Here is a 61,868-nt window from a genome sequence, read left to right on the forward strand (position 1 = left end):
ACCGGGCATGGCCAATGCATCAGCCATAGGTCGACGTACGGCGTATCGAGCGCGGCGAGTGACTTGTGCAGGGCCGCGAGCGGGTCAGCATGCTCGGTGTTATTCAGCTTGGTCGTGAGGAATATCTCCTCGCGCGGCACGCCAGAGCGCTTGATGCCCTCACCGACCTGCCTCTCGTTAGCTGGGCCGGGAGTAACGTCAGACAAGGGACGAGAGGATACAAACATGACGGGCGCACAGTATGCTTGCGCGGTGTCAAGATGCCTGTAGCCGTGCTTGAGTGCAACGTCAACAGCCTGCTCTACGGTGCCTGGACCTCCAGGATGCCACGTTCCTATAGTGGAAATCACCCGTCAGTACCTCAAAACTTCAGTATGTAACTGCCTGAACTCGGGAAGAGTGCTCGGTGCACGATGGTGTCTTCATCTCGCACTGTATCCAGTCAGTCTTGTCTCCGAGCGCGGCTCGAGGTGACTTTCTATGGCTCCGAATGGCTGGGACACCTTGCCAGCTGGCCCGGCACATGTCCCTACGACATGCCTATGCGCGCTGACCTGTGCATGAGCGGGACCTGAGACAGCCCAACCAGCGCCCGACAACACTGCGATGTCGACAGCATTTTCAGTTCAGGTTCCCTCATTTGCCGTGATGAGGCTACCAAGGGCACCTGTGCTAGCTGCTTGCGCCTTGCCCTTCGAAGAGCGGAAGACTCGAGACGAGGTACGCGTAGCGTCTACAGCTCGTTCACCAAAGTGGACCTAACCTGACACACGTACCGAGACCAAGGGTGGGCATCTGAGCGCCGGTGTTCAAGGTGACATACTTCGAAGCAGGCATTTCGCGGACGAGCAAGTGGTAGACGTGGAAAGCTCTGAGGGGAGAAAGTAGCTGAGAGCGACAATCAGGGCTATCGTCTAGGTGACCGAGATTTATATGGCGTTTTGTCCCTCGCAGGGAGTAGCGCCTAGCTGTTCGAGTCAATGGCTGTAGACGGTGGCAGTGAGTGCTTTGTCACTGCACAAAAGCGCCTCATACGAAGTGCTCACACGGGACCAACGTTACGACTCACCAGTGCTTATTTGATAAAGAGATGAGATTGTTCGTCAGCATCCGCAGGTACTGCGGTAAGCGAAGCACAAACGCGTCTCGCGCCTTGTCTCGAAATGCCGTGACGTTGATTGATTGCATAGTGACACTTGAACGACGCCGTGATCTTGAACGGCTCTAGTGACCACTGGTGCCGCCGTAGCTCTCTACAACTCTTGAGCACTGTAGACGTCTGTGAGTGGAAGCGGATACCTGTTGACAGACGCAGTGCCTCTCATCGCGAGGCTACCTATGAGCTACTTTCGCTCGCTTGCTCGAGGAGCCAGATGCTCGATACGAGCCGAGAGACGCACCTAAGTCTCGTTCTCCAAATGGGGCCGGACCTAAAATACATGTCAAAATGGGCATCTGGACGCCAGTGTTGAGCGCGACATACCTTTGCGATTTTCAAATGAGACGAGGTAAGTAGACGGGATGAGCGGTGAGGACTATCGATGAGGTCGACAAGACGCATAGAGGGACGGAAGCCGGACTTCCGTTGATCGTAGGGTGGAGCCCAGCCAAATAAAGCAACATAGGCAAATGATCCAGCATACAGCTCGAACATCTAAGTTCCGTTGACGGTGTTTGACAGATGAATGGGATGTAGCCACCACGCGTTGCCCGGCGACTAGAGTCGGGTTTAGTCCAGCAGGCGACATTACTCACCTTCGATGCCAGTGCATGGGCCACGGGTAGTATTGACTCTACTACACTGCAGCTCAAGCCCTGGATCGACGCGTCTCTTCTAGGCCATTGCACAATTGCTTCTTCTGCTGCGGATTCTGTGGTTGCTACCGCAAGTTCAGGCTGGTCCGATCAAGCTCGAAGTCGCTATACATGGGACACCGCTGGTCAGCTCACACATTATGCTACAGCACATCGCTTGCACAGCTTACACTCCAAATTTTGAAGACGTCCGCGGACAACCAGCTGTATTAGGGTAGTCTTGCTGTGAGAGTGGAACTACGCCGCATTAGCATCAACTCTGGAACTGTAAGCCAGCAACCAATAGGCGAGAACAAGTACCCACCACTCGAAGGCAACTCACGGCAGGCGCAACTTTGAGACAGCTCATTAGCAGTGCCTCGGGTCCATCATGTCGCCGTCAAATGCAAAGTACAATTGTGTCGCTGGGATAGTTGTGGTCCAGTTCATCCGAACTCATGGTGCAATGCCCTTCACAAGAGCCACCACTGACCAAATGGGCTGCTTCTTGCTATGTACCGGGTCCCTGCGCATCGAGGGCACTGCTGGACCTGAAAGGATGGATTGAGCCTCTGGGATACAGCATCCCGCTTTACTCACCTATGTACACGGGTCGCACTCCGGACCGCTTTGTCTGCACAGCAAGGATCCCACCGCCCTGACAAATGAGGACACCGTCGAATAGAAGGTGTCCAGAGACGATCGTGAACAGGGCGAAGACCACGAGTTTCACTTGCAACGAACCCCAGGTGCCGAGCACGAACATGTCGCACGCAGAGCAATATCGACGACACTGCATCCAAGGTCGTACTGCCTTCATTCGAGCGTGTCGATGATATCGTCTCTATAAATGGGCATAAAGTTTAATATTAGGGTGTCTGTGAGAGGTTGGTACGAGACTAAGTCTGCAACGGAGACTATTCTCCGCTAAGTCAGAGCCCACCGTAGTTGCACCCGAACCGCAGTTGTACATACCCGAGAGTTTCGGATGCGCGGTTTCAAGATGACAATCTCGTTCTGGGTAGGATGCGTGGTCAATTCATCCGGCGTCCGAGGCAGCCGGCTATGTGCCACTAGGCAGCGGGACATGCACTGGTACAAATGCAAATGCGTCAGATACAATATGTGGGAAGACCGACCGGACAGCTAGACAGCGAAGAATACAACGTGCTGACAAAACACTACAACAGTGATATAAATACAACTCCATAGGAGTATTTCAAGCTTCACCACGTTCGATCTGCAAAAAACAATGTGAGGAAGGGGTCTGTGAGATCATCTGCCAACGTACCTGGGCCAGCCTCCCGCTTCGCGCGCCTCACCTCTTCCATGAGCGCAGCGACGTGCCTGTCGAGCATCTCAACGTACGGCTTCATCGACGTTTTCTGCCAATCTATGGGCAGCCGTCAAGCACAGTCCGACCAGCGTGCAGCTCATTCACATACCAGAGTGATGTTCCGCAGTGTCGCCTCCAGCGCTCGCCCCGAGCTCGTCGAGCTCGCGCAGCAGCTGACTCACAGTGGGTACGCGCTCGGGCCTGAAGCTGTCGATGGCGCTGGGGTCGACGGGAACGCAGACTCGGCCTGTCTTGGGGTGCACACAGAAGGGTGCCTTGAGCAAGTGGTTGCGATGCTTCGAGACTTCAGCATCGAGCCGTGGGTATGTATACTGTAGTACGATATCTTCCATTGCGGCTTTCAAGGTTTCCTGGTCACTGTTAGGAAACGCATCGTGCAGCGAAAGGGAAAGAGCAACCCACCTTTGCTTTGCCTTTTTCCGCCTTTTTTGCCTCCTTCTTGAGGTCGTCCCATTTCGCTTCCGACGAGAGTCCGGGCTTGGCCTCCCACTTGGCACGTAACCGTTCGACAACATCGGAATCAGGAATGAGTTGTAGGAGTATCTCCCAGCCTTCTTCTTGGGCAAAGCAGTCTTGATCCTCGAGGATGAGGTTGCCGAACACATGCTCTGCAAGGGGCTCCAGCGCCATCCTGCGCTGATGTTATCACTATGAGCAGCGCGCAAGTTGAGAGCACTCACTGGATGCCTGGCGGAAGCGGCTTTGTTCCCTGACGCACGTTCACCTTCTTACGCATCTCCTTTCCCCCCTGTATCACCGTCAGCCAGCCCACTAGTGCCCGCCGTTGCTCATCGGTCAACTCCATCGCCTCCTTGTCCGAGATCCACAAGTGGATACCACGCCGACCAGAATAGACCCAAAGCAGGTGCTTGTAGCCAAATTGGTCACGTATGGCACGATCTAGCACGCCCACGGCAGCGGCGATGAAAGCCCAGCAGCGTTTGCAGATGTCGGCGCCGGAGCAGCATGTACGGATTTCGTCGTAGTCGGTCATATCGATATCAAAGACGAGCTCGCGGAGCTGGGGTGTAAAGTTGGCAGCGCGGACGGTCTTTCGGTCTCGGGGCTGTGGTAATCGGTGAGCTCGAGTGGAAGAAAACGCGTTGCTGAACACACCTTCGCACTGTAGACGGGTCCTATCTCAAACCGCGTCGGATTCAACTGACAGACTTGCTTCTTGAGGTCGTCAGCATCTGCAAAAGACTGGTACCGGACGTAGGTGTCTGGCGGCAGAGTGAAGGCCCATTCGCGATGCGTGAAGCGTTTTGTTGGGACGTGTTCATGGTTCAGCCAGCCGAAGATAGACTTGTAGGGGTACAGCCGCTTATAAAACGCGAGCATGATCTCCGGGGACACCTCTTCCTGAGCCATAGTGCGATAGAGACGTATCGACGGAGGGGAGTTTGCAGTAAGTGAGCGAGGTGGGGCTCCCAAACGGACTCGGACGCGTCGAGTCACGCTGTGACCGGACGCGTCGTACACGTGGGCTGATGCGAGATGAGATCGGGGAAATTCCTCTCTCGGACCGCTGCATGCGACTCGCGAGTTGGCCAGCGGAAACACCGGGGAATCGCTGTGCGACTGACAGAATACCACCACCTTCCCATTTCCTATCTTGCTCGACTCTCTGAAGGGCGGTAGGTCTTCCGGATTCGATCGTCTTCTACATAATTTGCTTATCGCCCATGCGGTTTATTAGCTGCCGCTTTTCTTGCCGCCCCTGCAACGCCCCTGTGACTGGGACGGAGCCGGAGCCGGGAATTTATATTCACTGGTCATAACAAGGAGTGTAGACCTCAAACCGTGCTCGGACGCCCACTGTTGCCCTCTTTCTCCATGCCGCAGTACCAACTCGAGGTCGCGGTCGTGCTCGCGGTCAGCGCAGCATGCAGTCTGACGGTCTTTCTGCTTTCGCAACTCAAGGAAGGCAAGATCCATCTCGACGCCGAGGAGGAAGAGCAGGACCCGTTCGATGTGACGAAGCCAGAGGATCTCGTGGATGGGACACCGGTCTACGGAGACGAGTTCTGGCACACGGTGCGTCGTAGAGATGTCATTGTCAAGGCATATCGGGACTCATGTCATGCGCTAGATGCGACTGAGGAAGTTGTTCTTCTCGTTCATCCTCGCAGCCATATTGATGGTCCAATGCGTTAGCCTCGGCTGGGCGGCCATTGAGGACGAGCGGACGAGCATCGCGGTGCACACATTGCACATCGTCTTCGCACTCTACACGCTCGTAGTGGCGGCGCGCTCGGTGGGCCAAGAGGACAACGAGCACGCTGAGTCCATGATACACCTGTCTGCCCTGACGTTCGTTGCGTCTGCCTTCCTGTTCACCACATCCATCCTGCCGTCCACCGAGCTGGTCGACATCAGCCTATACGTCTCCTCCAGCGTCCCGCTTGGCCTGTTCTACGCAACCCTCGCGCTGTACATCGCCTCGCTCGTCCTGGTCGCGACCACCCCATGCGGACCACCGCTGCACTTCCCACCGGAGCAGATCTACTCGGAGAAGGTCACCGCAAAGATGACGAACACGAGCGAGGACAACGTGTGCGGGATCACGGGCGCGTCGGTGTGGGACACGCTGCTGTTCTCGTACACGACCAAGGTCGTGATGCTCGGGAACACGGCGGAGAGCCTGGAGACGGGCGACCTGCCGATCGTGCCTGCGGACATGCGCGCGACGACGCTCTTCCGGAACATGCGCGGCGCGTTGAAGAAATACCACCTCCGTGTGCGCCCGGGCAGGGGTTGGGAGCTGGGATATCGTCTGCTGCGGGTCAACCTGTGGAATGTCACGACGGTCGTTGTTCTCGCGATGTCGGTCGCCGGTCTGTTCTATACGCCGCACTACTTCCTGCAGCGTGTCGTGCGCTACCTCGAGATGGATCCCGAGAGGAAAGACCGCAGTTGGGGATGGGCATACTGCTGCGGGTTGTTCTTCGCGAACGCCCTCACTCAGCTCAGTGAGTACTTGACTCCATTCGTCCATCTCAGTTTCTGAATGAAATATAGTCACGGGACAACTGTGGTCTTTGTCTACGACCACCCTGCAGGTCAGCTTCAAGGTTCAGCTGAACTCGATCCTGTACGCCAAAACGCTTGTGCGGAAGGACATCGCCTCATCTGCTGGCCCCGCTCCTGAGTCGGCGGCCGCCGAGAACGGTGTCGCCGCCAGTGCGAATACCGAAAACGGGGAGACGAAGAGCGACGAAGACGATTTCTCGAGCAAGGCACAGATCATGACCCTGATGACGACGGATGTGGACCGCGTCAGCGAATTCGCATGGCACTTGTTTACGCTGTTTGGTATGTGGCTTCAAGTTAGCTCTTGATATGGACCGGGAGATGACCGTGCGTGCTTCAGATGCTCCCATCGAGCTCATTATCGGCACGATATTCTTGTACAGCTTGCTTGGTACGCACACGCATCGTCATGAATTACGCGGTTCGCTGATGGCTACTCATAGGCGTCTCTTGTTTCATCGGACTTGCGGTGACATGCTTGTTGCTCCCGCTCAACCACTTCGCGAGCAAGGTCGTCGTCTCGGCACAGGATAGCTTGATGAAAGCGCGTGACGAGCGTGTTTCTTTGATGAACGAGGTTCGTATCGGTTAGAGCCTGTACGATTAGTCTGCTCACTCGGGCGCGTAGATCCTTGGTGGTATCCGTATGCTCAAGGTAGGATTGACCTTTCGTCTGCATCCCTCGAGTATTGACGAATATCATATCAGTTTATGGCATGGGAGCGCAGCTTCGAAGCACGAGTCATGAAGATTCGGGCGAAGGAATTGAGGTACCAGAAGCTCAACTACCATATTGAGGTACGTGACTTCTGCTTGTGGCAATCGTGACTGGTTCTGAATCCTCCGGTAGGTTATCTTCAACGCCATATGGTATGGTTATGTGGGTAGGGTTTGGGGTGTGTGGGCTAACGGTGTGGTTTAGGGGTGCTTCTCCGATTATTGTCGCGCTGGTGTCTTTTTGGCACTTCGCCGTTGTTCGTGGACAGGTTCTGACGCCTTCCATCGCGTTCACTTCCGTAAGTACTTTCTATGATTACTTCTGGCATTATCTGATTTATATGCCCTACAGATCAGCGGTAAGCCCCATCAGACATTGAAAAGATATCCGCATGAACTCATCCGCCCATGCGCAGTGTTCAACGAGCTGAAATTCGCTTTGAATGCGCTTCCGGAGACTTTCATCAACATGCTTCAGGTGGGTATGCGCGGCGATTACTTGCAATCAAGCTATTAACTCCTTTCGACAGTCTATGGTGTCCATGCGTCGTATTGAGAAGTATCTGCACGGCGCCGAGGTAGCAGTCGTCGAACCCCTGAGCCAGCAGTCGCAGGCTATCACGTTGCAAAACGCGACGATCACTTGGCCTCAGGACCGTGTCCGCGGCGCAAGCGCTACCCCCTCTGCTGCGTCGACCCCCAAGCAGAAATTCGTGCTCCTTGATCTGAGCATCGACTTCCCGGTAGGCGAGCTTTCGCTGATTTGTGGTAAGCTCGGAAGTGGCAAGTCTTTGCTTTTGCTTGCGCTCCTTGGTGAAGCGGATGTGCTCGCTGGCCAGTTGACTTGTCCGCGCTCGCCGCCTGATGCGATCGCTTCCTTCGCGGGCAAGGTTGTGCCTGAGGAGGAGTGGGTCGTGAAGGGCGTGTGTGCATATGTCCCTCAGGTATGCTCATTCGGTCGATGGGAGGATTATAGCTCACTTCGTAACAGAGTGCTTGGCTTCGTAACGCTTCAATCAGAGGTGGGTAGGCTACCTTTCTTTGTCCTCTTGGGTGCTCATGCCTCTGCAGAGAACATCCTATTCGACCTCCCGTATGTCGAGGAACGCTATCAGCGAACTCTTGAGGTACTGTGCCAAGTCTTCCATCATGACGTATCTCACAGGGTCGGCATAGGTCTGCGCTCTAGTCAGCGACTTCAAGATCCTCGAGGACGGAGACATGTCGGAGATCGGTGAACGTGGTGTAAACCTGTCTGGTGGCCAGAAAGCTCGAGGTGGGTTCATCCGATTCGACGTCAGAAGATGACGCCTCAGACATGTATGCAGTGTCGCTCGCACGTGCGGTATACTCGCGTGCTTCGGTCCTTCTGTTGGATGACGTTCTCTCTGCGGGTGAGTTCCCAATGGACATCGCGGTACCTATTACTGACCCGATCCCCTAGTCGACGCCCATACTGCCCATCACCTCTACAACGAATGTCTACAAGGTGACCTGATGCGCGGTCGTACTTTGATACTGGTGTCACACCATGTACAGCTTTGTGCACCGGGTGCAAGCTACATTGTTGCTCTCGACAATGGCCGAGTCGCTTTCCAGGGCGATCGGGACACGTTCCGGTCGTCTGGTGTGCTGAACACGCTCGTCCAATCCGGGGCTGCTGATGCAAATGATGACAAAGAAGAGACGACAGTAGCAGACGTAGAGGAACTAGTCTCCGAGAAGGAGTCATCCGACGAGAGCGGAGGGCACTCCTTGGAGAATACCTCTACTGCCGCTACCTCTGAGACTGAGGTAAAGCCAGAGGAACGGAAGGCACCGCGCAAGCTCATCGAAGAGGAGAAGCGTGCTGTCGGTCGCATTGGCAAGGATATCTGGATGACGTACATCGACGCTTGCGGTGGTTATCTGTACTGGATCATGTTTGGCGTGGCACTACTGCTCGCAGCACTCAGTCCCGTTGCTGAAAATGGTTGGCTACGGTGCGTGACGCGTTGGCGGCGGGGCTTTCGTCGACCTGAACTCTCTCACAACAGTATCTGGACGGGCTCGGCGCTTGAAACAGACGAACCAAGACCTCCATCCTTCTACATTGCTATCTATGCGGCAGTACGTCTAGGCTTTACGCTCAGCTTAATCAATTCTGACATGTCTTTCTCAGATCACTGGAGCTGGTATTTATCTCAGGTTAATTGCCCTATCCGTTTATGATTCTAACACGTTGTTCAAGGCGTAATCCTCCAGACTATCCGCTGGATCGTTATTTGTAAGCCTGCTATCTTCGCCGTGATTCTCACTAACGACTTTGTACAGACCACGGTGGTATCCACGCGTCAACTGTCCTCTATCAGCGTACGCCTCTTATATGCCACGCGCACGTCTTCGTCTAACACCTTGTCAGGACTTCTCGAGGGCGTTCTCTTCGCCAACATCCGTTTCCACGATACGGTCTCTCGTGGCCGACTGCTCAACCGCTTTGGAAAGGACTTTGAGGGCGTTGATAGCAATCTTCCCGACAACTTCGGACGCAGCGTTGCCTACACCTTGTCTGCCACCACGACGTTCCTTACGATCACGTACATCGGAGGCTTGCCCTTCTTGTTGGCGGCTTTCATCTTTGGAAGTCTGTACTACAGCGGTGGGTCACTTCATTTCAATGTAGCCATGCCGCATACTCAAGGCGAAGCGCAGTTGGCAAGGTTTACGGACAAACATCTCGGGACATGCGGCGACTTGGTACGCATGCACAGTACGGTGTTAGCAATCAAACTCATATTTGACTCGCAGACTCTGTCACTCGCTCGCCTTTGTACTCCATTTACGGCGAGACTATTGCGGGCGTGACGGTCCTCCGAGCGTTCGGAGCTTCCACGAAGTTTATGAGAGACATGCTGCGATGCGTTGACACTGTTCGTCTTCAGTTCGTACTCGTCTTCGCCCATTGACCCACGACCACCAGAACACCAACCCGTACTACTGGATGTGGGGTGGTACGTTATCCGTCTCTATATCATGACTGACCTATTCTCACGATCTCGCAGTGAACCGATGGTTGTCTGCCCGTTTCAACCTCCTCTCCAGCGCTGTTGTCGGAGTGACTGCCTTTGTATGCGTACTGACGCCCGGTATCACGGCATCGCTGGCCGGAATGGCCCTTGCGTTCTCCTCGACCATTCTGAACGACGTGAGTGATGATGTTCGCTTTCCCCTCCGATTCGAGATGAACTAATGCGCTTCGTAGCTCCTCTTCCTCGTACGACGATTCGTCGGGCTCGAGCAATCTATGGTAAGCTTGCATAGTGTAAATCAATACCGAGCTCGCACTGAAATGCATTCGCGACGCAGGTTGCCGTAGAGCGTATCAAGGAGTTTTCCGAGCTCCCACGCGAACCTCCTGAATTCATTGAGCCGCGTCCTCCCGCCTCCTGGCCCGAGAAAGGCGCTATTAACTGCGAGAACCTCGTCATCCGCTATGCAGTGTGTCTTACCCTTCTTCTAATTCGCCCGTGTTACTCATTCGCGCGCAGCCCGACCTCCCGGATGTTCTACACAACCTGAACTTCACCATCGCACCTGGAGAGAAGATCGGCGTGCTCGGGCGGACGGGCTCGGGCAAGAGCACGCTCGCGCTCTCGTTCTTCCGCTTCGTGGAGCCCGTCGAGGGCCGCATCCTCGTGGATGGCTTGGACATCGCGAAGATGGGCTTGACGGATCTGAGGAGCAAGCTGACGATCATCCCGCGTGAGCTTCACCTGCTTGACGAGTCGTGGAGCGCTTGGTTACTTATTACGCATTTGCAGAGGATCCGACGATCTTGAGCGGGACGCTGAGGTCGACGCTGGATGTGTTCAATGAGTACGAGGACGCTGAGATCGTGCGTATCACCCCGGTGCGAGTAAGTCCTTCAGCTGACGCAGTATGTTCTGCAGTACGAGGCACTTCGTCGCGTGCATCTCATCCCAGCAAGCGATGTCCCGTCCGAAGATCCCGAGATGGTCAACGCGAATGTTTTCCGCGATCTCGACTCGTCCGTCTCGGAAGGCGGCGACAACTTCTCCACCGGGTATGCACGAACTCCTACATCGTCTTATCTGACTCTGGCTGATCATAGCACCACAGTGAAAAGCAACTGCTCTGCATGGCTCGCGCCATCCTCAAGCGCTCAAGGGTGCTGCTGATGGACGAGGTAAGCTGTCTGCTGATCTGCGTGATTTTTCTGGTTCATATTTCGTTTAGGCTACCGCGAGCGTAGACTACGCTACAGACGAACTGATTGGGAAGACTATAAGACAGTAAGTGATCGCCCTCTGAACAGAAGTCCACTTTTCACCGTCCACCTGTACCCGCAGGGAGTTCGCAGAGAGCACGCTCCTCACGATCGCACATCGGTTACGTACCGTGATAGACTACGACAGGGTACGTGCCCTCCCTCCCCTCCTTTTTCGCGCAACGTCCTAACACGAGATATCGATACCGCAGGTCATGCTCCTCGAGCAGGGCCGAATCGCCGAGTTTGATAAGCCCGCGGTGCTGCTGGCAAACCCGTCGTCAAAATTCCACAGCCTCTGCAAGGCCACGGGGAAGAGCGAGTTCGCGATGTTGAAAAAGCTGGCGGGCGTACAATAAAAGAGGGTCGCCGCACTCATGGTAGATTGATGACGCTCGGTGTACTGATTGACTAGAGTAGAGCAAGCTACGTATTGTTCCTGTCTGTGGTGCTAAGTCGCTAGAGCATGGTACCGATCACGTTGTCGCGCATTGACAATCGAGCACTCTCCATAGGCAGTCGTACACGCGGCAGATCCGTTTCAGCATCTTCAGGAGCATCCATGCCTGAGCTCGAGTGTGTACTTAGCAGCTAGTATCCAGTGCAGCGACCCCCAAGATTGCCTCACTGTGCACCACCGATAGTCGGCCTCTCCACCAGTATTCACCAATGTACGACTCGGCCACACTGGGTCTTCTAGTAATTGGTCTATTCACAGACTTGTCTCTCGACACGTGGAGGATATTTAGCTATGGGATTGTATGTACCACTTTGCCAAGATCTTGCGTTAACAGCACGGCCCCAGGAGACATGTGGCATCGAGTCCTTGCGTCCCTTGCAGACTCCAGAGTATATCTACAGGGAACATGTCTGATGCCCATAGTCATGGTCCTGTAGAAACATCTTCACTACCATCACAAAGCCGCCTATCCCCGCCACCACCATATTGATATAGGCCGAGTAGCGCATAGTTGACCACGCGAACGGTTTGCCCCGACTTAACACCTCGACCGGGTTCCAGCGAATCCATACGGTCCAGTAGATCGAGGTGAATAAGGACGCCAAAACGTCAGCCACCATCCACGCTATGATCCATGCCCTTTGGGTCTTGGTGCTTTGCTGAGGATGAAAGCCGGTCAAAGCGCCAATCACCGCGGTAGGCAAGGCTATGGCAGCTGCCTGAAAGGCGTATATCCAACGGATCGCTGAGGTAGGCATTGTGCGCAGCTCCACCTCCCTCAATTCATCTTCCAGTGGAACACCGGTGTGGCTCATTGCAGATAGTATGAACTGCACAGGGGGCGAGCCGTCCGAGCGGCCCATGCCCGGGGCCTCGATGACCTCAGGCTCGTCTGTAGCTGAAAGGAGGTCCCAGCCAGTGCGTCGATGCAGCCATCGAGCCAAGGCACCAAAATATGTTCCGTTCAAGTCTGTGAACGAGAATTCAGTACAAAGTATATGAACCGACGTATCACGAGTTCAGTACAAACCATAATACAACATCCAGCCCCGGCGTAGAGAAGGCTCCATTGGTCCGACCAGTAGTTCGCTGAGCACAGGCACGTGGCTGAACCTGTTAAAACTCTCTATCTTCTTCTCTCGGATGAGACGGTACTCTTTCCTCCTAGGAGGCTCGTCGTACCGATCTTGCCCACTGGCAGGAGTCACGACGATGTATTTCTGTGGTTGTCCATCAACATCGTCCCGAGTTTCTACGTGCATCCCAACTGCAACGTAGGGGGATTCGACGTCGGCGGCCTGAACGCTTGCTTCTCGCAACGTACAACTGTTCAGCCCAGTGTCGTTCTCCGAATCCAGAGCATCGGAGCCCCTCTGTCGCAGGGACCCCTTCAGGACGGCGGGACGGCTTTCTTCTCGCACCGTACCAATGGTCCCATCGTAAGCCGAAGGCTGAGATTCGGTGCACTCCCGTCGCAGGAGAGACTCCTCCAAAATGGGCGTCCGGAGAAGCTGAGCGCATGCATAGCTGTCGACACAGATTGCGCAAACGAGGTTGATGATGGACATGACAACATACGGGAGTACGGTTAGGCCGTATGATGCGTATCCCCAGGTGGGAACCTGGCTCAACCACGAGATGTATAGGCTGTAGGATCCAGCAACGATCTGGATGATCGACAGCGTTGCGCCGACGGTACCCGTGCGATGATGCACGCGTAGTTCTGTCGTGTCCTCGAGATGATCGCGGATCAAGATCTGGGTGTAGCTCTTGCGCTGCGGTACCGCGAGCCTATAACCAACCGTGGGGCGTGCCATACCGTGCAGATAATGCTCATCGTGGTCCACTGGCCGGTAAGCGTGCGTTTCGTGTGCATCAAGCACGATGGTGGCCGTCTGTGTCGTCACCCTTGTGCTGTCGCCCCTAGCGCCGACAAGTCACGGTTAGCCAATTCTGACATGTCTCAAGTAAACTGCGTTTCAACTGAGGGACTCACTCGTCCAATGTAAAACCTTGAGGTAGCCGAGTGTAAACGACGCTAGGCTCATCTGCAGCAGGCTCCCACTGCGGGTCTCTGACGACGACGAGGAGTGCGCCGTGGTAAAGTGCCGCGAGAAGGCCATTGCTGCCACATCTCGACTTCTGCACAATGAGGATGAGCGTCCTGGCGAGCGAAAAATAAGGCAGGAAGAGTGAAATCGCCGCCAGCCACAGACTATAGACCCATGCGTCACGACGTGTCACCCATTCTGTATCCTGTCCGGTGTCTGCACCAAGGAAGACGGTGCCGACATGGATAGCATAGTTGCTGACGAGGTAGCTGGCCAGGCTGTAGATGATAGCGGCATCTTCGGGGCATGCACCCGAAGACCTGGTAGCAACGATGCGTTCAAGTAAGACGGCCGGCGCACCACTGGCAGCTGGGAGAATGGCAGCGAGAAGGGTTGCCGTCAGAAGAGATAGGACATACTGTTGGAGGCGTGATGTGGTGGCACGATTCCACTTGTGAGTTGGCATTGCCGCGGTAGGTTTGGAGCAAGCCCTGTCTCATTACCAGTATATATACAGGTAGTATCCTCGCCTGCCATGCCAGTACCCCGCGTGTCCGAAGGCAGTTCATATGTGAATGCCCATCAGACAAGAGAACCACTTCTCTGGAGCGATGTCATGGAGCAATCAAACCTTCCTACTACGCGTGTCTGTCGGAGCGGCAGTCTTGGAATTGCAAGTGCTTCGAAACCTGTCAGCAGCCACATAGCCTACATATACGTACGCCGTTGCACATAAAAGTTCTATTAGCCCATGTCCAGCCTAGACTCCTGCCAACACGGGCGTGCTTTCTGCCATGACCTTCCTCAGTGCCTGACTGTACGGGCCAACCCTGAGGTATCGTTACCTGCGCAAGGCCTTGTGTGTTCACATGGTTCATGATTTGAAGCTACGCCGCATGTTCTGGCTTCCATGTCAACTTTCGGGCCATGTTGTCCAATGCCGCACGAGGCTACCATGAGTCTTGAATCAGCTGCAGTTGCGGGCGCCGTGGATAAGGTTGGCAATGTTCCGCAACACAGAATGTCGAGCCGTACCTGAACCCGATATGTGCTCCCTTGGCTTCTCTCCATCTCTGACCTCCAAGCGGCAAGGCTACGGAGTCGCCTCACCCTCACGGTGCCACAACCACGCCTGTTTCGGGGCTATCATTTCTGCAACCAGAAACCGTATCCTACTATCACAATGAGGAAGAGCGCATACCTCTGAGTCTGGGTGTCGGATAGGTATGAGTCAAGGATGGAAGATGATTACATGGCCGCGTAGCCTACCCAGGATACGAGTCAGTCCTACCAGGATGGTTTCATTGTGCATGTTTTGTTGTTCTCGCGGTTCCTGAAAGCATTGGAGGCTTCTCAGGCTAGGCAGACGCTAAGACACCTTAGACGGAGGGAGGAGTGGTCCCCTGGTGATACATAAAAATATTCCTGACATGTTTGAGAAGAAGACCAGACCTGGCGTGAGTCTGCCTGAGATCGTCGTTAGCAGTCTCGTTTGAAGGGCATATACAGACATGCTCACCGTGATACGCCCAACGCCACGCAGTCAAAGCCCAACGCTTCCACCACAACGCTCAGAACGGGGACAGTACTCCTTACTTTACTTAGGCGGCTCCGGGGGTTTCCGCAGGCGGATTCTTGTGCGATCTGTCGATGTCGGTGTTACTGAAGTGGGAACCTTTGAAGTACGCGCGACTCAGCAGAGTAAATGGGACAAAACAGAGTCACAGGGCAAGGGAGCAGTGCGGCAGGCCCAGACGCATCCACTTGACCGTGACACGTCATGCACTGTACGCCACCGCACGGAACGGCCGTAACGGTACAGTACTACATGGCAACTACATGGCACTGGCAACCAACTCAGGCATCATCTCGAAATCGCCCTCGCTGTTAGCATCACCCACATCACCCACTGGCAGTGCTGACGCGGACGGCGAGTCAACGATCACAGGCCCAATCTGGTAGAAAGCACGCCGGAAGTGGCCGTCGGCACATCGCGCGACGTCGGATTCCCGACGCTGTATGCCTGCCTCGAGGGGCGCAAGGAGCATCGCGAGGGACGCGTGGCAGAGCTGCGCCCGGAAGGTGTGCAGCGCTCCTGTGGCGACATGCTGCGTTCCCTGCGAGCCTGGAACAGGTTTCAATGAGAGTATGATGACGCTGCGGAACGGTGGGCGCGCACCGTCGACGTCTGAGAACGCAAGAAACGCGAGGGGCAGGATGGCCGCCGGGTGGGGGCCCTGCTTCGCGTGATGCGAGGTCCCGAGAGCCATGTAAGTTAGATAGGACGAAAGTCGGTGCGCCCTGGGCCCGCAGATACCGCTCGATCGCCCACAGTAAGAACGACAGGGGCGAGCATGCATATGGCGTCGTGCGCGTTATCGGGGTACTGCTCTGCTAGCTGGCTCTCCGACGTCAACGGGGCAACGACCAGCTGCGGGACATGGGCAGACTCACGGCTCGCTCGTATGCCCAGCACGCCGACATGCGAGTGGAGGAGGAGGCGGGCTTGGACTTTGCGTTTGTGGCGGCCGCTGCGGCGCACCACCGCGCGCTTCTCCACGAAAGGCGCGAAGTCAACCTCGCGGTCGAGAGCAGCGTGCCCGATCGTTGCCTGCATGATTGCGAGGGCGGTATCTCGGGCGTCGCGACCATGGACCATGGCGTGGAGTTCGCGCATCAACGGAGGATGGCCAGTGTCCGAGGCGCGCTGGGTTCGTTATACCGCACCTCGAACGCGTGCCACGGCGAGGTGCTGATTATCGCAGCGAAGACCGTCGCGTGGAACTCTCCTCTGTGAGAGGTTATGGATGCGCCACCGCGCTCAAGAATGTGTTGTGCAGCCCAAATCCGTAGGAGGCCGTCGAGGTCGCCAGCGGGCTCAGATATCTAGATCTTCGTGAACATAACCAGGTCTGTAGCTGAATGCGAGTACGCAGCCAGCCGCACTGATTGTCAGACAATTAACGGCGAGTGGTAATGAGTACCTGCTTGTGAGGTAGTATCTGGGTACTAATATGCAAGTCGAACATACAGTGATACTTACGTAACAATGGTGATCGCTGTTCGGGCGTTTTCCGGAGTAATCTGGGCGTCGCGGAGATTCACCGCGTTTATCTGCAGATCACAAGCCGCGGCCTCCTCGTCCCTTTCCTCCGACCCAGTGCCTGACTCGGCCTCCTCTCAAGTCCGAGTCCTCCGTCCCGAGAAAGCTACACGTTCTGCGCTGCTGGCTGGCACTCTGATCAAGCCTACTCGGTGACTCGAATGCAACTGGTTAAGTCGCGGCTTCATGAAATTGGGTCCGAGCCGAAGTAAGTACTATGACGTCGGATGGGCCTCCCGTTTATCGCTGCCACCATCGACTCGGACCTGCGGGACTTGGATAGCTGAGTACTGTGCTGGATAATCTGCCCATACTTGCTCCATTCGGCTAGGTACGAGATACGGAGGCCCGGCCTCCGTCCTCCTATAAATCTCCTCGACCTCCTCGACCTCCCCGCCGTTACTCCCGCACACTCGCCTCGCTCGACTCTATCTACCTCTGAAATTGTTCAATCCACAAAATGCCTGCCTCAAAGTATGTCACGCTCAACACTGGTGCTCAGATGCCCACCTTTGGTCTCGGTATGTGTCTCTCAGGCCCGGCCCGCTCGCAGGACGAGACACAGACGCGTGTCGCGCTTCGTCCGACGAGCACCGCATATATCCAGGTTGCGTTGTCCGCGTAGGCGTGGTGAAAAGTCCCAGTGAACGAAAACCCAGGCAGACGGAGTGCGAGACGCGTCCGCGCCTCGCTTACAGAGCCTCCCAAGTCAATGCGAAGACTAACGCGCGATCTCCGTAACAGGGACATGGAAATCTGCTCCGGGTGCGGTAGAGAAGGCTGTTGAGGTCGCGCTCAAAAACGGCTACAGGCACATTGACACCGCCCAAGCATACGGTGCGCTCCTCCCGCTCGTCTGCTCGCGACCCGTCTAACCGCACACCCGGACCAGCCAACGAGCGCGAAGTCGGCGAGGGCATCAAGCGCTCCGGCGTACCCCGCGAGGAGATCTTCCTCACGACGAAACTCAACAACTCCGAGCACGCCGACCCGCTCGCGGGGCTCCAGAAGTCGCTCGCCGCGCTCGAGACGCCGTACCTCGACCTCTGGCTGATGCACTGGCCGTGCCCGATGAAGGGCGGCAAGCCCGACCGCACGCTCAACTGGCTCGACACGTGGAAGGGCATGGAGGCCGTGTTCAAAGCGCACCCGGACAAGGTGCGCGCGATCGGCGTGAGCAACGTGAGCGCGCCGTTCCTCGGGGAGCTCTTGGAGGTCGCGTCCGTCGTGCCCGCGGTGAACCAGCTCGAGAGCCACCCGAGCCTCACGCAGGAGCCGCTCGTCGCGCTGTGCAGGGAGAAGGGCATCGTCGTCACGGCGTACTCCCCGCTCGGCTCGGACAACGCCCCGCTCGGCGCGCACCCCGTCGTGAACGAGATCGCGGCGAAGCACGGCGTCACGCCGCACAACATCCTCGTCTCCTTCCACGCGAACCGCCCCGGTGTGAACGGTGCGTGCAGTGTCCCTTCCCTGTACCCTCCGGTTTGTTCTGACGTGACGCTGTGTGTGTGCAGTGATCCCGAAGTCGGTGACGCCCGAGCGGATCGTCGCGAACATGAAGATCGTCGACCTCGCGCCGGAGGAGGTCCAGACACTGTTCGACATCGAGAAGGAGGGCCTGCGCCGCGTGTGCAAGCCGTTCTGGACGGGCTACGGCGACATCGGCTTCGCGGACTGCAAGCAGTGAGCCGCGCTCCTGCTCCTGCTGGCGGCGTGGTCTTCTTGGTGCTTCTGTAGGGTTTTAATTTAATCCTGTTATTGCCTGCGAGTGCCGAGTCCTCTGTATGTAAACAAAGCTGCAGCGTGTATGGTAGGAAGTATGGGTCCGAGCCGTTGACTGGAGGTCTGGCCTTCAGGCCCGGTATGGTGCCTTCGAGTAGTAGGTGCGAGGTAGGCGATTAAAATGGCGCATATACGGTGATCAGCATGCAGCGTTCAGTAATATTTAGTACTCAGTGGAGAGATCGTTCGGGTCTCACCATCAGGAGGAGGGACTCAGGGAGGAGGGATCCGTTGCGACTAGGCGTCACTTGGGCGTTACACAACGCGATTATGTCACGGTCACGCCAGCAATAACCCTCTCGCCACGAGCTCTTGCCCCCTCCAGCTCAAGGCCCCCTCCTCACTGCTCTTCAAACTCATCGATGCATCGCTGGGTGGTGACGGCGTTGGATTCTTCTCTTGTATGAAAAGTAGTGCCTTATACTCGCAATGTTGCGTACCGAACCACGCAAAATCACGGGGACTGCAGTGAGGTGGCTGCAAGTCGGCGACACATCTGCGACGTCCTTCAACATGGCAGGGGAGCCCGACCTACTGAATTCTGCAAATGAAAGGATTCGCCATACCTACGTGATGCCCATGCGATAGGGTTACACGTGGCCAAACGCCAAATCGCGGTTCAGCTGCCCATGAACCTACTCGACCGGGTTCTCCAACCCCCACTGCCGCAATAATGGGTACTGTAACATAAAGGTACGAAGTCGACGCTATACAGCCCACAGTATCGCTGACACGCTCGAATTTGTCCAGTATGACCTTGGGCGCAGTGTCGTCGATACTGCTTGCGTTCGACATGTTCGTGCCCGACAGTTGAGTATGTGTTGCAGATGAAACTCGTGGTCTTCGCGCTGTTCACGGTCGTCTCTGGACCTTCTATTCGACGGCCGGTGTCCATATGTCAGGGTGGCGGAATCCTTGGTCTTGCAGCGCGACCCAGTGTACGACGGTGAGTAAAGCGGGATGCTGTATCCCAGAGGCCCAGTCAATCCTCTCGGGTCCAGCAGTGCCCTCGATGCGCAGGGACCCGGCACATAGCAAGAAGCAGCCCGTGTAGTCGGTGGTGGCTCTTGTGAAGGGCATTGCACCATGAGTTCGGATGAACTGGACCACAACTATCCCAGCGACACAATTGTACTTTGCATTTGACGGCGACACGATGGACCCGAGGCATAGTACTGCTAATGAGCTGTCTCAAAGTTGCGCCTGCCGTGAGTTGCCTTCGAGTGGTGGGTACTTGTTCTCGCCTATTGGTTGCTGGCTTACAGTTCCAGAGTTGATGCTAATGCGGCTCAGTTCCACTCTCACAGCAAGACTACCCTAATACAGCTGGCTGTCCGCGGACGTCTTCAAAATTTGGAGTGTAAGCAGTGCAAGCGATGTGCTGTAGCATAATGTGTGAGCTGACCAGCGGTGTCCCATGTATAGCGACTTCGAGCTTGATCGGACCAGCCTGAACTTGCGGTAGCAACCACAGAGTCCACAGCAGAAGACAGCAGTTGTGCGATGACCTAGAAGAGACGCGTCGATCCAGGGCTTGACCTGCAGTGTGGTAGAGTTCAATGCTACCCGCGGACCATGCACTGGCATCGAAGGTGAGTGATGTTGCCTGCTGGACTAAACCCGATTCCAGTTGCGACACCGAGTGGACAGTACTTGACATGGTCATGAGTTCGACTCATCCTCGGGTGCGAGCCGCTTTCGTAACCCTGTGTGCGCTTCTTGCGCACTTCCCGAGTCCGCCGCTGTGGAAGGGAAACTCGTCCCACGCTTTTCTTTTTCTTTTTCGTTACAATTCCCTACAGTACGCTCGACTCTACCGGCGCGCTCGCGACGAACCGGAAGGCTGCGACGCGGACCCGCTAGTAGGACGAGACGAGCGCCGCGACGACGAGTGCCGCACCTGCTGGGGGACCAGGTCGCGATTAGCAAATAGCACCGCGTGCGTGCTGCCAACCTCGTACCGAGACAAGGGATCGTTGTACAACGCCGGAAGGGGACTCAACGGACGTCCGTCGCCCAGGAGGGTGTCCATATGCCTGCTGTACGGTACTTTCCTTATTAGGTATTATTCCTTCCCGATCTGTCATGCGCTCGCGCGTCTCTTTCCTTTCGAACCATCGCAAGCTCGCCGCGTCTCTCCCTCGCAGTCTTCTACCTTTTTATCTCTCTCGCTCTTCCATGCTTCTAGAATCTCTCGCGTGTATTAAGTACTGGGCTGAGCTGCCCGTCTATCGAATCGAATCCCCACTTCTCGCTCTCTCTCTCGCCTCGCTGTCCCGACCTCGGCACTTAGACGCGACAACTGCGGTCGCGGGTGCAAAGCAAGTCGAGTAGAATCACGTCGAGTCGCGTTCGACATTTGTAAGTGTTTCATTGAGTCTCGGCGGCCTAACTACGTGCTATAGACATCCACCGTCGTCCTCCACCGAGCCCTCGTCCATCTCGACCATCCGACCTCCCTGCATCTAGGACGAGTACGCGTGTGGTGTGGGTTTGTCGTCGCACGCACGCCTTCTCTCCGACACCGCCACTAGCGCTATGCTTCGAGCTCCGAGTCACCGACCTCTGTTTCATGGATGCCCTCGTTCTGTGGTCGACAGCTACGCAATTTGTGCTGCCGCGATTCTCGTAGGTACAGGTCATTCTCGCGAGGATAGTAAGGGCCGACTGGCGCAAGATCCATGCTATAGTATTCGAGCAAGAGGAAGTCGCTATGACGTCGGGCAGCGTGTGGTGGCTACCTCCCATTCATCTACCAAACACCGTCAACCCGGGAAACTAGGAAGCTCGAGCTGTATGCTGGATCATTTGTCCATGTTGCTCCATTCGAGAACACGGCGTTTCGCGGCTCGTATCTAACACCCGACTCCTCGACTGAGCAAGCAGCTCATACAGGGGACCTCGTTACGACGAGAGACAGTGCGGCCGTGAACAGGTATGCGCTTCCGCTCACGGGCGTTGGCAGTGCCCAAGATTCGTATAGAGCCTATCAAGATCACGACATGGTTCAAGACTTCGAGTGTTTTTAGGCCTTCAATCGACGTCACGATAACTCGAGAGAAGGTGCGAGACGCTGCGGATGCTGACGAACAATCTTAATAATGAGCCACTTTTGTGCAGTGACAAAGCCCTCCCTCCCCCGGTTGGTCGGGAATCACTGCCATCGTCAGCGGCCATTGACTCGAACGGCTAGGTGCTACCCCCCGCGAGGAATGAAGGGGAATCTCCCCATACATCTCGTCCATCTAGACGAAAGCCCTGATTGCCACTCCCGTCTACTTTCCCCGCTCAGGGCCATCTACGTCCGGCACTTGCTCGTCCGCACAATGCCTGCTTCGAAGTATGTCACCTTGAACACCGGCGCTCGGTTGCCCACCCTTGGTCTCGGTACGTGGGTCTCAGCCTCTCAGGTCAGGCCCGAACGAGATGTAGACGCGGCGCGTACCTCGTCCCGAGTCTTCCGCTCTTCGAAGGGAAAAGCGCAAGCAGCTAGTACAGGTACTTTGGTAGCCTCAACACGGCAAATGTGGGAACCTGAACTGAATATGCTGTCGACATCGCAGTGTTGTTAGGTGCTGTTGTCCCAGGTTCCGCTCACGCACAGGTCAGCGTGCATAGGCATGTCGTAGGGACATGCGCCGGACCAGCTGGCAAAGTGTCTCAGTCATTGGGAGCGGTAGAAGGTCACCTCGAGTCGCGCTCAGAGACATGACTGACCGGATACAGTGCGAGATGAGGATACCATCGTGCACCGAATACTGCCTTTCCGAGTTCATGCCGTTACATACTGAAGTTTTGAGGTACATACTGATGGGTAGTTCTCACTATAGGCACGTGGAATCCTGGAGGCCCAGGCACCGTAGAGCAGGCTGTTGAGGTTGCACTCAAGCACGGCTACAGGCTCCTTGACACCGCGCAAGCATACTGTGCGCTCGTCCTGCTTGTATCCTCTCGTCCCCTCGCCTGACGTTACTCCCGGCCCAGCGAACGAGAGGCAGGTCGGCGAGGGCATCAAGCGCTCTGGTGTGCCGCGCGAGGAGATATTCCTCACGACCAAGCTCAACAACCCCGATCACGCCGACCCGCTCGCAGCCCTGCACAAGTCGCTGGCCGCGCTCGAGACGCCGTACCTCGACCTCTGGCTGATGCACTGGCCGTGCCCGATGAAGGCCGGCAAGCCCGACCGCACGCTGACCTGGCTCGACACGTGGAAGGGCATGGAAGCCGTGTTCGAGGCGCACCCGGACAAGGTGCGCGCGATCGGCGTGAGCAACGTCAGCGCGCCGTTCCTCGAAGAGCTCTTGAAGGTCGCGTCCGTCGTGCCAGCGGTGAATCAGCTCGAGAGCCACCCGAGCCTGGCGCAGGAAGAGCTTGTGGAACTGTGCAAGGAGAAGGGCGTCGCGGTCACGGCGTATTCCCCACTTGGGGGGACGACGTGCCCCTCACCGACAACCTCGTCGTGCAGGAGATCGCGGCGAAGCACGGCGTGACGCCGCAGAACATCCTCATCTCCTTCCACGCGAACCGCCCTGGCGTGAACAGTACGTAGGCGACGCTTTCAACCACTCCCATGTTGGTGCTGGTATAATGTTGACGTCGTATGCAGCCATCCCGAAGTCGGTCACGCCCGCGCGGATCATCGAAAACATGCAGATCGTTGACCTGTCGCCGGAGGAGGTCCAGCAACTGTTCGATATCGAGAAGGAGGGCTCTATCCGTATCTACAAGCCGTTCTGGGCGGGCTACGGCGGCATCGGCTTCGCGGACTGCGAGCGGTGAGCCTCCTGCTTTCGGCACGGTCTTCTTGCACCCGTGCTGGTGATGCGCTGGTCGGCGTGGACGCGAATATCGGACGGGTCGGAACAGGAATGTATCGTGTATCTGTATTGTATCATGACCCAGACTCCGTACAATGAAGGCGCTGTAGATTGTAACTTGGAGCTTGAAGCTGCCGCTAGCGTTGCCTTTCACGCTGTCATGTAAGTAAGCGTCGCCGAACGGCTGCACGGAGGTGAGGCTGGAGGCTGATGTATGTAAGACAGGGCTCACGCACAACCATCCAGCGTGACACCTGTGACCGGGCTTCGGAGTAGCCATACGAGGCAGGTATCGCACTCAAACAGGCAGCTGAGCGGCTATTGCTCTTACACTCGTAAACCTATAGGAAACTTCGTGTTTACGATGGCTGCAAATCTGCTCGCACAGTTTTGTCCGCATTACGATTCCGCAGATTACTATGCGAAAGAATCTTTTTAAAACGGCTGATCGAAGCCTCCATTAGCTTAGCGCGCCAATGTCACGCAAGCTGGATGGTTGTGCGTGAGCCCTGTCTTATCCTTCACGACATAGATGTATTGCACTGGGGTCCGTACTTAGTCGTTTCAGGGAGGATTTCCACCCCGTTGCTGACCACAAGGATGCATTGCATGGCACATACACTGTATGCATCAGTCCTCACGTATTGTACTAGCGTCGCACAAAGCACGGAGACAATCATGATATGTATTAGTTCGCTTCCCCTAATCAGTACAGCAAGCCCTATCGACGTGCGCCGACTCTATTCTATTGTACGCCCGCCAGCTTTTTCAACATCGCGAACTCGCTCTTCCCCGTGGCCTTGCAGAGGCTGTGGAATTTTGACGACGGGTTTGCCAGCAGCACCGCGGGCTTATCAAACTCGGCGATTCGGCCCTGCTCGAGGAGCATGACCTGCGGTATCGATATCTCGTGTTAGGACGTTGCGCGAAAAATGAGGGAGGGAGGGCACGTACCCTGTCGTAGTCTATCACGGTACGTAACCGATGTGCGATCGTGAGGAGCGTGCTCTCTGCGAACTCCCTGCGGGTACAGGTGGACGGTGAAAAGTGGACTTCTGTTCAGAGGGCGATCACTTACTGTCTTATAGTCTTCCCAATCAGTTCATCGGTAGCGTAGTCTACGCTCGCGGTAGCCTAAACGAAATATGAGCCAGAGAAATCACGCAGATCAGCAAACAGCTTACCTCGTCCATCAGCAGTACCCTGGAGCGCTTGAGGATGGCACGAGCCATGCAGAGCAGTTGCTTCTCACTGCGATGCTATGATCAGCCAGAGTGGGATACGACGATGTAGGAGTTCGTGCAAACCCAGTGGAGAAGTTGTCGCCGCCTTCCGAGACGGACGAGTCGAGATTGCGGAAAACATTCGCGTTGATCGTCTCGGAATCTTCGGACGGGACATTGCTTGCTGGGATGAGGTGCACGCGACGAAGTGCCTCGTACTGCGAAACGTAGTGCGTCAGTTCAAGGACTGAGACGCAACACCGCGATGCTCACGATCTCGGCATCCTCGTACTCATTGAAGACATCCAGTGTCGACCTCAGCGTCCCGCTCAAGATCGTCGGGTCCTCTGTAAATCCGTGATCAGTTACCAAGCACTCCACAACTCTCATACAACAGGAGAGGCTGACGCGGGATGATCGTCAGCTTGCTCCTCAGATCCGTTAAACCCATGTCCGCGATGTCCAAACCATCCACAAGGATGCGGCCCTCGACGGGCTCCACGAAGCGGAAGAACGAGAGCGCGAGCGTGCTCTTGCCGGATCCCGTCCGCCCGAGCACGCCGATCTTCTCTCCGGGCGCGATCGTGAAGTTCAGGTTGTGCAACACATCCGGAAGGTCGGGCTGCGCGCGAATGAGTAACACCGGCAAGTTAGATGAAAGGTAGGACATACTGCATAGCGGATGACGAGGTTCTCGCAGTTGATGGCGCCTTTCTCGGGCCAGGAGGCAGGAGGACGTGGCTCAATGAATTCAGGAGGCTCGCGCGGGAGCTCGGAAAACTCCTTGATACGCTCTACAGCAACCTGTGTCCCCAATTAATATCAACGCGAACTCAACAATGTATTGTAGCAAACTTACCATAGATTGCTCGAGCCCGACGAATCGCCGTACGAGGAAGAGGAGCTACGAAGTGCATTGGTTCATCTCGAATGGGTGAAAGCGAGCATTGTCACTCACGTCGTTCAAGATGGTCGAGGAGAACGCAAGGGCCATCCCGGCCAGCGATGCCGTGATACCGGGCGTCAGGACGCACACAAAGGCAGTCACTCCGATGACAGCGCTGGACAAAAGGTCGAAACGGACAGACAGCCATCGGTTCACTGTCAGATCATGAGAATAGGCTAGTCACGGTATGACGATTGACGTACCACCCCACATCCAATAGTACGGGTTGGCGTTCTAGTAGCGATGAGTTAGCCGACAACGGCAAAGTACAATGCGAAGACGAACAGTGTCAACACATCGTAGCATGTCTCTCATAAACTTCGTGGAAGCGCCGAAGGCTCGGAGGACCGTCACGCCCGCAATGGTCTCGCCGTAGATGGAGTACAGAGGCGAACGAGTAACAGAGTCTGCGAGTCGAGAAAACATGAGCTTGATTGCCGACAGTGTTGCGCATACATACCAAGTCGCCGCATGTCCCGAGACGCTTGTCCGTAAACCTTGCCAACTGCGCTTCTCCTTGAGTATGCGGCATGGCTACATTGAAATGAAGTGACTCACCGCTGTAGTACAGACTTCCGAAGATGAAAGCCGCCAACAGGAAAGGAAACCCTCCGATGTACGTGATCGTAAGGAACGCCGTGGTGGCAGACAAGGTGTAGGCAACGCTGCGTCCGAAGTTGTCGGGGAGGCTGCTATCCACACCTTCAAAGTCCTTTCCAAAGCGGTTCAGCAGTCGACCGCGAGAGATTGTGTCGTGAAACCGGATGTTGGCGAAGAGAACACCCTCAAGAAGTCCTAGCAAATCGTTAAGACGTAGACCAGCGCATGGTGTATAAGAAGCCCACGCTGATAGAGAACAGTTGACGCATGGATACCACCGTGATCTGTACGAAGTTAGCATCGGAACATGCCGCAAAGATAGCAGGCTCACAAATAACGACCCAGCGGATAGTCTGAAGGATAACGCCTTGAACAACGTGTTAAAATCATAAACGGATAGGGCGATTAACCTGAGATAAAATACCAGCTCCTGTGATCTGAAAGAACATGTCAGAACTAATCAAGCTGAACGTGCACCCTAGACGTACTGCCGCATAGATAGCAATGTAGAAGGATGGAGGTCTTGGTTCGTCCGTTTCAAGCGCCGAGCCCGTCCAGATACTGTGTGAGAGCTCAGGTTGACGAAAGTCCCACTGTCATTAATACTGTATCACGCACCGTAGCCAACCATTTTCAGCAACGGGACTGAGTGCTGCGAGCAGTAGTGCCACGCCAAACATGATCCAGTACAGATAACCACCGCAAGCGTCGATGTACGTCATCCAGATATCCTTGCCAATGCGACCGACAGCACGCTTTTCCTCCTCGATGAGCTTGCGCGGTGCCTTCCGTTCCTCTGGCTTTACCTCAGTCTCAGAGGTAGCGGCAGTAGAGGTATTCTCCAAGGAGTGCCCTCCGCTCTCGTCGGATGACTCCTTCTCGATGACTAGCTCCTCTACGTCTGCTACTGTCGTCTCTTCTTTGTCATCATTTGCATCAGCAGCCCCGGATTGGACGAGCGTGTTCAGCACACCAGACGACCGGAACGTGTCCCGATCGCCCTGGAAAGCGACTCGGCCATTGTCGAGAGCAACAATGTAGCTTGCACCCGGTGCACAAAGCTGTACATGGTGTGACACCAGTATCAAAGTACGACCGCGCATCAGGTCACCTTGTAGACATTCGTTGTAGAGGTGATGGGCAGTATGGGCGTCGACTAGGGGATCGGGTCAGTAATAGGTACCATGGTGTCCATTGGGAACTCACCCGCAGAGAGAACATCATCCAGCAGAAGGACCGAAGCACGCGAGTACACCGCACGTGCAAGAGACACTGCATGCATGTCAGAGGCGTCATCTGACGTCGAATCGGATGAACCCACCTCGAGCTTTCTGGCCACCAGACAGGTTTACACCACGTTCACCGATCTCCGACATGTCTCCGTCCTCGAGGATCTTGAAGTCGCTGACTAGAGCGCAGACCTACGCCGACCCTTTCAGAGACGGTAACGATATAATGGGTGATGGGTGAACCGTACCTCAAGAGTCCGCTGATAGCGCTCTTCAACATACGGAAGATCAAATAGGATGTTCTCTGCAGAACAATGAGCATGTATGCGAAAAACCGACGTAACGAAGAGTAGCTACCTCTGATTGAAGCGTTACGAAGCCAAGCGCTCTGTTAGGAGATGAGATTCGAGCCTCCGATCGAGCCTACGAACATACCTGAGGAACGTAAGCACAGACGCCCTGAACGACCCACTCCTCCTCAGGCACAGTCTTGCCCGCAAATGATGCGATCGCATCAGGCGGCGAGCGCGGACAAGTCAACTGACCGGCGAGCACATCCGCTTCACCAAGGAGCGCAAGCAAGAGCAAAGACTTGCCACTTCCGAGCTTACCACAAATCAACGAGAGCTCACCCACAGGGAAGTCGATGCTCAGATCGAGGAGCACGAATTTCTGCTTGGGGGTCGACGCAGCAGAGGGGGTAGCGCTGGCGCCGCGTACACGGTCCTGCGGCCAAGTAATCGTCGCGTTTTGCAACGTGATAGCTTGCGACTGCTGGCTCAGGAGTTCGACGACTGCTACCTCGGCGCCGTGCAGATATTTCTCAATACGACGCATGGACACCATAGACTGTCGAAAAGAGTCAATAACTTGATTGCATGTATTCGCCACGGGAATACCCACCTGAAGCATGTTGATGAACGTCTCCGGAAGTGCATTCAGTGCGAACTTCAGCTCGTTGAAGACTGAGCATGGGCGGATGAGTTCATGCCCGTACCCTTCCGTTGTCTGATGGACTTACCGCTAATCTGCAGTGCCTAATGATCAGAGTTTGCACTACCATTGATCACAGAAAGTACTTACAGAAGTGAACGCGATGGAAGGCGTCAGAACTTGTCCACGAACGACGGCGAAGTGCCAGAAAGACACCAGCGCGACAATAATCGGAGAAGCACCCCTGAACCAAGCCGTTAGCCCACACACCTCAAACCCTACCCGCAGAGCCATACCATATGGCGTTGAAGATAACCTACCGGACGCCGGACGAATCAGAACCGATCACGATCGCCACAAGCAGACGTCACGTACCTCGATATGGTAGTTGAGCTTCTGGTACTTCAGCTCCTTCGCCCGAACCTTCATGACTCGTGCCTCGAAGCTGCGCTCCCATGCCATAAACTGATATGATATTCGTCAATACTCGAGGGATGCAGACGAAAGGTCAATCCTACCTTGAGCATACGGATACCACCAAGGATCTACACGCTCGAGTGAGCAGGTTAATCGTACACGGTGCACCGATACGAACCTCGTTCATCAAAGAAACACGCTCATCACGCGCCTTCATCAAGCTATCCTGTGCCGAGACGACGACCTTGCTCGCGAAGTGGTTGAGGGGGAGCAACAAGCATGCCACCGCAAGTCCGATGAAACAAGAGACACCTAAAGGCAGACCATTAGCAGAACACGTACTTCATGACGACAGGTGTGCATACCAAGCAAGCTGTACAAGAATATTGTGCCAATGATGAGCTCAATGGGAGAATCTGAAGCACGCACGGTCATCTCCCCGTCCATATCGAGAGCCAACTTGAAGCTACATGCCAAACAGCGTAAACAACTGCCGTGCGACCTCGCTGACGCGGTCTACATCCGTCGTCATCAGGGTCATGATCTGTGCCTTGCTCGAGAACTCGTCTTCGTCGCTCTTCGACTCCCCGTTTTCGGTACTTGCACTGGCGTCGGCACCGTTCTCCGCGGAAGCGGGGCCAGCAGATGAGGCGATGTCCTTCCGCACAAGCGTTTTTGCGTAGAGGATCGAGTTCAGCTGAATTTTGAACCTGACCTGCAGCGTCATCATAGTCAAAGACAACAGTTGACCCATAACTGAGCCTAGGTCAGAACATGATATAGACATGTCCATCCAATTTACTCACTAAGCTGAGTGAGAGCGTTCGCGAAGAACAACCCGCAGCAGTATGCCCATCCCCAACTCCGGTCCTTCCTCTCGGGATCCATCTCGAGATAGCGCACGACGCGCTGCAGGAAGTAGTGCGGCGTGTAGAACAGACCCGCGACCAACATCGCGACAATAACGGTCGTCGTGACATCCCATAGGTTGACCCGCAGCAGACGATATCCCAGCTCCCAACCCGTGCCCGGGCGAGGGCGCCACGAGCGCACACGCAGGTGGTATTGCTTTATCGCGCCGCGCATGTTCCGGAAGATCGTCGTCGCGCGCATGTCCGCAGGCACGATCGGCAGGTCGCCCGTCTCCAGGCTCTCCGCCGTGTTCCCGAGCATAACAACCTTGGTCGTGTATGAGAACAGCAGTGTGTCCCATACCGACGCCCCCGCGGTCCCGCACACGTTGTCCTCGCTTTTGTTCGTCATCTTCGCGGTAACCTTGTCCGAGTAGATCTGCTCGGGTGGGAAGTGCAGCGGTGGTCCGCATGGGGTGGTCGCGACCAGGACGAGCGAGGCGATGTACAGTGCGAGGGTTGCGTAGAACAGGCCAAGCGGGACGCTGGAGGAGACGTATAGGCTGATGTCGACCAGCTCGGTGGACGGCAGGATGGATGTGGTGAACAGGAAGGCAGACGCAACGAACGTCAGGGCAGACAGGTGTATCATGGACTCAGCGTGCTCGTTGTCCTCTTGGCCCACCGAGCGCGCCGCCACTACGAGCGTGTAGAGTGCGAAGACGATGTGCAATGTGTGCACCGCGATGCTCGTCCGCTCGTCCTCAATGGCCGCCCAGCCGAGGCTAACGCATTGGACCATCAATATGGCTGCGAGGATGAACGAGAAGAACAACTTCCTCAGTCGCATCTAGCGCATGACATGAGTCCCGATATGCCTTGACAATGACATCTCTACGACGCACTGTGTGCCAGAACTCGTCTCCGTAGACCGGTGTCCCATCCACGAGATCCTCTGGCTTCGTCACATCGAACGGGTCCTGCTCCGATTCTTCCTCGACGCTGAGATGGATCTTCCCTTCCCTCGGTTGCGAAAGCAAAAAGACCGTCAGACTGCATGCTGCGCTGACCGCGAGCACGACCGCGACCTCGAGCTGGTATTGCGGCATGGTGGTGGGCGTTCGAGCGCAGAATACTTGCAGCGCCAATTGAGCTTGCTCCTCCTATGTATTGGCTATGCAAATAACTGACTCGGACTGAATGGATTTCCCAGCCGCCTAGAGTCTGTCGGCTCCGTAGTCTGGGTTTGATCGAGTCAATGAGATGAAAAGCGATCAATGGGCGCGCGTACTACATGGGCAACCAGCTAGATAAGCGTCACGGTGTTGCAAAAGATGCAATCGATTCTGAAAGACCCACCTCGCCGTTCAACGTGAGCATTGACCGTTCAGGGTGCCGAATCTCTATATCCTTCCACTACAAATTCAAAGAGCTTGCAGAATCAAACTTCAGAAATGGCGGCGGGACTCTGACTCTGAGCGCTGAGCGCTCTGGCTAGTAAGACTCAAGTAAGACTGGCTCGGAGGGCGGCACAAGGCACGTGCATGACATGAGTCGTCACTCAGTGTGACAGGACGCGTTCAAACGTGACAAGACGCGTGCGACCGTGACTGATTTTCAAGTTCAATCAGTGTAGTCGTTCAAGTTCAACTTGTTGCAGCTCACTCACCGCAAATTCCTCTCGGGCGATACTTGACCGTCTGTGCCCATTACTTGGGCTATGGCTCAGGAAGACGTGTCTCCGGAGATGATGCTCGCTTCTTACAAGCGGCTCTATCCCTGGCGATGAGCAACGGCGGGCAAGTACTCTCGTCAGAAGCGAAATGTGATGACCCCAAGAAAGAGGCAAGGGCGGAAAAAGGGAAAGGGAAAACGAGTTACTCTTTTCCTTTCGCTGCACGGTGCTTTCTGAAAAAAAAAACAGATACTAGGAAAGCTTGAAAGCCGCAATGCAAGAGATCGTGCTACAGTATACCTATCTACGCCTTAATGCTGAAGTCTCGAAGCACCGCAAACACTTGCTCAAGGCAACCTTCTGTGTGCACCCCAAGACAGGCCGAATTTGCGTTCCCGTCGACCCAAGCGCGATAGACAGCTTCAGGCCCGAGCGCGCGCGTGCCCACGTGAGTCAGCTGCTTCGCGAGCTCGACGAGCTGGCGGCGACACTGCGGAATATCACTTCGGGATATTGATGAGCTGCGGGCTGGTCGGACTGTGCTTGATGGCTACCCACAGATTGGCAGAAACCGTCGATGAAGCCGTACGTTGAGATGCTCGACAGGCACGTCGCTGCGCTCATGGAAGAGGTGAGGCGCGCGAAGCGTGAGCTGGCCCAGGTGCGTCGGCAGGTGATCTCGCAGACCTCTTTCTCATACATTTCTTTCTAGATTGAACGTGGTGAAGCTTGAGACACTCTACGGTTGTAAGTGGTGCTTTGCCAGCACGTTGTGTTTCTCGCCATCGCGCTGTCCGGTCGGTCTTTCCACATATGGATCTGATGTATTTGCATTTGTACCAGTACATGTCCCGTTGCCGCATTATCCGCGCATTCAGAAAACGATTGTCGTCTTGAAACCACAAATCCGAAACTCTCTTATACAACTGCGGTTTGGTTGCAACTACGTCGCTCTCTGAGTGTGGGCCAGACCGCTCATCATGACTTAGATCGGGCGAGACGACCGTGACCCCGTTATTCAATTTTGTACCTGGCTCCCTGGGCCCTGGTCCCTCATGGTGGTAGCTCAGCTACCAGGAAATGATTGTCGACATGATGAGTCTCAGTCTGCACAAGCGGCCTATGTACTGCTGACGACTACTAGGGTCTGTCGCAACTTTCTTACGCGCATTGTAATTCATTGTAATGCATTTCATTGCGTTTAAGCGCCCGTGACATTGCATTGCATCGCGTTCAACCCCAGATTATTGCAATGACATTGTGATGCGTGATCACTGAGATGCCAATGACATGCCAATGTCGGAGCTGTAAATTGTAACCACTGAGATTGTAATGCATTGGAATGTGACAGCAACGAATGCAATAAAAGTCAGCGGCTACACTTTATTGCAACGGCAAGTCTATCCAATTATGGACATTAGTTTAACTGCCAAGGATCATTATCGTGCTCCGCTCTTATGCTGATCAGATTATACTACTTACTATGCTATCACTGAGATGGTTGTGAACGACGGCGGGCATTGGAATGGGCGCCTATTAATTGGAATGGTCAGAAAAGGATTCAAACGCGCGACATGGAGAGAGCATACGTAGAGATCATTGTAACGACGTGCATACCGCTGGCCTATACGGGCATACTGGGTATTAACTTTAACAGAATATCTCGACCTTTTGACTGTCCCCTTATACTATTGTCTACTCTGATATTGACTTTAAATGATGAAGTAAGTGACCGGGCGCGGCAGGTAATTCATGAGCGACTCGGATAGCAATGCATTCTTATCGAATCAGTGAGTACATGAGTATCTACGACGTCGACACGTCATCTGCGGCTTCGACCCATGAAGGATCGCTCACGACTCGTGGGTGGCACGACCTAGTACATGAACCACTACATCGCTCGGTGGAGCTGCTGGCAGGTCGGAGACTCACCTTATACCTCGTTCGCCGACGTCGCAACCACCGTGATCCCGACGACTACGACAGCACTAAGAACTACAAGTGTGTGCATGGGAGAGACAGATGATAATGTACAGTTCGTTGTCTTTCCAACCTGCAAACCAATGACTGCACGGCCACCGGGTGTGCGCGTACAGCGCGCGCACCGTGCCCGCGGCCCGCCTCCCGGACCACGGTCGGAACGTGTCTCGGCGGTGCAACACCGTGTTCACGACGAGTTGCACAATGGAGCACATCATACCCTTGCCAGGTGCAACACCGCACTCCATCTTCAGCTCGATGTGCGCGTGACGCGCGTTCGAGAGGCGGAAATGAACCTTATCAATGAGCCACAGCCCATGTCCCTCGGCGAGTTGCTACACCGTGACAAGGCCGCGTTAGTGCTTGACGGTGTTGTACTCCGAGATCAATTAGTACATCCGAGTCGCCGTCTCTTGCGGACGTACTACTCAAGCAATATGCCTAGCACACAGCACGTTACACTGGGCTCAGGCTGCCTGCGAAGTTCGAGTGAGTATCAATGATGTACACATGACACGAGATATTGACAAACACACCAAGCCGTGACACTGAGACTAGAAATGTCTGAGTCCAGTTGGCCATGCGACGAAGTCCGCGCATCAATAACGTCGCCAAAGGGCAGGGTGCGATGGAGCGACGGTAGTATGTAGCCGCAACCATATGTAACGCAAGCCTTGTGCTTGTGTCTTTGTGACAAGCAGGGTGGATGACGATCAACTTGACGACAGGACTCACCCTTCAGATTGAGTGCCGCGTGAATGTGCTTCCGCACCCTGGGACGGGACACACAAAGTTCGCCGGCTGCTTCCTCCGCTTCTGGCTCGCATCCGCGGTACTCGGCGCCGTCACATTCACCTTCGCGATGTGCACGGGCACGCTGTTCGTGTCCATCGACATCGAGCCCATGCCGCCGTCCATAGTCATATCTGTGGTCATCATCATCCTCGACGGCGTGCGGTGCATGATGGCGGTCATGCTGACGTTCACGGGCATACCGCCCATGTCCGGTAACAGCCTGTACCCAGGTCGCGGGCTAGCCGACGGCGACAGGTATGGGTTCGCGCACGCGCTGCTCGCGCCACTGCTCCATCCGGAGATACTCCCCATGCCAGGGTGCTCCCGTGACCCAGAAGACGCGCGGCGATGATGGCCACATATTGACGCGACGGGCTCAGCGGAATGGAGGAACTGGCAAGTAGCCGTGTTCCGAAGGAACTCCTGCTGAGTGATGGATGGCGGAGGGACCAACATATCGTTCAGGTTGAGGAAGGTGCTCTGGTGACCATAGCCGTAGTCCTCGGAGCGCACAACACAATGGCCTCTGCCGTCGGACTTCGTACAGCGTAGGTTGGATGCGGCGATGTCGGGCGAGAGGTAGTCGTTGCGAAAGGAGCCGAAGTTGAACTGTGTGGAGATGTTTGGCTGTAAACGAATGTACTCTGGACGAGACCGGCGGATGAGGGACAGTGGCGAAGTGGCTGGGTCCTGAGCCTGAGGGAGGGGCATTGTTGAAACAGCTGCTTAGAAGAGGAGGGACCGGGGAGGACATCATTCATATTGACAGTCCCCGCGGACGCAGGCCGTCTGCCGTCGTGAGAACGCTACAAACTGTCATCAGCGCTCATGCCGGCCCCTTGATGATGGCCACCCAGCATGGGCACGGTATCCCAGGTAGGAGGTCGGAGCGATGTATCAGACAGGCTTCGCGACCATTGTGGCGCTTGCGCCGATAAATATTTGTTGGGCTTGTAACGAATCACCCGACGTCTCATCGCCATAGCACATTCCCGATGTACCCACTATCATTTTATGTCCCGTCAGACAACGCATGATTGTGCAACTGAGGGCAACATACCTTGGTCCTGGATGGATTGCGACAACTGCGCATGCGCATCCCAGTTTTCCGGATCTGAGGACGTCAGCCCGTGTTGACCATCTACGAAACATGAACAAGCGTCCCGGCATGAACATGTAACACACTCACCCGAGGGTACATTTTGGGATAGGGACGGTTGCCGCCCATCGGCACCTCCGCTGACAGGCGTCGCGGGCACAATGTGAAGCTGCGGGTGCGCTGGCATAACATCGCCAGCAGGCGCATCGATAGTCGGGGGTGACGTAACATCGAGTCCGGTCGAGCTCGGAGCTGGGCTGGCAGGCATTACGAGTTGAGGCGGCGACGGCGCTTTCTGTGCTGGCGGTGACGAACTTGAAGGAAGGGTTTGAGCAGCCCATGCCGGAGACTCAAAGCGCAGGCCCTCCAAGTTCTGCTCGAGTCTAGGTGGACCCGTTGTTGTGTCGAAACGAGGAAGTGGAGGACGCATGGCTCCTGCCGTCGTCTTCCGGCGCTCCATTGCTTGAAGCTGGTGAACTGCTAGTGTGTTCGAACGGACCGGACTCGTTGTTCGTGCAACAAGCTAGGGCGGACATCGTCGGCAGTACGTCGAGAGAGAGTGGAGGCCGCGTACAGAGAAAGAGAGAGAGCGCGCGCAGGGAGCAAGGCGCGAGCGCTGCGGTGCGAACGCATCCGAGTCGACGATTGTAATTGCATTTCGATCAGCATCCGATGATAAGATTTCATTGTAATGAGCCGCGGCCAGTGCAATGATCGGGGAGCTGACGATATGGTCGGACGCTCATGCGATTGACATTCCTATCTAATCTATTCCCACATCGGGGAATGCAGTCACATGGCAATGCTCATGGGAATGCCCGGGCATTAGAATCCCGGTTAAGAAGTTGCGACATCAAATGATTCTCGGTCCAGACGATTGAAATCCTACATATTGAGATCATGAGAATGATCGACACTGGCATTCAAGTTGACCGACGACAGTCATAAGTACTGTACCGTACTAGTGCCACCGAGCGTCGCTGGCAACTACACTGACAAGCGATGCTGGACCTTCAAATAAGGACCCAGGATCCGACCCTTAATTCAGAGGCCGAGGCCCTTGGGCCGGGGTGCATGCCAAGTCCTGTATTCACATATAACCGCGCAAGCCCGTCTTTGGAGCTGCGCAAAGACCGCGGGACTACTACTTAGCGCTCTAGAGCCCGGCCGGCGCGGAAGACTGTCACCTAGGACGGTAACTCCGAAGGCTGCGCCCCAGCAGAAACGATTCTGCGACAGACCGGAACGCCAGCGCAGCGCACTGTACGCGCAAGTCGCAGGTAAGCCACCAGTGATGTGCATGACGCATCGGGATTTGATGCTTGTAAGGTTTGTAGAAGCTGTGTATGAAACGCCCCACGTCCCATCCAGGAAGTTGGTTCTCAACATGGGTGCACAGGGTGTAGTAGGATATAGTACCGATGGACACGAATCGACATCGCTATTCTGACAGGAGTACACCGCAGGCACTGCTATTTGATCATCTAAGTCTGTCCATACATACAAATAGCCACCGAACGTCTCGGACTTGGAGGCGTCAATCTCTCACTGCGGAACCGCTGATGACTCGATCACAGTTAATTGCACAGCAGGCAGACACAAGTTGTCGGATCTGTGACTCGCAGCTGTCATCAGCACCGGCTACTCCGTCGATCGCGCTCAGCGATTGGTCCAGCACCATGCAACCTTGTTCGCGAAGGGCCATGTTGCAGAACCACGCCAGCCACGCGCCCGACTCGGAGTCACAGCTGGTTTAAATACTGAGCGGGGGATGCGTCGCTTCCCCAGTCGACCATCCCTTCGTCAACGTACTAGGACAACTCGACAACAATTCTTGCCCTTAACCCTGCTATTGGCCTCATCATTCCTCCTCCAGCCCTCTGCCCACAGCAACCGCACACCCTCCCCCTCGCCGATGAATCAATTGTTCCTTGCGACTTTAGCATACTCGAGAAAATTACCGCACCGATGATCATCGCTCCCGTGTCGGTAAACGCTCAGCTCGAGCAACATAAACCGACCACTCAGGTGAGCAGTGACCACCAGTGCGTTGCACAGTGCGCTGACCCACGGCTGCATTTCTTCAGACTTACATTATGTCATCCGTTCGCTTTATGGCACCGAGAGGCCTGGACCAGGTGCAGTCAGACGGCCAAGGGGGGAACGTCGTTGGTGGCCCAGCATCACATCCCGACAGCTCATCCTCGGGCTCGAGCTCGTCTTCGTCGGGAGGACGTGGGGCAAGCAACATCGTTACCAGGGTCGTCATTCCTGTCTGTGTCACGATCGTGCTCGTCCTCTTCGCTGCCCTCCTCGTCCGTTGGATCGTGCGGGCCCTTCGCGGTGCGCGTTCGAGGCAGGGATTCGCCGCGACGCTTCCGACTGTCGCGGAAAAGCCGCAGCTGTTTGAGGTGCAGATCGAGACTCCTCCTGCTGTCTACCCGGTCAATGCTAGGTGGAACGACATCAAGGTACGCTACTCACGTTGCGACGCGATCCAACCGATCACCGGGCTTACAAAAAATGTTTACCAGCCGCTGTCGGTGAAGTACATACCCCAAGATGTCTACGACGTCGAACAGGCGGTCGCTGCGAACCTGTCCTCGTATCCTGGAACCCCTGCTACCAGTCGTCCTGTCAGTATGCTGTCCTCCTCCTCGCACTCGAGTGGAGGGAGTCGGGGAGGACGAAAGGCTGGGGAAGATGGACGACTCCGTGTGGCGGTCACTATAGCCATGCCGTCGCCAAAGCTGCCGCAGTACTCCGACGAGAAGGGTAAGGGTGGGGAAACGGAGGAGGAGCCTCTACCGCTGTACCTTGGAGTGGCTGATTTACCGTGGCAAGCCACAAAGCTTGAGGCGTGATAGGATCCTTGATTTGTTTCTGTTGTGTTTTATATCTATCTTGCGTTCCCGTACACTCAGGCTGATGTTCCCTATTATAATGAAACGTACTGCTGTCTTCCATTGACTATAAAAGTGCGCGGAAAGATCGCGCAGACAACGCATTCTGTTTGTCTCGTCTACATAGAGGATAAACGTGAGTCTTATTGGGTGGGAAATACTCTGTATAAGATTGTAAACTGTCTAACGGCGCGCCAAACGGACGATACCACTGACAGCAGCACGTCAGGAGACTGTAGGGCTCACTGACGATCGAGAGCTTGAAATTTCTGTTGAGATATTTTTCAAGTTGAGGACTTCCGGGGCGCCAATGCTAGATATTGCCGTCGACCTGCACAGATTACTATGCGCCAGTACTACATATGGGCCAGGACTTTCGGTTGATCATTTATATGTAGTCATCGAAGCGGTAGGAATTGCGGTCAACGCTGGGGCGGCTTGGGGGTGGCCACTGGGTCCAGAGTTATAATCTCGTTTAGGGCAGGTTGAAACGCGTCTTCAGCGCGCTAAATCCCGACGGTTGCCTAAACGGGGATTCTCCCGCCCTACCAAGTACTGGCGAGTAGGCCGCCTGTACGTACAGCTTTTGGGAACTTGGCTGTGTGGCTGTGTCTCTCTGCGGGTTTGGAAACTAGCGTCGTTGCGATATCTCATGCCCACTACTTCCGCTGGAACTGTCGACAACAACCTGGTCATCAAACATAGTCAGGAGAAGTGTCCCCCTGCAAGCACCTTGCACTACGATGATATCTCAGGATGCACCAGCCACGAATCAGCCAACCTTGATTGTGCCATCGTTGCAGCCTTTGTCTCGGCCGCACACAAACGTCGAGCTCGAGTTCGACTCTGGTATCAATAGCTCTGCCGCATGGACCGCGTCCGACGCTGCAAAGCAAAGTAGCAGCGCCAGCGCGGAAGACCCGAATATACTTTCCGACGACGAGGGAGATGACGAGCCCGATCTTGACACTGCTGAAGGCCGTCCGGCACGCGCACTTTACGCGTTCGAGGGAAGGGCGGAGTTCAGGGAGTTGGTGTGCGTGGAGGCCGGCGATGAGTTGGAGGTCCTGAAGGAAGACGTCGGGGACGGATGGAGTCTCGTCAAGCTGGCAAAGTGCAGGAACGCGAACGGGCACGAGGGTGAGATAGGGCTGCTGCCGCAGTCGTACTACACCGTGAATGATCCACACACCTTGTCTGTTCGCTTCCCTCTAATATATCTTGCTGCTAGTTTACTGCCGACTTGCCAAGCTCCCTGGTGTTATCATCCCTTCCTTGCACACTCGCACGAAGAGCCGCCGCGAAGCCTCAGGCTCCTCTATCACACCCAGGGGTTCGCCTACGCGTACGTCCTCTGCAACACCTCTCATCCCGCAAACCACCGGCGAGTGGTTCCCGAGCTTCCGTCGCAGCCTCCTTGGCGGTCGCTCTCTCAACCGATTCTCAAGTTTCGTTACCAGCGGTGCAGAGGACTTCGTATTGCATGGTAGTGCAGAAGAAGAACCGATACCGTCAGCGAGTCACAGCAGAGATGTCTCGGCCGCAAGCATCAGTAGGATGGGAGCAAGCGCGAAAGTATTCTGGGCGGTAGTGGGGAGACAGAGAAGCACTTCGTGGAGATGGGGCCGGCTTGGAAGAGCAAGCTACCTCCCTTCCACGTCCTGGTACACTCGCCGAGCAAGAGGAGCTCAGGCATCACAGGACCGTACACGGTCTACACACTGACGTCCGTTTTTGACTCTCCAGACACGTCCCACTCGCATCTACGTTCCACATCAACTACGTCCCCGACGAGGACGAGGATACGATGGAACAAATTCGGCGACGGAGCCAACGAGTATCACCGTGCAGCGACGGTTCTCGCACTTTGTTGTGCTGCATACGGCGTTGACGAGGCGATTGCCGGGAATCGCACTTCCACCGCTGCCGGAGAAACAGTACGCTGGACGGTTCAACGATGAATTCGTCGAGGCAAGACGAGGGGACCTAGAGCGCTACATTAACCGTGTTGTGAGGCATCCGGTGGCTCGGTATGCAGAGGTGCTCACGTTCTTCTTGAGCTGTGAAAGTGATGTGGTACGCACGCCAATGGCTTCATTATGACATTGTTCATCATATTTTACGCGACGATACAGGAGTGGAAGAAGCAGCTTCCTCACTATCTGTCGCTGCCTCCCAAAGGACCGTCGTTCTATGCGCAGGTCTATCACCAGCGTTCAATGTCGACGCGGACGACGCGACTGACGCGATCGATCGCTTCGTGAGCACACGAAGGCAGTGGCAAGGGTGTGCAGGGCTGCGAAACATATTCGGCAGGGTTCGAGAGGCTCGGGTCGGTGAGCACCCCGTGCTTAACTCTATACCCCTCCTCATCGATATGTCGTGACGTAGAGATGTCCAGTGCCGAACGCCTGCTTTCTACTCCCTTTTGTCATTGATCACAGCCAAGCCGCTCGCGTCTTCGTCCGCTAACCCTGCGTCGCCTCATACCAATGGCGACAATGGCGATGAAGACGAGGGCGGGGCAGGGAAACCGAAAGGACATGTCAACACGGATGGCGCGTGGTGCTGGCGGGAGAACTGTGAAGGTGCGTGCGAGAGTGCCTCATCGTCTTCTGGGTATCGACGCAGTTGACCGGAAGGAAGACTGTCTTAGGTTGACAAAGCGGTGCAGAGGACGGCAGAGACCATGATGAATGTGGCTGACTTATTCGATGATCATGTCAGTTCCCTCGACTACTTGATCTTCGAAGCGAGGGCTGAAGCATCGTTTCTTTGGGTAGGCAAGACAGGAACAGCTTGCAACTCACGAAGCACTCAAGAGCGTGGCTCATCCTGCCACTGTGTATGCAGTGAGCTGCCCCTGCATCTAGCTCCTCCCACGAACTGACAATGTCTTCCAGCCAGTCATTGACACCCATCGGTCGACCCTGTCGCGATACCAAGAGTCGATACGTGATGGGCAGGTGATAGTTCATCTTCGACTTTTCCGTACGAAATGATCTGAGAGACGCCGTCCATCTGCATCACAGGAAGACGAAGAGATGGCAGCCCGCTGCGAGACAGTGTTGAACACGACGATGGCAGAGATGGACACATACCACACGCAGAAGGTCGAGGACTTCCAGACGCTCGCGAAGGAGCACCTCGACGGCGAGATCGCGCTGTACGACAGGCGCGTCCTTCCCTTTGACCTTCGGCCCATCCGAGTCTCACACGTCAGCAGATCTAACTCGTCTGCGTAACGCGCGGGCAACGTTCGATGATCCCACCTATGCCTCCCTCAGCCGCGGGCCGAACCCGCCGTCCATGTACGAGCGCGAGCTCGAGAATCCCCGCCTGAACCCTCCGCCGCTGACGCAGCCGTGCCCGCACGTATTCGATTCGGCGCCAATCCGACCGGTGAGTGTGGCCATCCAGGAAGGCATGGGTATGCTTTTGGGAGGTGGTGGCGCTCCTGGGAGGAGCAGTGTATTTGGAAGATTATGGTCACCTTCCAGTTGAGACACGATGCACGATATACTTACCTGTGAGCACTGGGTGCTAGCAGCTCTGCAGCGTCAGCCATTACGATACCCGCAATCTTTCATCCACGTGCACCATTTTATTCCCGTGTTACGGTCATATACATGAGCACTCTAGATCTGTGTGCGGTCATACCAGCTCGTTAAGGTGTCCTGATCGCCGCCGCTCATCTCTACGCCGTTTCTACATCCACAGCCTGCCCAAAACATCGCGGAACATCTGGCACCTCCGCCAGCCCAATACAGAGATCGCTCTCCTCTGCAACGTCGGAGAATGTCATCTCGCGCTTCTTCTCCGGGCACGTCCATGATCCGCGCGCGGACGGCATAGCGATAGTGACGCGATCTGCAATCGTCCCAACGAAGGCCGCTCGTCCTCGGCAACTAAGGTTCGCTCCAAATCGCCTGGTGCGGATTGGCGGGATGGACTGCGGAACAGGCGGAGCAGCCAGTTGACCCATGGCCAAGGATGGGGACGGGGGGTGGTAGGTGAGGGAAGCATGGCCGCCGGCTCCGTCAGGGAGTCTGAAGTTTCGGGCAGGAAGGCTGCCGCTAATGGCTGACACATTGAAGTGCATCATCAATCGCAGTTCGACGGGAACGAAAGGCACACACCGGCGCATCGCGGGTGTACGTATCGAATGGAGGTAGCAGCAGGGCGACGTACGAGCAAGGATTCCCATTGTACGTTGGTGCCCCTTCCTCCGTCACAAACGTGGACGTCCCATAATTTTGGACGCTCTCCCAGTCGTCGTGCTGCTTGCGCACGCGCACCGGGGGCGTGCGGCTCCCAAAGCGGTTTGGGTAGATGTGCCTCAGCACGAGGATACTGAGGACCGCGCCGACGAGGAGACCGGACGCAAGGAAGACGAGGATGAGCGGCGGACCGTTGCTCGAGCGCAGGACGGATGAGTGCCGGTGATGGGGCTAACAGGCAGAGGCGTGTCGGACATCGGTGTCCTGTCCTTCGTGCACACCCTGAGGCCTGTATCCGGCCAGAGCGGGGACGTCAGCGAGCGAGCGAGTGGGGAGGGCGCGATTTGAGCGAGGGCCGGGGACCTATATCGATGGACGTGCCGGGGAGTGTTCGCCCTCGCGAGTAATGACTGCACCAGGCGAGGATCGCCCGAAGAGCACAGGTATATTCGCGCGCATCCTAAGTCCGCGCGACCTTCACGAAGCCTCGAAGGCCAATTGGCGAGCGGCCTGGCGGCCGGCGACCCGTGCTGGCTGTTAGTCGAGAAACATGTAGTATCGAAGCATGGAGCAGGCTTCGACCCCGTGGGCCTGTGACCCAGGCGGCCCGATGCCTTCTACCTTAGGGAAGCCTGAGAAACGGCATGTGCGGTGTACATGTGTAGCCTTCATGGCCGCAGAAATCTCGCAGATTCGTGAGAGCGTTGTTCACGCAAAGCGCAGTCCGAGGAGGGAAGAGTGAAACAAGACGAGGACAGTAAGAGAGCCCATCCGAAGTACTATTCCCGTGACCAAGTCATACACAGAGGGTTCGCCTTCAGACCGGTGGTGCCACATGAACGGTCTGTTTGCCGCTACATAGCTTGAGTTTGTTCTGTCCGTGGAAGGTACGAGAGTCGTACCTGAAGGCCTAGGAGTTGACCGTCACGGAGCATAGCCAAAGGCTGCAGCGACAGGAAGACCAGAAACCGCGAGGCCTCCGGGACAAGGCAGGTTAGCTGACATGTCGACACCAATCCGCCACCCAGCTTGTCTGGTGGTGGTCGTCAAGTACGTACTGATCCGTGCGTCTCCCTGCGTCTACCTGAAACGAGCAGAGCGTCGTGGGACACTGCGTGACTCGCGCGTCCTTGACGGCGTCCCCATTGGCCTGCCCGCATCCCGTTCCGTCATGAATGCCCCCCTATGCCCTTCCGCTCAGTCATCCGAGTCGTTCCGTCGGGAAGGCGACCCACTTATTTTAGCGCTCCCACCGTACGAGCAACCTGGCCGTCTGTTTATGAGACGAGTGCTGACCGTGGTCTGACTCATGACGGAAAAATTAGGACTTACACGCCAGTGATCCTGATTGCGGCGAGAGCTCTTATACGCGATCAGGGCCTCAGCGGTGTCATACCGCGACGTTCGTTCGACGCCGACCTTGCCTCCTGTCCAGTCCTTGACCATTCCCGCGCGTCCATCAAGCGAACGTTCACGTTTGAAAGCAGTGTTTGGACTGTTGACTGACACAGCTGACACAGCGTCAGAGCTTCACTGCGCACGGAGTGATCTACTACCGGTGGGATTGGACTGAGCAGTTGGACAGATGAACGTGGTACGGAAGGAAGCCGCGAAAGGTGAGCAATCCACATGTGTATATGTTCCCCGTTGCACCGGCAACGATGTCGCTACGCGACCACTGTTAGTGCCGTCGATAGCAGCACAACTTTGATGTTCCTTACGGAGACATTTTGAAGCACTAGACGTGTCTCCGAGTGCGGCGCCCGTGCGCGCGATCTGCATAAAGGCCAGGCAGTGCGACGTCTATGCAGTATCATTCCCCCGGGCCCCTGCACTACATCCCTCGCAATACACCGCTCACGCATCATGACAATAGTCCTCAACCCCGTCTGGGTCAATGGCGTTCAGAAGCTAAGGCCGTCCCACAACGTGTGTACCGAACGCTCCTCAATTTGGGTGATTTATTGACTTCCCAATGCAGCACCGCCGAAGCCCGCCCGAGGCCTTGTACCGACCGCTCTCGACGAGTCACTGCACGCCGTTCGGTGTATGAACCAGCTCCGCTCAAAGACAAGTCGATCGAAAAGTACATCTATCTCACACAACTCAAGGATGCCGACCCACGCATTTTCTACAAATATGCCTCGATAACATGCCGGTGAGTTTCACGCGCTATCTTTGTTTCACAACGCGTCTGAAGAGTCGGTCCAGGAAATCACACCACTGATCTATACCCCGACTGTTGGCGATGCATGCCTCCAGTTCTCACATATATACCGTAGGCCTGAGGGCTTGGTGAGTAGTCCTGGGTCCATTATGCGTGCAGTAAGCATTAACCCCTCGGATAGTAATCTCGTACAAAGACAAGGGCAACATCTTGAAGGTGCTTCGCAACTGGCCCCGCATCGATGAGGGGCGCATAGCCGTCGTCACAGACGGCTCGCGTATTCTCGGTCTGGGTGACCTGGGGCTGAACGGCATGCCCATTTCCATCGGCAAACTCTCCCTCTACGTTGCGGGTGCCGGCATCCGCCCATCATCCACCATCCCCATCTGCCTCGACCTTGGGACGAATAATCAGAAGTTCCTCGAGGACCCGTTCTACCTGGGCCTGCGCCAGCCGCGGGTGCCGTCCGTGGATATGACCGCATTCATGGACGAGTTCATGGATGCGATGCGCACCGTGTTCCCCAAACTGCTCATCCAGTTCGAAGACTTCAGCACGGACAACGCGTTCTTGTACTTGTCGCGCTATCGCAATCGGTACCCGCTCTTCAACGATGACATCCAGGGCACAGGCGCAGTCGTCCTGAGCGGCTTCCTGAATGCCGCGAAGCTCAGCGCGCAGGCCAGCGGGCGGCCCCTCGAGGACCAGAGGATCCTGTTCTTCGGTGCAGGCAGTGCCGGTGTTGGTGTTGCGACGCAGTTGATGGCGTTCTTCCGACTGCAGGGCATGAGCGAGGAGGAGGCGCGGCAGAGGATCTGGCTCGTAGATAGCCAGGGTCTCATCTTCGACACGCGCGGACCCATGGCCGAGCACAAGAAGCGTAAGTCTCGCCCACGAGCGCTGCATAGCGTCCACTGACGTCTCGCCAGTGTTCTCGCGACCGGACTACAACGGGCCCCCGATGACGGACCTGACCGAGATCGTGAAGTACGTGAAGCCGACCGCGCTGCTCGGCCTCTCCACCATCAAGAACGCCTTCAGCCAGTCCGTCGTCGAGACCATGTCCGCGATCAACCCGCGCCCCATCATCTTCCCGCTCTCCAACCCCGTGCGCCTGTCCGAGTGCGAGTTCCACGACGCCGCCGCATGGTCGCGCGGCAGGTCATCTTCGCGAGCGGGTCGCCGTTCCCGGAGGAGGAGCACGCCGGGCGGATGCTCTACCCCGGCCAGGGCAACAACATGTACATCTTCCCTGGGCTGGGGCTGGGTGCGATCCTCGCGCGCGCGTCGAAGGTCACGGACAGCATGGTCGAGGCGTCCTCGCTCGGCCTCGCGGACTCGCTCACGGCGGAGGAGAAGGCGCTGGATATGATCTACCCGCGTGTGGAGCGTATCCGGGAGATCAGTGAGCAGATCGCGACGAAGGTGATCAGGGCGGCCCAGCGCGCTGGTGTAGACCAGAATACGGAGATCAAGGATTTGTGGGATGACCAGCTGGGGAATGGGTGAGGGCAAGATGTGGAATCCGTGAAGATTAGGTGTAGACGTCATTCTGCTGTTGTGTTGTCGTGCTCATAGACTGCTGTTGGTGGTAATTTGGATGTATCGTTATTGTGCTTGCTATCTATCGTTTGGAGTGCCAACACCTGAAGCTTGACCATCAAGAGGTGACAATACGCGATTGATTTGTGTTAGATCGTCGTTCACGAGGAGTCCATGTCATGGGTCACACGATGTTACAGTACAACGTTAATAACGTCCATGAGAACAACCGGGCACCAGCAGTCTCACTGTTTACTATCAGTAGCCCACTTGTAGAGTTCGATCTCGCCCTTGCATGCTTTTTGGAAGATTTCCTTGGCTTCGGCGTAGTGATCCTTCCAGAGGTCGTAGTTCGCCGTGAAGAAGCCTATCATACTGTTCGTAAGCATCCAACGTGCATCAGCCCTGAAGATGCGACGGAGTTCTCACTAATCTGCGTTGTTACGCCGGCCTCGTCGGTCGTGAGGTTACCATTGGGCTCGATCCAGAGCTTGTACCAGAGCGTCTCTGGGAAGACAATAAGCACATCAAACAGACAGTCATATGGTCCACATACGCTTGACGTCATCTGTCGCTTTCTCGTACAGTGGGTGTGCCAAAGCATAGTAGGACTGGAAGCGGCGTCCATGAGCAACCTCATTATGTTGAAGCCGCTATCGTAATCACCTGAACGCATGGGATCATCGCAACAAGCCCCATCACCCAGTTCTGGGTCTTGGCCGCCTCGAATTGTAGGCCTGTGTAATAGTTGGTAGCATCCGCCGGCTGCGCCTGGAGCACATCGATGCCCTTCAAACCCAGGCCCTTGTCCACGGGGTCGACGCAGAGGTGCAAGGCATCCTGAGCGTGCTTGCAGTAGTGCGAGGCCTTCTCAGCTGTTTCGTCGAACTCCTCCGTGGTTGTCGCCTTGACCGCGCGCTCGGTCTGGTAGAAGATGCCCTGTGCGATATAGATGTAGTCTTGCTGCATGCCACAATCCATATAAGATGAACGTGACAGTAGTGTACAAGAAGCGTAGCACTGACCACCATGTAGGCTTGGAAACCCTTCAAAAACGCAGCTGCGCCGGAGTCATTGGGGCCCGTCGTGCCCATCTCCTTGCAAAACGGGTTTCCCAGCAGCTGGTTGAACCAGAGGTCATGGTGATCAGGATCGTTGATCAGCCTGCTGACGAGATCGTCTCTGGCGGAGGGAAGTTGGTGAGTCGTTGAGAGACAACTGCGGCGAGAGGACTTACTCAGCGACAGTGCCCTTCTGGGGCGGGTGGGCCTTGCGGACTTGGCGTACCGCCTTGATCTGCTCGAGGGTCGCACCGTGCTTCGGAGAGGCCGCGTATCTGTTCAAGTCGTCGAAGGCATCCTTGACACGGGAAGCGTGGTTCGGCCTTGCGGAGACAAGGGCGGCGAGGGTTCGGGACATCGTTGTTGATGGACACGGTCAGTTGAACGAGGCGGTTGGGACAGCAATTGCATGTTCGCTGTTGACACTTATAAGTAGATGAAACCCAAGCAGTCCAGTGCACTCCAGCCGCGCGGACTTGTGCTCCCTAACATAGCGCCTCCACCGACTTGCCTGGCCGGAACAAGCGCGCGAACCGGACAGCTTCCACTGCATCTATGGAGGAAGCGGAACGCACTTTGAAATGTGTAGATCACAGGGGCGGTATAATCCGCGGAGGAGCTGGATTTGCACGATTTGGAGGATAATCTGCTGCTCTGAACGGCCGGTGTAAGGCACAGCCAACGTTTGGATTGACAGATGCGGCACCAGTACAGAAGTACTGATACGTCAGTTGTATCAGGGAATATGTGAGCGCTCCTTGGCCGAGAATACCCAAGTTAACCAGGGCAAGCGTCAAGTTCCTAAGAGCACAGACCGTGAATCTTGTTCGACACACACAAAGTTCAATTATGAAGAATACGGAGACGCACTCATCTTCCAATTTTGGTTGTTGCCGGAAGCTAAAACGCTCGTACCAGCCTGCGTACTACCTTGTGACTTGCACGAGAATTGTACCGACTCTGGCCCTAAATATCTCACACCGAAGCAGATCGAAGAGATGCTACCGTGGTGTCATGAACGGGCCAAGCTGACAGTAGTGCCAACTAACTACCGACTGAATACCGCTTCGATACCGCTGCCAGTAAAAGTTGCATCTGGACTGTGGATAATATATGGCTTCGACCGTAGGTTCATCGCGAACTTACTAGTTCTGGATAGCAAAGTGCCGGGGTTGACGCAGGATGGAAGTTATGGGACAGTGTGAAGTGATGTGCAGCATGCAGCATGTAGATGGTCCATGGGTCATAATGAACTTCCTTGGGGGAGGAGGAGGAGGAGGAGGAGGGAGCGTCAGACTCACTTGGGCAAGCGGGACATCGTACACGTGATCTATGGGTACCAACACGTCGGGCGCTTCGTATGCAGATGCAGTACTGTCCTATACTGTCAGCTCTACTGTCAGTACTTGCCAGTCGAACTCTGAGTAGCACTTGCCAGCCTGCGGAGTCAACGTATTTCTGAACTCTCTTAGGAAACCAAGTACTTTAGGTTCGGATCACTTGTATACTTGTTGTCGCGTCAAGTCTCGACACGCCCGGTACTCGAGTGCCTACGGTGATCCTGGGCCCGGCCCTTGTACATACCAGCGGGAGATCCAGGACGTGTCAACGACGTAGGCCTAGGACTTCATCATCACTGAAACTGCGTTCACTAAATCATCCTACCGGGAGACTGGACTACGACTCGCTCCACTGGGATGAATTGGCGTCTAGGTTCCATTCTATGTTTGGGCTATGCCGGATCTGTGTGGGCCAGCAGCAGTCTTATACCTGTCATAGACTCTTCGCAGATTGGTCCTTGTGCCGCTATCGCGAACAAGACATAGGTCTCGCCTCAAGATGCTCGTGCATGCTTCAGTTCTTTTCCAGTGGTTCCCGATATCAAGGCCAACGTACGCTCGGTTCACGCTATGTCAGTCTCATGAACTAACACACATCCGAAGATCGTGGATGTGCTCAACAAGTACTTCGCCTTCCATACTTCAGTGAAATACCAACGTCAGGTGCCGCTTCCGTTCGAAGATATCCATGAGGACGTACATGCAGACTTGGCGCGGATTGATTTGTGTTAGATCGTCGTTCACGACTCGGAGAAGTTCATACGGGTCATACAATGTTACAATGTCAACCACGTCCATGAGAGCAACGGGGCGCCAGCAGACTCATTGTTTGCTATCAGTAGCCCACTTCCAGAGTCCGATCTCGCCCTTGCATGCTTTCTGGAAGATGTCCTTAGCTTCGGCGTAATGGTCCTTCCAGACATCGTAGTTCGCCGTGAAGAAACCTGTCGGAATACTTGTATGAACGTCTATCAACCCTGAAGACGGGACGGAGTGCTCACTGATCTGACTTGTTACCCCGGCTTCGTCGGGCGTGACATTACCATTGGGCTCGATCCAGAGCTTGTACCAGAGCGTCTCTGAGAAGATACTTAGCACATCAAACAGACAGGACAGTCTTGTGAGCTACATACTCTTGACATCGTCTGTTGCGTTCTCGTAGAGCGGGTGTGCCAATGCATAGTAGGCCTGAAAGTGTCAACCGTGAGCCCTCGATACGTGAAAACCACGGTTCTACTCACCTGGATACATGGGATCATCGCCACAAGCCCCATCACCCAGTTGTGGGTCCTGGCCGTGTTGAACTGCATGCCTGTGTAATAGTTGGTGGCATCCGCCGGCTGTGCCTGGAGCACATCGTTGTCCTTCAAACCCTGTTGAGGTCGCGCCGCGATCTCGATCTCAGCCACCGGGCACGTGACATACCGCCGGGGGCGGTTCGTCTTCTCGTCTCTCCTCCTCCCTTTCCCTCAGTCGATGTTGTACCGCGACTGAGGTAAGGTCTCTCACATTACTATACGACGATCTAGTACTGACTACCTACGCAGCGTCTGACCGTCTGTCTAGGTAGATCAATCACAGTCGATGTTGTACCGCGACTGAGCGTCTGACCGTCTGTCTAGTCTCTACAGGTTATGAGCCCCGGGCGGTATTTTTGATCCCGCCCGCTTACCTGAGACTTCGTTTCGGCTTTTCAGACCCGGAACAACCTCGAGGCACCCATCAACGTGTGCTAACCCCGCTTTTACCCCGCATATAGTCGCTCTACCGGCCAATGACAATTACCCCGACCTCGAGTCCCAGGGTATCGGTGCCCAAAACGCCGAGAAAGCAATCGGAACTATCTCCGGCGCCAAAGATGGATCTCAAGGCGACCCCCAGAGAGAAGATTACGCTCCTCCACGTCCCGTCGTCCCTGCTCAGCGGCGGAGTCATCCTCGACCGCAAAAAGGACAACTGGTACGACTGGAAGACCTACATTGAAAATTCTCTCAAGATCTGCTTCGCCTGGGGGTACCTATCCGGTGATGAGATCGCTCCATCTGTCGACGACGACCCCAGCTCCGTCGTGAACTTCCGACGCAACGAGCAGGTGATCATCGCCTTGCTCAGCTCGAAGGCGGTAAAAGAAGAGCAACGCTTCATCGCTCGGTTCACGGACGCACGCGCCCTGTGGGTCGCCCTCTGCGCTCGACACGAGAAGCAGCCTGGCGCATACGCTCAGGTCCGTCTTCTTCAGGACTTCCTCGCCTGTCGCTATACCGCCGAAGAGCACTTCTCGGAGACGACCACACGCCTCCAGGAGCTGGCCGAGCGTATCTTTCATATCGGCATCCCGAATCTCGAGGTCTTCATGACCATCGGCATGCTCAACTCCATGAATGGCTACCTCACCCATCTCCAGTCGCAGGTCGGTTCGTCACTCACGGCGTCAGCTACTTCGGGCATTCCCTACACGTCCTTCGACATCGCTGCCCGCCTCGACCTTGAGCAGCGGCTCCTCTCCGACAGCAAGGCATCCTCGTCCGCCACGGCTCTCGCCGCCTATTCGAAGCCCGGGAAATCGACGTCGTCGCAGAAAACGTGCACTAACGCCAAGTGTCCGCGTCCGAACGGCCACACCGCTCCGGAGTGCTGGGCCCCCGGGGGCGGCATGGAAGGTCGTCGCGAGGAGGTGCTCGCTAACAAAAGGACTGGGAAGCGTCCCGCTAAGCCGGCGGCTTCTTCCTCTGGCACTGACCGCGACAAGCAGGGCCGTGCGTACATCGTTGACGGTAAGACCGGCCATGCGTACTTGCTGAGTACTGTTCCGCCGTCATCTGCCGAGTCCACCTCTTCGACCGACGCTACCTCTGAGACCGACTTCGCTGGTCTTGCGACTGACGCGTCCCCCGAGTGGCTCGCTACGGTGGCGGTCCCGGCGGATCTCTTTGAGTACGACGCCTTGGTGTCCGTCGAGGACGAAGAGTCAGTCTCGCTCAACTGGTCCGACCACTGCCGTGCTCCTGCCGACCCTGCTGCGTTCTCGGTGGCGCCTGTGCCCGCCGCGACTCGTCGTCTCTCTACAGAAGGTACTGAACCCTTCGTGTTTGACTCTGGCGCGTCCACGCATCTCTCTCCTCGCAAGGCCGACTTCCATGATCTTCGCCCCATCTCGCCTCGCGGCATTCGGGGGGTCAGCGGCTCGGTCATCTACGCCTGCGGTGTCGGCAAGGTGCGCCTGCATATCGGTCGCGGCGCCTCGATCATTCTCGAGAACGTCTTGTACGTACCCCAGGCTACCGTTCGCCTCGTGAGTATCTCGGCCCTCTGCGCCTCGTCCTCTCGTTACTCCGTGCTCTTCACGGACACTGGGGTTCGCATCCTGAAGCCGGGTGGGGCTGTTCTCGCTAGCGGCACCTTGACCTCCAAGCGACTTTACTCTCTCGACGGCACCCCTCCTTCCACCGAGCATGCCCTCTATTCGGGCCGCGTACCGACGCTCGACGTCTGGCACCGCCGTCTCGGTCACGTCAACCATCGCACCATCCACGACATGGCCCGGCTCGGGTCCGTTTCAGGTATGCCCATTACTCTATCCCCCCTGCCAAGTGTGAACACTGCATCCTCGGTAAACAGACGAGAAGCGCGGTTCCAAAGGTGCGGGTGGGGGATAAGGCGAAACGGATTCTGGGTACGGTGTTTGTGGACGTGCAGGGGCAGCAGGACGTTCGTTCCGCCTCAGGGAACTTGTATTCTATGAACATTCTCGATGATTTCACGTCCCACACATGGGCTGTTCCTGTGCCATCCAAGGTCGTCCTTGACCGCTTCAAGGCGTGGGTCCTTGCTCGTGAGGTCGAGACGGGCGAGCGTCTCGGCATAGTGCAGGTCGACAATGGCGAACTCCTGTCCAATGACTTCAAGTCTTGGATCGAGGGTCGCGGCTCTCAGTGGCGCACTACGGCTCCGCACACGTCCGCGCAGAATGGTCGCATCGAGCGCTTTCATCGGACGCTGATGGACCGCGCACGCGCGATGCGCCTGGCCGCGAACGCTCCGCCGAATCGTTGGGACGAGTTCCTCGTCACGGCTAACTACCTGTCTGTGCGTACTCCTTCCCGTTCGCTGCCGCCAGGCGTCACACCCTACGAGATGTGGCATGGGAAGAAGCCGGACCTGTCGCACCTGCGCGAGATCGGCTGTAGGGCGTTCGTGCTGATTCAGAATAGGCACAACCCCAAGATATACGAGCGTTCGGTTGAGTGCGTGCTCATTGGGTATGGGCAGCACTCGAAGACGTATCGGTTGTATCATCGCGGGACGCACAAGGTTGTCGAATCGTTCCATGTGGCCTTCATCGAGTCGCATGAGACGTCGACTTCGACACCTCCGTCACCTGCGGCGGCACCGCCGCCCGTCCCTCCTGCCGCTGAGCCCTCCGTGGCTGTCGATTCAGACGACGACGCCATGGCCCCGTTGCTGCCGCCCCCGTCTCTTGTCAAGGTCGCAGCTCCGCCCTCTGTGCCTTCCATCCCGGTTGCACCCGTCCTGCCTCCCGCTCTGCCCTCACCGCCTCCTGCTGCTCGCCCTGTGACACCGCCTATACGTCGGTCCTCTCGTCTGCCGGTCCCCTCCCAGAAGCTGGCCGACGCGTCGGGCGTTCCCTTCGTCTCGCGTCTGGATCGCACGCTGGAGCGAATGCGCGCTGGCGTTTCGCGTCCGGCGTCGCCATCTGGCATCCCCGCTCCTGCTCCTCCTCTCATCGCTGGTCCGCCGCCGCCTGTCGTCCCTTCTGGTCTCCGTGTTGATGAACCGTCCGTCGACGTTCCGCCGGACATCGAGTCCGCGCTGGCGGCGTTGGCCAAGGACGATGTTCTGCCTCTCAACGTGGAGTACCCCGGTGACCCCGCGACGCTGGCAGAGGCTGAGGCGTCCCCGTTTCGGGACGAGTGGCGTGAAGCCCTCCGCGACGAGCTCCAGTCCATCAAGGACCTGGGCGTGTACCGCCTAATCCCTCGGTCCCAGGTCCCGACTGGCCGTCGCGTGATGAAGGGCAAACCCGTGTATCGTCTAAAACGAAATGAGAACGGGGACCCGGTGCGTTTCAAGGCACGTTGGGTGGCTAAAGGTTTTCAGCAGGTCTACGGGCAGGACTACAACCGGACCTCCTCACCTACCATGCGCATGGAGTCCTTCCGCGCGCTCCTGCATCTTGCCGCTTCGCTCGACTGGGAAGTCGAGCAGCTCGATGTCAAGACCGCCTTCCTCTACGGCGTCCTTCCGGAGGATGAGTACTGCTACATGGAGCAGCCTCCGGGTTTCGAGGAGCCTGGCAAGGAGGGCTGGGTCTGGGAGCTGGTGCGTGGTATCTATGGTACTAAGCAGGGGAGCCGGACGTGGAACGACACGATGAACGCGCACTTGCTGAGCGTCGGTTTTACCCGCCTGCCTTGCGAGTACTGCGTGTACTATCGCAAGACTGAGCGGGGAACTGTTCTCACAGGCGTCCACGTCGACGATTTTCTCCTAACGGCTAGCTCAGCTGCCGCTAAGGAGGAGTTCAAGGACGATTTGCGCCGTGTCTGGAAGATTGCGGACCTGGGTGAGGCTCGCTTCTGTGTGGGCATTCAGATTGACCGTGATCGTGCCCGTCGTTCCGTCGCCGTCTCGCAGACTGCTCTGATCGACAAGATCGTCAAGCAGTTCCGCATGGACGGCCCCGACTGTGCCCCGGTCTCTACGCCCATGGAAGCCGGCCTTCGTCTATCCCGCACCCAGCATGCTCCCAAGACTCCCGCTGCCAAGGAGCGTGCTGCTCGGCTACCGTATCGTTCTCTCATCGGTTGCCTGATGTACCTGGCCATTGGAAGTCTTCTCGTCTCTCCTCCTCCCTTTCCCTCAGTCGATGTTGTACCGCGACTGAGGTAAGGTCTCTCACATTACTATACGACGATCTAGTACTGACTACCTACGCAGCGTCTGACCGTCTGTCTAGGTAGATCAATCACAGTCGATGTTGTACCGCGACTGAGCGTCTGACCGTCTGTCTAGTCTCTACAAACCCAGGCCCTTGTCTGTGGCGTCGACGCAGAGATGCAAGGCACCCCGAGCGTATTTGCAGTAGTTCGAGGCTTTTATAGTTGTTTCATCGAACTCATCCGTAGTTGTCGACTTGACCGTGCGCTCAGTCTGGTAGAAGATGCCGCGGGCGCAGTAGATGTAGTCTTGCTGCATGCCACAATGTACTTTAGAAGGTGAACGTGACACAACATCAGCAAATGTGCACGCTACTTATTCGACCTTAATAAGTGGATCAAGTGGATTCAGTCAGTAAGTGATCATCCTTAATTAACGAGGTACCATCTGTTAGTAAGGACGCCCCCGATTGATAGCCCTTAAGAAGGAGGATTAATGCTACCGTTCAAGCCTCGTAAGCAGCCATAAGCAGTGTTGTACGACAGTCAGGCAGGCACTCAAGACATTCAAGTGGCCATCAAGTAGCATTACGAGGAGGCGCGGAAACCAATATTGGCCGCATTATGCATAATCGCGGTCTAGTTAATGTACTGTACGTAGATTACTGGTGCGGAGACGGTGATGTATAGAATGTACAATACGTGGATTACTGATGCGGAGACGGCGATGTAACGAATGTGCAGTAAGCAGATTAGTACCAAAATGGCAATTGTAGCGAGTGTACAGTAAGGTCAATACCGAATGATAGCTCCAGGCCATAACTGCGTCCAATAGATTCATGGCAAGGGGAATACAAACATAGGCGTCGTCTGATCGGGGCCTTGACCGCGAGTTGAAGCCGGGCCCGGGGCAAAGGTGCTCATTCCAACTGCATAAGTTCTGCATCACGATAGTAAGCATGCCATCATACAGAGGAGTCGCCGCGGCTGCTTACCATCGTCATACTCCTCGAATTCCTCAGCTGCCTGTGATGAATGCCGCCCCGAGTCGTCGACATGCGACTCGGATAGACTCGCCGCTTCGTCGCCTAAGTCCGTGGGCCCGTCGATCTCCAAGCCCTGTGTGGTGTCGTCACCCGAAAGCTCCAGCGAGGCGTCACGGATATCCAGCGGGTCAGATGAATGAACAGCGGCATCTTCGTCTTCATCAGAGCTGTCAAGTAGCCTGGTGCGATCATCTTCGTCAGAGTCGAAACTGGACGAATGTCCGTGCTGCCGTCCTTTGCCCTTCTTCGCATACGGCTCAGCGATCGCTACGATTGCGTCCCAGTTCTCTGCCTCGAGCAGCTTGATACATTTCAGGTAGGATTTCGTGGTGTCGTTCCACATGTCAGCCTTGAACTGGGACTCGCCTCGCTCCGGCACATGGCGTGTACCCGTTTTGTAGAATCCCAGAGCTCGTTCGATCTGTGTGACCAGCCATTGCATGAGTACATGAAGAAGACAAGATTCGGAGTCACTTACTGCTACGCACGTAAGCGCAAGGGCACCCTGTGGTTCACAAGCCTTGTAGAAGCTGTCCTTGGTTCCACTGATGTCGGAGATGTGCGACGCAAATGTCTCGATGACTAGTCGAGACTGGAATGCCCCTCGCCGCTTCTGCAGGTCGAATAATTAGTACGTTCGCAGCATTGAGACAGTGTTATCTGTACTGGGGTAGTTGTCTGCCATATGAAGAGCTTCTTCGGCCCGAGCGCCCACTTCACGAACTTCGCCCGAGAACCGGGTGACGAGTACTGCTCGTCAGAGTCGAAGAATCTTGTGAGGGCATCGATAGCTGTTGTGGCAAACTTTCCCCGCCATTCTGCCAGGCGCTGGTTTATCTGATACAACATAGGTGATCCGTGATGATGTCAGGTTGCAACACAGATACGAGACACTCACAACTGCGAGGATTGGCCCATGAATCTCCTCCACCGAGATAGGAAGGTCAGAGTAAACCCGTTTCCATACATGTGTGACGTAGTCAAGCATAGTGTTGTTCGCGGTGTTGTCCCAGGGGTCCTTACCTGTGGCATACATGTCGTACAGCGTCGGAACATAGGTCTTGCGCCACAGTGCGCGGCAGGCGAGAGGAAGATCCTCATTCGTGTAGCGAGTGACACCGCGTTTCCGGGCTTTCTTGACATCCCCCGGGGCACTGGACTTGTGAGTGATCGTGACGAGTCCCTGCTAGTAAGGGACCAAGGGTCATGTACACGCAAACAAACAAGTTTTACAACACTTACCATGGCTGTGGTACGGACGGCATTGTTCTCTGGAGCCGCCGTCTCATCATCCTCATCGCTCACATACCCTCCATGCATAACCTCGCCGGGCGGGCCCAACTCCGAGTTGCTTCCATTGACTTGAGCAGTGGACACTTGCGCCGGTTGCTGAGCCTTCGTCCACTCGCGAGCGACATAAGTAACAGCCCTCGGAAGAGACATGGTGCGTGGAGCTGGCTTTTTGGCACGGGTTGTCGTTGCCTTACGTGGAGCCTTGACGGTGGGCGTGCTGCCAGGACTCGGATGAATCCAGTCAGGTCGTATGCCAGACGGGGCTTTTGCCCTTGGTTTCTTGGCTGCTGGCTTCCTGTATTCGATGTCAATAACCACCCGCTGACACTCACAGATCATTCGGATACATCGATGGCACTGACTTGGGATGTACAGACTCGGAAGCAGCAGCGCCGTCGTTGTCCGCAGGCGCCTTGCGCTTCAAGCCACCGGAGTGTGACTCGGAGACGCTTGTAACGGTCGCTCCTTTCCCACTCGCACTACTAGTAGTATCACCTTTGCGATGCGACTGCTGCCCCGATCCGCTCAACAATTCCCTTTGCTCGGTAACTGTGACACGTCCTGGTCTGACTTGACTCGATTTCCGTGCTGGCTGACTGTTGTTGTTGATAGAATCTATAGATATATGTCAATACTTCGATGTGGATGTTGGACAGGACTCTGATTGCTGACCGTTTGCAGACTCGGATAAGAGCGTGCTCTACCGCGAAGTATCGTCATTCAATGGTATGAGTGTCATGTACTTTTCCAAGATGGAACTGCATACGAACCTCAGACTGACGAGATGATGCCGCAGGAGTCCCACTCAGAGTGCTGGTACTCTTCGCACCTGAACTCGATGCGGTAGACCTTGTTGTCTTGCCTTGCGACACAACGCTAGGTACGTCTCCAGCCTTTGCTCTCTTCAACTCTTTCTGACGCGTGTCGTTCTGCAGTTGTGCAACGTGCGCGATCTTCCGAGTCTGCGTTGCACCTTCCGCCACTTGTTCTTCTGCTGCCTCGAGTCGCTCAGCAGCCACGTCACTTGCTGGCCGCCGCGTACGCTTGACGTCGGGGACTCCCGGGTGCTTGGTCGCATTAGACGGGCGTGTACTGACCATATCAGTGAGTCGCAGAAGGAGGGAGTGCGGAGGGTGTTTGGAGTTGAAAGGAATGAATGTAAGGTAGAAGGGGATGAATAAAGGAGGAGTCGTATGCTGACAGTATGGGCGAGATGTGCTGGCGACGGTCGACCTCGCATTTGTTTGAACTCCGGCAGGCCAACGCGTGATCTGCGTGTTGCGAGTTAGCCATTCACAATTTGCAGACAAGTCTCTACGTCCTCGACATTCCTCATTCTTGCCCATCTCAAATCCCAATGCACCCTCGTCCTCGTCGTCGCCAGCATCAACCGAGGCGACTGCCTTGTCCGATTCCAACATGTGATCATTTGTCAATTAATGCATCTGGTCGCACGCAACACTACAATGCTGTACACCTACCTGCACTTTCTTTTGGACAGCCCCACCGCCCTCGTCGCTCAGAAAGTCCGGAAAATGATCCCCAGGATGGCCTTCCCGATGCACCAATAGATCGTGACGAACGTCATCACGAAGATCGCCAGCCGCCGCATCCGGTGGACTTCCGTGAGTATCACCCATTCTTGACAGGTATGATCTATACGACCTTCTCATTCTTCCTTGGCTGACATCGTACGGAGGCCTCGGATGTGACAGGCATGACAATGTCCTGCCTGCGAAGGCACCTCCGCCTCCCTGGCAAGATCCTGAGCCAACGGATTGGGATTCGTATGACAGTCGGAACGAGTTCGAGGTCGCCGAATTCCTGTACAAGAGATGTCAGATGCCACAGGCTCGGATCAATCAGCTCATGGATCTTTGGGGGGCATCTCTGCTCAAACACGATGACAGCCCACCCTTTGCTGACAAGACTGACCTCGAGAACGTCATCGACGCAACAACTGTCGGTGGCATCCCATGGGAGTCATTTTCGGTCAACTATTCGGGAGCCTTGCCCGACGCCGGCAACATTCCCTCATGGATGACTGCGGAGCACGAGGTGTGGTATAAATCACCACGTCTTATTGCTCACCATATCATCGGAAATACAGACATTGCAGACGAGATCGACACGGTCCCCTACCGCGAGTTTGTGCATGTTGATGGTGAGCAAAACCCACGGCGCCGTTTTGGGAACTTCATGTCCGCAAATTGGCCTTGGGAACAAGCAGTACGTACAGGCTGCCAGCTGTATACAGAACTGATCATTTTGAGTGCTCTGCTCTCGTCATAGGACATCATAGCTGAAGACGAGAAGATGCATGGCACGATGTTTGCGCCCGTAATCGTCGGCAGTGACAAGACCACCGTCTCAGTCGCGACAGGTCAGAATGAGTTTTACCCTCTCTATATGTCACTCGGGAACGTCCATAACAACGTCCGACGCGCCCACCGAGACGCCTTGGTTCTGATTGGCTTCTTGTCCATACCAAAGTGTGAGTCTCCTGCAACATTCGCCGAGTCTTACGACAACAGAATCATGCTTCCATCTACAGCAAACCGAGCACACAAGAAGACAAAACAATTCCTGAAGTTTCGACAACAACTGTTCCATTCAAGTCTCTCGGCGATCTTCGACTGCCTACGGCCATATATGGCAGAGCAATACGACCTTGTCCGTTGTGGCGACGGGTTTTTCCGACGGGTTGTGTACGGTCTCGGTCCATACATTGCTGACTATCCAGAACAAGTACTGGCAGCATGTATTGTACAGGGCTGGTGTTCTTTGTCAGTTGGCATCTCGTTATACTTGCTGTCTCGATGCTAACACTGTACACGCAACTCACAGTTGCGACGCCCACCGTTCACATCTCGGTCCAGGCGCTGATCGGCGAACTCAGGCAATCACTGAAGCCCTAATCGACGCGTTAGACCCACGGATCCTTTGGGATGAATATGGAATTGTTCATGACATTATCGTAAGCATTCCTTAACTGCCTATTCCAGGAAATACCTCATGCTCTACAGCCCTTCACGAACGACTTCCCACGTGCGGACATACATGAACTACTATCGGGAGATCTCCTGCATCAAGTCATCAAGGGCTCGTTTAAAGATCATCTCGTGACATGGGTCGGTGAGTATCTGACTCTACAACATGGCGAGCCACGTGCGAAGGAGCTCCTTGACGAGATAGATCGACGGTATGTCACGAACTCGGATGATGATCAATCAGCACTATTAACTCATAATTGTGTTAGAATCGCAGCGACGCCTTACTTCCCAGGGCTGCGACGATTCCACGAGGGGCGCGAATTCAAACAATGGACCGGGGATGATTCTAAGGCCCTCATGAAGGTATGTCAACGGATTGCTTGTGCATACTCGAGACGTGATTGAAAAGTACATCCTCAGGTCTACCTCCCAGCTATCTATGGTATTGTACCCGATGACATGGTTCGCGCCATCGGCGCTTTCATGGAAGTGTGTTACCTCCTTCGACGATCAATCCTGGATGATACGGATCTCGTCGCAATTGAGACTGCGCTCGAGAGATTCCGGCACTATCGTCAGATCTTCCAGGACTCTGGCGTCCGGCCTACAGGGTTTTCACTTCCTCGGATGCACGCCCTCGATCACTATGTACGACACATACAACAATTCGGAGCACCCAATGGCCTATGCTCATCCATGACCGAGGCGAAGCACATCAAGGCCGTGAAAGAACCGTGGCGCCGATCAAACCGTCATCGACCGCTCGGGCAGATGCTGATGACCAACCAGCGCCTGGACAAGCTCGCTGCATCCCGCAGAGAGTTTGAGCGTCGCGGAATGCTTGATGGCGACTCACTGTCTGCAGCAGTAGCAGAGCTCATGCATGAAGACGAGGACGAACTGCCACCAGTGGATGGGCCTGTCGAGCCTGTAGCAGGGAGACCGGCCGCCGCCGACGAACCAGCTCAGGCTGCTCAGCAGATGCGAGACGAGGACGGAGATGACGAAGACAGAGATGACGGACGCGGAGACAACGGAGACGGAGACAACGAGGAAGACGGTGCAGTCGATGGGCCGAAGATACACGGCTCTGTATCACTTGCGCGCTGTCCAGGTACGTCCAGTTTCTTCAGGCTTTCAGACAGGATTGACGAGAGTTGTATCTATAGTTCGCGGCTTACCGAATACTCTTGAAGCCCTCAGCAATAGCATTAAACACCCTGCGTTGCCATCATTGTTGCGCCGATTTCTGTACGATCAGCAGAATCCTGACTCCGAAACACCGGGGGATGATGTTCCGCTTCAAGAGTGCCCTGTCGTCAACAGCCGGTCAAGAGTGCGTGTGTACCCATCAGCCGTGGCAACATTCTACGCACCGAGCGACATCTCTGGAGTCGGCGGCATGCGGCACGAGCGTATCCGTGCTGTGCCAAGCTGGTACAATGGCCCAGGTCGATATGACTGTGTCTTCGTCGGCACGGATCCTGCCCAGCAAGGGATGCGAAGCATGCATGCTGCTCGTGTACGGCTCCTCCTCTCCTTCCAACATGATGGTACGACCTACCCATGTGCCGTCATCGAGTGGTTCACGGCTCCCGACGCTGAGCCAGACAACTGTACAGGTATGTGGGTCGTTGAACCTGATCTTAATGCCAACCTCTCTCGCCATACGTCCGTTGTACACTTGGATTCAATTCTCCGGCTTGCACATCTCATACCCGTGTACGGCGACGACTTCCTTCCCTACAATTTCGATGCTGCGTATTCTCTAGATGCCTTCCGATCTTACTTTATCAACAAGTTTGCTGATCACAATGCTCACGAGATAGCATACTAGTTCGATGACTTCGATTACACAATACTACTCGACTCGCAAACACGATGCCCTTTACTACTTGATTGTCTTGTTTTTTGGCACGAGCTGGAGATACACTTAATAAATGCTTACGTCTTATTTCCGCTTGATGCCGTAGCACGTCTGCGAGGTGTAAGTATCCTAAGACTGTAATCGTAAATAAGGGAACAATCAAGTGCCTGAAGCTCCGTAAGTGCGATCCAGTAGCTTGTAGATTTGCTGATGAAGTGTATGAAAAGCGTAGCACTGACCACCATGTAGGCTTGGAAACCTTTCAAGAGCGCAGCTGCGCCGGAGTCATTGGGGCCTGTCGTACCCATCTCCTTGCAAAACGAGTTTCCCAATAGCTGATTAAACCAGAGGTCATGGTGGTCAGGGTCGTTAATCAACCTGCTGACGAGATCGTCTCTGGCGGAGGAAAC

The 61,868-nt window shown here is 55.6% G+C and overlaps 19 protein-coding genes across 19 annotated transcripts in view; 9 read left to right on the forward strand and 10 right to left on the reverse strand.

Moving 5' to 3' along the window:
- Positions 1-2,822: 2,822 nt before the first annotated feature.
- On the reverse strand, positions 2,823-4,564 carry B0H18DRAFT_984773 (prim-pol domain-containing protein). The gene is made up of 7 exons (XM_048044694.1): positions 4,268-4,564; positions 3,832-4,217; positions 3,554-3,782; positions 3,240-3,501; positions 3,091-3,187; positions 3,068-3,069; positions 2,823-3,037 (listed from the first exon to the last, which is right to left on the reverse strand). The coding sequence occupies exons 1-7, from the start codon at positions 4,520-4,522 to the stop codon at positions 3,021-3,023; spliced, it is 1,248 nt and encodes a 415-aa protein (XP_047897585.1). The 5' UTR covers positions 4,523-4,564; the 3' UTR covers positions 2,823-3,020.
- Positions 4,565-4,987: 423 nt separating this feature from the next.
- B0H18DRAFT_1115596 (ATP-binding cassette transporter) lies at positions 4,988-11,527 on the forward strand (the record flags this gene model as incomplete). The annotated part of the gene is made up of 35 exons (XM_048033286.1): positions 4,988-5,188; positions 5,244-6,123; positions 6,173-6,466; positions 6,525-6,575; positions 6,628-6,761; positions 6,813-6,839; positions 6,893-6,982; positions 7,035-7,054; positions 7,107-7,200; positions 7,254-7,260; positions 7,318-7,379; positions 7,432-7,845; positions 7,893-7,923; positions 7,973-8,028; positions 8,078-8,177; positions 8,230-8,295; positions 8,346-8,883; positions 8,938-9,010; positions 9,063-9,075; positions 9,132-9,167; positions 9,215-9,253; positions 9,303-9,539; positions 9,593-9,637; positions 9,689-9,810; positions 9,861-9,891; positions 9,943-10,085; positions 10,143-10,187; positions 10,247-10,378; positions 10,429-10,642; positions 10,702-10,775; positions 10,831-10,964; positions 11,021-11,087; positions 11,138-11,193; positions 11,251-11,317; positions 11,381-11,527. The coding sequence occupies 35 exons, from the start codon at positions 4,988-4,990 to the stop codon at positions 11,525-11,527; spliced, it is 4,740 nt and encodes a 1,579-aa protein (XP_047897586.1).
- A 496-nt stretch (positions 11,528-12,023) lies between these two features.
- Positions 12,024-14,145, reverse strand: B0H18DRAFT_870933 (uncharacterized protein; the record flags this gene model as incomplete). The annotated part of the gene is made up of 4 exons (XM_048040130.1): positions 12,024-12,373; positions 12,659-12,926; positions 13,026-13,542; positions 13,625-14,145. The coding sequence occupies 4 exons, from the start codon at positions 14,143-14,145 to the stop codon at positions 12,024-12,026; spliced, it is 1,656 nt and encodes a 551-aa protein (XP_047897587.1).
- A 1,209-nt stretch (positions 14,146-15,354) lies between these two features.
- B0H18DRAFT_984796 (uncharacterized protein) lies at positions 15,355-16,473 on the reverse strand. The gene is made up of 3 exons (XM_048044695.1): positions 16,134-16,473; positions 15,859-16,077; positions 15,355-15,804 (listed from the first exon to the last, which is right to left on the reverse strand). Exons 2-3 carry the CDS (start codon positions 16,037-16,039, stop codon positions 15,515-15,517), a joined length of 471 nt encoding a protein of 156 aa, XP_047897588.1. The 5' UTR covers positions 16,040-16,077; positions 16,134-16,473; the 3' UTR covers positions 15,355-15,514.
- A 3,416-nt stretch (positions 16,474-19,889) lies between these two features.
- On the forward strand, positions 19,890-20,954 carry B0H18DRAFT_672552 (uncharacterized protein). The gene is made up of 2 exons (XM_048039094.1): positions 19,890-19,924; positions 19,990-20,954. Exon 2 carries the CDS (start codon positions 20,124-20,126, stop codon positions 20,769-20,771), a length of 648 nt encoding a protein of 215 aa, XP_047897589.1. The 5' UTR covers positions 19,890-19,924; positions 19,990-20,123; the 3' UTR covers positions 20,772-20,954.
- A 641-nt stretch (positions 20,955-21,595) lies between these two features.
- Positions 21,596-22,714, forward strand: B0H18DRAFT_672554 (uncharacterized protein). The gene is made up of 3 exons (XM_048039095.1): positions 21,596-21,627; positions 21,685-21,951; positions 22,395-22,714. The coding sequence occupies exons 2-3, from the start codon at positions 21,777-21,779 to the stop codon at positions 22,529-22,531; spliced, it is 312 nt and encodes a 103-aa protein (XP_047897590.1). The 5' UTR covers positions 21,596-21,627; positions 21,685-21,776; the 3' UTR covers positions 22,532-22,714.
- Positions 22,715-24,126: 1,412 nt separating this feature from the next.
- On the reverse strand, positions 24,127-30,689 carry B0H18DRAFT_1115600 (multidrug resistance-associated ABC transporter; the record flags this gene model as incomplete). The annotated part of the gene is made up of 35 exons (XM_048033287.1): positions 24,127-24,273; positions 24,336-24,402; positions 24,460-24,515; positions 24,566-24,632; positions 24,689-24,822; positions 24,878-24,951; positions 25,013-25,226; positions 25,277-25,408; positions 25,464-25,508; positions 25,563-25,705; positions 25,754-25,784; positions 25,836-25,957; positions 26,011-26,055; positions 26,109-26,345; positions 26,396-26,434; positions 26,482-26,503; positions 26,561-26,587; positions 26,639-26,711; positions 26,769-27,306; positions 27,357-27,422; positions 27,472-27,571; positions 27,628-27,683; positions 27,737-27,767; positions 27,815-28,228; positions 28,283-28,344; positions 28,401-28,407; positions 28,463-28,556; positions 28,609-28,628; positions 28,688-28,777; positions 28,831-28,857; positions 28,908-29,041; positions 29,095-29,188; positions 29,250-29,485; positions 29,536-30,430; positions 30,486-30,689. 35 exons carry the CDS (start codon positions 30,687-30,689, stop codon positions 24,127-24,129), a joined length of 4,743 nt encoding a protein of 1,580 aa, XP_047897591.1.
- Positions 30,690-31,239: 550 nt separating this feature from the next.
- B0H18DRAFT_1102183 (uncharacterized protein) lies at positions 31,240-32,373 on the forward strand. Its single transcript, XM_048032542.1, has 5 exons — positions 31,240-31,703; positions 31,824-31,916; positions 31,968-32,002; positions 32,099-32,191; positions 32,245-32,373. Exons 1-3 carry the CDS (start codon positions 31,530-31,532, stop codon positions 31,986-31,988), a joined length of 288 nt encoding a protein of 95 aa, XP_047897592.1. The 5' UTR covers positions 31,240-31,529; the 3' UTR covers positions 31,989-32,002; positions 32,099-32,191; positions 32,245-32,373.
- Positions 32,374-32,953: 580 nt separating this feature from the next.
- Positions 32,954-34,109, forward strand: B0H18DRAFT_984842 (uncharacterized protein). The gene is made up of 2 exons (XM_048044696.1): positions 32,954-33,711; positions 33,772-34,109. The coding sequence occupies exons 1-2, from the start codon at positions 33,139-33,141 to the stop codon at positions 33,883-33,885; spliced, it is 687 nt and encodes a 228-aa protein (XP_047897593.1). The 5' UTR covers positions 32,954-33,138; the 3' UTR covers positions 33,886-34,109.
- B0H18DRAFT_672790 (uncharacterized protein) lies at positions 33,599-34,834 on the reverse strand. Its single transcript, XM_048039097.1, has 2 exons — positions 33,971-34,834; positions 33,599-33,711 (listed from the first exon to the last, which is right to left on the reverse strand). Exon 1 carries the CDS (start codon positions 34,739-34,741, stop codon positions 33,974-33,976), a length of 768 nt encoding a protein of 255 aa, XP_047897594.1. The 5' UTR covers positions 34,742-34,834; the 3' UTR covers positions 33,599-33,711; positions 33,971-33,973.
- B0H18DRAFT_672789 (uncharacterized protein) lies at positions 34,835-35,767 on the reverse strand. Its single transcript, XM_048039096.1, has 3 exons — positions 35,220-35,767; positions 35,091-35,171; positions 34,835-35,034 (listed from the first exon to the last, which is right to left on the reverse strand). The coding sequence occupies exons 1-3, from the start codon at positions 35,587-35,589 to the stop codon at positions 34,928-34,930; spliced, it is 558 nt and encodes a 185-aa protein (XP_047897595.1). The 5' UTR covers positions 35,590-35,767; the 3' UTR covers positions 34,835-34,927.
- Positions 35,768-36,859: 1,092 nt separating this feature from the next.
- Positions 36,860-38,239, forward strand: B0H18DRAFT_984848 (uncharacterized protein). Its single transcript, XM_048044697.1, has one exon. The coding sequence runs from the start codon at positions 37,226-37,228 to the stop codon at positions 37,991-37,993; it is 768 nt and encodes a 255-aa protein (XP_047897596.1). The 5' UTR covers positions 36,860-37,225; the 3' UTR covers positions 37,994-38,239.
- Positions 38,240-38,564: 325 nt separating this feature from the next.
- On the forward strand, positions 38,565-41,640 carry B0H18DRAFT_984853 (uncharacterized protein). The gene is made up of 12 exons (XM_048044698.1): positions 38,565-39,207; positions 39,284-39,565; positions 39,589-39,799; positions 39,834-40,108; positions 40,168-40,253; positions 40,298-40,368; positions 40,426-40,620; positions 40,699-40,754; positions 40,816-40,884; positions 40,936-40,998; positions 41,065-41,211; positions 41,243-41,640. Exons 1-12 carry the CDS (start codon positions 38,776-38,778, stop codon positions 41,534-41,536), a joined length of 2,181 nt encoding a protein of 726 aa, XP_047897597.1. The 5' UTR covers positions 38,565-38,775; the 3' UTR covers positions 41,537-41,640.
- A 2,273-nt stretch (positions 41,641-43,913) lies between these two features.
- On the forward strand, positions 43,914-45,928 carry B0H18DRAFT_1083166 (malic enzyme; the record flags this gene model as incomplete). Its single annotated transcript, XM_048031630.1, has 7 exons — positions 43,914-43,932; positions 44,129-44,185; positions 44,234-44,326; positions 44,453-44,551; positions 44,601-45,299; positions 45,349-45,527; positions 45,581-45,928. The coding sequence occupies 7 exons, from the start codon at positions 43,914-43,916 to the stop codon at positions 45,926-45,928; spliced, it is 1,494 nt and encodes a 497-aa protein (XP_047897598.1).
- A 135-nt stretch (positions 45,929-46,063) lies between these two features.
- B0H18DRAFT_984872 (uncharacterized protein) lies at positions 46,064-47,652 on the reverse strand. The gene is made up of 6 exons (XM_048044699.1): positions 47,598-47,652; positions 47,199-47,438; positions 46,987-47,143; positions 46,628-46,924; positions 46,518-46,572; positions 46,064-46,468 (listed from the first exon to the last, which is right to left on the reverse strand). Exons 2-6 carry the CDS (start codon positions 47,378-47,380, stop codon positions 46,332-46,334), a joined length of 828 nt encoding a protein of 275 aa, XP_047897599.1. The 5' UTR covers positions 47,381-47,438; positions 47,598-47,652; the 3' UTR covers positions 46,064-46,331.
- Positions 47,653-49,184: 1,532 nt separating this feature from the next.
- Positions 49,185-49,672, reverse strand: B0H18DRAFT_1115608 (uncharacterized protein; the record flags this gene model as incomplete). The annotated part of the gene is made up of 4 exons (XM_048033288.1): positions 49,185-49,306; positions 49,364-49,441; positions 49,496-49,550; positions 49,604-49,672. 4 exons carry the CDS (start codon positions 49,670-49,672, stop codon positions 49,185-49,187), a joined length of 324 nt encoding a protein of 107 aa, XP_047897600.1.
- Positions 49,673-55,179: 5,507 nt separating this feature from the next.
- B0H18DRAFT_952118 (uncharacterized protein) lies at positions 55,180-57,698 on the reverse strand (the record flags this gene model as incomplete). Its single annotated transcript, XM_048042077.1, has 9 exons — positions 55,180-55,199; positions 55,255-55,726; positions 55,784-55,918; positions 55,972-56,142; positions 56,204-56,488; positions 56,548-56,893; positions 56,931-57,213; positions 57,271-57,298; positions 57,369-57,698. The coding sequence occupies 9 exons, from the start codon at positions 57,696-57,698 to the stop codon at positions 55,180-55,182; spliced, it is 2,070 nt and encodes a 689-aa protein (XP_047897601.1).
- Positions 57,699-58,296: 598 nt separating this feature from the next.
- Positions 58,297-61,428, forward strand: B0H18DRAFT_870966 (uncharacterized protein; the record flags this gene model as incomplete). Its single annotated transcript, XM_048040134.1, has 9 exons — positions 58,297-58,827; positions 58,891-59,092; positions 59,153-59,384; positions 59,446-59,575; positions 59,625-59,800; positions 59,858-59,954; positions 60,012-60,448; positions 60,605-60,705; positions 60,761-61,428. Coding segments are annotated over 9 exons (2,574 nt in total), but the record flags the coding sequence as incomplete, so codon positions are not given.
- Positions 61,429-61,617: 189 nt separating this feature from the next.
- B0H18DRAFT_1102189 (uncharacterized protein) overlaps positions 61,618-61,868 on the reverse strand; it is a gene marked incomplete at its 3' end in the record, with an annotated part of 585 nt that continues 334 nt past the window's right edge. The window contains exons 2-3 of the mRNA XM_048032543.1: positions 61,698-61,854; positions 61,618-61,665 (exon numbers count right to left, since the gene is read on the reverse strand). Of these exons, the coding sequence (XP_047897603.1) occupies positions 61,618-61,665; positions 61,698-61,854 (205 nt within the window). The remainder of the gene's footprint in view (positions 61,666-61,697; positions 61,855-61,868) is intronic.

This window comes from Fomitopsis serialis (genome assembly GCF_022376445.1).
Source record: "Fomitopsis serialis strain Sig1Antser10 chromosome Unknown B0H18scaffold_9, whole genome shotgun sequence".
Classification (NCBI taxonomy): Eukaryota; Fungi; Basidiomycota; class Agaricomycetes; order Polyporales; family Fomitopsidaceae; genus Fomitopsis; species Fomitopsis serialis.

What these genes read in the sequence shown, in the direction of transcription:
- B0H18DRAFT_984773 (XM_048044694.1), bottom strand. Translation starts at nt 4,522, where the DNA reads ATGGCTCAGGAAGAGGTGTCCCCGGAGATCATGCTCGCGTTTTATAAG. An exon ending in GACCCGTCTACAGTGCGAAG is followed by an intron (nt 4,218 to 4,267) that starts GTGTGTTCAGCA and finishes CGATTACCACAG; the next exon opens with CCCCGAGACCGAAAGACCGT. An exon ending in CACTGCGGAACATCACTCTG is followed by an intron (nt 3,188 to 3,239) that starts GTATGTGAATGA and finishes GGCTGCCCATAG; the next exon opens with ATTGGCAGAAAACGTCGATG.
- B0H18DRAFT_984796 (XM_048044695.1), bottom strand. Translation starts at nt 16,039, where the DNA reads ATGCATGCTCGCCCCTGTCGTTCTTACTGTGGGCGATCGAGCGGTATC. An exon ending in TGCGTTCTCAGACGTCGACG is followed by an intron (nt 15,805 to 15,858) that starts GTGCGCGCCCAC and finishes AACCTGTTCCAG; the next exon opens with GCTCGCAGGGAACGCAGCAT.
- B0H18DRAFT_672552 (XM_048039094.1), top strand. Translation starts at nt 20,124, where the DNA reads ATGCTACCCGCGGACCATGCACTGGCATCGAAGGTGAGTGATGTTGCC.
- B0H18DRAFT_672554 (XM_048039095.1), top strand. Translation starts at nt 21,777, where the DNA reads ATGAAGGGGAATCTCCCCATACATCTCGTCCATCTAGACGAAAGCCCT. An exon ending in GTTGCCCACCCTTGGTCTCG is followed by an intron (nt 21,952 to 22,394) that starts GTACGTGGGTCT and finishes TTCTCACTATAG; the next exon opens with GCACGTGGAATCCTGGAGGC.
- B0H18DRAFT_1102183 (XM_048032542.1), top strand. Translation starts at nt 31,530, where the DNA reads ATGCAAGAGATCGTGCTACAGTATACCTATCTACGCCTTAATGCTGAA. An exon ending in CCGAGCGCGCGCGTGCCCAC is followed by an intron (nt 31,704 to 31,823) that starts GTGAGTCAGCTG and finishes ACAGATTGGCAG; the next exon opens with AAACCGTCGATGAAGCCGTA. An exon ending in CGAAGCGTGAGCTGGCCCAG is followed by an intron (nt 31,917 to 31,967) that starts GTGCGTCGGCAG and finishes ATTTCTTTCTAG; the next exon opens with ATTGAACGTGGTGAAGCTTG.
- B0H18DRAFT_984842 (XM_048044696.1), top strand. Translation starts at nt 33,139, where the DNA reads ATGAACCACTACATCGCTCGGTGGAGCTGCTGGCAGGTCGGAGACTCA. An exon ending in TTACACTGGGCTCAGGCTGC is followed by an intron (nt 33,712 to 33,771) that starts CTGCGAAGTTCG and finishes TGACAAACACAC; the next exon opens with CAAGCCGTGACACTGAGACT.
- B0H18DRAFT_672790 (XM_048039097.1), bottom strand. Translation starts at nt 34,741, where the DNA reads ATGCCCCTCCCTCAGGCTCAGGACCCAGCCACTTCGCCACTGTCCCTC.
- B0H18DRAFT_672789 (XM_048039096.1), bottom strand. Translation starts at nt 35,589, where the DNA reads ATGGAGCGCCGGAAGACGACGGCAGGAGCCATGCGTCCTCCACTTCCT. An exon ending in ATCCCAAAATGTACCCTCGG is followed by an intron (nt 35,172 to 35,219) that starts GTGAGTGTGTTA and finishes CATGTTTCGTAG; the next exon opens with ATGGTCAACACGGGCTGACG. An exon ending in GCAATCCATCCAGGACCAAG is followed by an intron (nt 35,035 to 35,090) that starts GTATGTTGCCCT and finishes ATAAAATGATAG; the next exon opens with TGGGTACATCGGGAATGTGC.
- B0H18DRAFT_984848 (XM_048044697.1), top strand. Translation starts at nt 37,226, where the DNA reads ATGTCATCCGTTCGCTTTATGGCACCGAGAGGCCTGGACCAGGTGCAG.
- B0H18DRAFT_984853 (XM_048044698.1), top strand. Translation starts at nt 38,776, where the DNA reads ATGATATCTCAGGATGCACCAGCCACGAATCAGCCAACCTTGATTGTG. An exon ending in TGAGCTGTGAAAGTGATGTG is followed by an intron (nt 40,109 to 40,167) that starts GTACGCACGCCA and finishes GCGACGATACAG; the next exon opens with GAGTGGAAGAAGCAGCTTCC. An exon ending in CTGACTTATTCGATGATCAT is followed by an intron (nt 40,755 to 40,815) that starts GTCAGTTCCCTC and finishes TTCTTTGGGTAG; the next exon opens with GCAAGACAGGAACAGCTTGC.
- B0H18DRAFT_984872 (XM_048044699.1), bottom strand. Translation starts at nt 47,380, where the DNA reads ATGTCCCGAACCCTCGCCGCCCTTGTCTCCGCAAGGCCGAACCACGCT. An exon ending in GTTTCCAAGCCTACATGGTG is followed by an intron (nt 46,925 to 46,986) that starts GTCAGTGCTACG and finishes TGTGGCATGCAG; the next exon opens with CAAGACTACATCTATATCGC. An exon ending in CGATGATCCCATGCGTTCAG is followed by an intron (nt 46,573 to 46,627) that starts GTGATTACGATA and finishes CGCCGCTTCCAG; the next exon opens with TCCTACTATGCTTTGGCACA.